Source organism: Lactuca serriola, chromosome 4 (genome assembly GCF_051521515.1).
Source record: "Lactuca serriola cultivar US96UC23 chromosome 4, Lser_US96UC23_V15, whole genome shotgun sequence".
Lineage (NCBI taxonomy): Eukaryota > Viridiplantae > Streptophyta > Magnoliopsida > Asterales > Asteraceae > Lactuca > Lactuca serriola.
In genome coordinates this window covers 178,150,961-178,223,049 of record NC_136411.1, presented here as the reverse complement: position 1 = coordinate 178,223,049, position 72,089 = coordinate 178,150,961, and the positions used below count along the sequence as shown (strand labels likewise).

General features: G+C 35.2%; 1 protein-coding gene across 1 annotated transcript; it reads left to right on the top strand.

Moving 5' to 3' along the window:
* Positions 1–56,762: 56,762 nt before the first annotated feature.
* Positions 56,763–57,642, top strand: LOC145102970 (uncharacterized). Its single transcript, XM_079040500.1, has one exon. It carries the CDS (start codon positions 56,836–56,838, stop codon positions 57,445–57,447), a length of 612 nt encoding a protein of 203 aa, XP_078896626.1. The 5' UTR covers positions 56,763–56,835; the 3' UTR covers positions 57,448–57,642.
* Positions 57,643–72,089: the final 14,447 nt, after the last annotated feature.

Below are 72,089 nucleotides of genomic sequence, written 5' to 3'. Positions count from 1 at the left end.
ACTTGACCAGTGCACAAGAATGTGTACTCGATCCCTTAGTCCTTTACTTGACTCACACATCCATGTGAACAAGTAATTAGTCTTAATTTTTTTTTTAATACTTGAAAGTTCTCATTCATCATGCTATACAACTTGCATGATTCCAAGTTCCGGTCCAATTGAAACTTGGGTGATGAGAATCTTTCCTTATTTGGTAAATCTAGACATTACCATAAATGAAAGAATCAATTTCATATTTCCACTCTTGCTCTTAATGGAATCATATAAGCAACAATTTTTTCCTCAAATGCCATTGTAAGGATATTTTAAAATAAATAAAATCAAAAATTTTCTTTTATTTTAAAATTTTGCGGAAAAACTTATCCTTACAATCCATATGAAAACTTGTTGTTATCTATTCCTAAGCAATATCTCATAACTCCTAAGAAGTAGCTCAAGAATCTGATCTTCAACTATGCGATAGAAATCCATCTACGCGATCAGATTCAGCATATTCTTTCCTTAAGTTTCTTTACTTTTTCTTTGATTCTTAAAACATCAACATGTGACCCAGTCACATCATGTATCAAGAATCTCAGAATAGAAACTTAGCAGAGTTAGATAGTGGACTTTACCTGAAGTAGAGTCAAACTTATTGACTTGAACATCCGTAGGTAAATTTTGGCAGCTTCGCAACCAATTCCCCTTTCTTTGGCAATACAAACATATGGACCCTTTGATAATGGTACACGGGACTATCACAGACTTAGCTTTTCCTCTTTACCATTTGGTCAACCGTTTGACTATGGCCAATCCCTTTCCATTGGGAAGAGAATGCTTTTCGGGATTTCCTGTGTCACTATTGTCAATGTCCATCAAGTTTTAAGGAAGTTGATCTTAACAAATAGATAAGATCATTAAGGGTCTTGTCATAGTCTGTTTCATAGGTGTCCCAAAGGAACTCACTATGTGACTTAGAAAGTGATTGAACCACCAACTCTCTTAGGACTTTGACACCCAACTCTCCCGACTTGTCAATATGTGACTACATCTCCAAGATGTGATCACACCTAGACCTTGCCTTGCCAATAGGACTTGAGTGACCTTGAACTTGTGGGTTAGGGAGAATAATTGAAGGAGGTGAAAGAAGTATGATTTCCAAGGGACATCATCTTCATTTAGGAAAGCTTGTTTCAAGAGATTTGGGAAGATCATAAATGTCTAAACCAGACATCTTTTGGGAGATATTCAAGATAGTTGATTTTAAAGTCCTTAATATGACACCCAATATGAAATATTAAGGCTAGGACCCAACAAACTATTTTATAACTTAGAAGAGGGATGCTGTAATCCAAGCTATAAAATATTTGAAGGTAGGTGAATGACGATTCACCAATTTCCACCAAGATAGACGAAATGTATTATTAGGTTTTAATTGGATTTGAAACTCGTAGATCTTTGAGATTCATTGAACTGTTCAAAGGCATGTTTCAATCTCGAGTGTGCCCTTCAGGTTTTGTGACTGGGATGCCGAGGATCACAAAACAAGGTGTGAAGTAACCATGCAAATTACTTGGTACCCTTAAGTGTTTACCCCTTAATCGATGTGCCGGTTAACCACACACGCTCCATCGATACTATGATAAACATTAAGTTACCCTTTGGCTACCTTGTTAAATACGCGTTAGTGTGCCGGGTAACCACACACGCTCCACTAATCGACTTAAACAAAGTGCAAAGTGTAATTTCATGGATTAGCACCTTATTCACATTTTTCCTAAGTAACTAAGATTGGGTATTATTAAGAGTTTAGTTACTTAGTATTTATCATTAATACTTTTAATGAAGGGAGAATTATAGTCCTGTCAAACCCGTTCGGCTAACGACCCTCCACCGGTCAAGCAAGCGGTGGGTGAGAGTGGACACCCATTAAGTTGCCATTTTATAGGCAACAACCTTATACCCACCTTATAGACCGGCTTCGTGAATGAGGCGTACTAGCGGTAAGACTGACTTTACTCTTATACATATATATATATATATATATATATATATATATATATATATATATATATATATATATATATATTATTAACTTATAATATTATAAAGTATAAGGGTTGAATTTTAACTCTTTAAAGTTCTAAGGGCTAACATGGAATTAAAGTATTCATAAGTGAAAACTTTACAAATTCCAAAACTTGAGGGCAAGTTTTGAAACTATTCAAAACTAATTAATTCCATAACTTATGTGTTTAAAGTAGTTTTAATCCAAAAACTCTTCAAGTTCCATAACTTGAGGACAAGTTATGGAAGACTTTAAACTAATAAAAGAATTGACTTTTCTTTATTTTATAACTTATGAAATTAATTAAGGTTACACTTTATTTATTTATTTATTAATGAAGTGACTCTTGAACCTCAACTTAAGGACAAGACTCTTCATCTTTTGTAACCATTGCCAACATTTATGAGTTTTATGAAACTTAAATGTGACTTTTCATATAACTTGAGGACAAGTTACAAAAACACATTTTAGAATCAACTCTTAGATTAATTTGGATTGAAAACAACAATTTCACATAACTTCTATTAATCTAAGCAACTCATATACACAAGATAATTCAAATCAAACTTTTCCATGTAATTAGAGTAACACTTTAAACTAATACAAAACATGAATCTATTGACAATTAACTTTAAAAATGGATTAGCATGAACATTACCACATCAAAAACAAGTTTATAAGTCCAAAACATCTTTGGGTAATGTTCCTAGTCCAATTCCAGCCAAAAAAGTCGAGTTTATGCTGTCTGGGTTTCCAACTCGTCGAGTGCATGAACCAACTCGGCGAGTTGGATCGAATTCATCACTTTTTAGGCATGGACTCGCCGAGTCTCCTGATGGACTCGCCGAGTCTGATGATCAAACAGCAAGAAATTCGATTTTTTAAGCAGTTTTGCAAGTATAACAAGAAAACAAGCCTAGGCTCTGATACCACTGTTGGGTTTTGAGCATTCTAACACTCCTAAGTCTACATGCAACTCTAAATACCTTGGATCTATGTTTTCTCTATTATATATGCAAATAAGAACATCCAAGGTATTATCCTAATCTAGCATACATAAACAATGAGTGTAACAAGATAGAATACATACCTCTTTGATGTAGAAAGTCTTCATGAAGCTTGAGTGCCTAGCCCCAATAGTGTGGAAGCCTCAAATGGAATCACAATTCACCAAAACACTTAGAATAACTTGAGAGAATTCTACACTTCTTGAAATTGGCTAGCCCTTTTTCTTCACACACTAGTGGCCGATTTGGTCATGAATAAGATGCTTATATAGTTAGGGTTACACCATGTAAACCCTAATTGACATGGCCTTTCATTCCATGATCCATGGGTACAAATACACCATGGAGCATCCATGGACCATCCTATGGGTTTTAGCCCAACTTGATTATCCATGGAGCATTAGCCCACTATACAAGTATGGATGATTTACACAATCAACCCATATATTTAATTAGTCTTCTTTTGATCACTTAATTAATCCTAGATTAATTCTTGATCAATACTAATTAAATAATCTTATTATTCTTATTATTAATATACTAGAACTTATAATATATTAATAACCATAAGTGTCTTATTTCTCTCATTATAGTCTATCCAAGTGCATGATGCCATGCAACCCAAATGGACCATGTCGGGTCGGGTCAAGTCTTACCAATTATAGTTATGGACTTAGACATTAATCCAACACTTAGCACCAATAGTGTGAATGCCTCAAATGGAATCACAACACACTTAGGACAAAGGATAACTTTTGAGAGAGTATGGTGCACACAAGAAATCGGCTCTATGGCTTTCCAAGAACCTCTAGTGTAAATTCACCAACCAAGGGGCTTCTTATGTAGTGTGGCACAACTAGGGTTGCACCATGCAAACCCTAATGTGCATGACTTTCCACATTCGTTAGGCTCCATGGTTTTTAACCTCCATGGAGTATCCATGGGTCACCACATGGGTTTATTCGAACATAAAGAACTATGGATCATAAGCCCACTTCGTAAGAATGAATGATTTAGCAAATCAATCCCCATTTATTTAATTAGTCTCTTTTGATCACAAAATTAATTCCAACTAATTCTTGATCAATACTAATTAAATAATATGATTTCATATTAATATATTAGAACTTATAATATATTAACAAATCATAAATAACCTTGTCTCAAAAGTTCATCCTATCAAATTGTCCTGGTGCTATGCAACCTAAATGGACCATGCTACTCTCGGTTCAAGTACATACCAAATATAGTTATTGACATAGACACTAATCCAACAGTCTCCCACTTGGATAAGTCTAATAACTATTATTTCAAGTACGATGCCAGAACCCGACTAGCAATCATAGCTCTTAAATTTTTTGTTGAACTCTAACCTAGTCAACGACGTGTCCATTAGATAAGGGTGATTGATTAGTGTCTACGTCCATAACTATATTTGGTATGTACTTGACCTAATTGGCATGGTCCCTTTGGGTTGCATGGCATCATGCATTTGGATAGACTAAAATGAGAGAAATAACACTTAACGTTTATTAATATATTATAAGTTCTAATATATTAATAATATTATTTAGTTAGTATTGATCAAGAATTAATTTGGAATTAATTATGTGATCAAAAGGAGACTAATTAAATATATGAGTTGATTGTGTATAGTGGGCTAACGCTCCATGGATTATCAAGTTGGGCTAAAACCCATAGGATGCTCCATGGATGATCCATGGTGTTTCTGTACCCATGGATCATGAAAATTAAAGGCCATGATAGTTAGGGTTTACATGGTGTAACCTTAATTGTGACACACTATATAAGCATCTTATTCTTAGCAAAAATCGGCCACTATGAAGGAATGGTGAGGGCTAACCGATTTCATGAAGTGTTTTATTTCTCTCAAGTTATTCTAAGTGTATTTGGTGTTCTGTGAACCACTTGATGTGTCATACTTGGGGCACTAGGCTCTTGAGCTCGATGGAATCAACTTACATTAAAAAGGTATGTATTCTATCTAGTTTTTGTTATCCTAGTACATATGATTGTACGCTAGTTAGGGTAATACCTTGGAATATTCATATTTGCATGTATAATAGAGAAAACATAGATCCAAAGTATTTAGGGTTGCATGGACACTTAGGAGTCTTAGAATGCTCAAAACCCATCAGTGGTATCAAAGCCTAGGCTTGTTTTCTTATTATACTTGCAAAATTGGCTGAAAAATCGAAGTTTGTTGTTGTCTGCTCAGCCGACTCGCCGAGTCCATGAAGGGACTCGACGAGTCTAATGCTAAACTCATCCAACTCGTCGAGTTGGTTCATGCACTCGACGAGTTGGGACCCCGGACAACATATCTTTGGCTGTTTTGGCTGTATTTGGAGTAGGAACATTACCCTACGCTGGTTTTCAACTTATAAACCTATTTTTGATGTGGTAATGTTCATGCTAATCCAATTTCAATGATAATTTTCAACATATTCATGTTTTGTATTAGTTTAAGGTTTAGGCTAATTACATGAAAATGTTTGACTTGAATTATCTTGATCTTATGAGTTGCTTAGATTAATAGAAAGGTTATGTGAAATTGTTGTTTTCAATCCAAATTAATCTAAGAGTTGGTTCTAAAATGTGTTTTTGAATTAAAACTACTTTAAACACATAAGTTATGGAATTGAATAGTTTTGAATAGTTTCAAAACATGCCCTCAAGTTTTGGAATTTGTAAAGTTTTCCCTTATGGATACTTTAATTCCATGTTAAGCCCTTAGAATTTTAAAAATTAAAATTCAACCCTTATACTTTACAGTATTATAAGTGATATATATATATATATATATATATATATATATATATATATATATATATATGTGTGTGTGTGTGTGTGTGTGTATAAGAGCAAGTCAGTCTTACCGTTAGTAGGCCTCATTCACGAAGCCGATCTATAAGGGGTATAAGGTTACTACCTATAAAATGGTAGTTTAATGGGTATCCACTCTCACCCACCGCTTCCTTGACTGGTGGAGGGTCGTTAGCCGAACGGGTAAGACAAAGACTAGAATTCTCCCTTCATTGAAAGTATTAAAGATAAATACTATGTAACTAAACTTTTATAAATTCCCAATCTTAGTTACTTAGGAAAATGTGAATTTGGTCCTAACAGATGAAATTACACTTTGCACTTTGCTTAAGTCAGTTAGTGGAGCGCGTGTAGTTAACCGGCACACTAGCTGGATTTAACAAGGTAAGCAAAAGGTAACTTAATGTTTATCATATATCGTTGGAGCGCGTGTGGGTAACTGGCACATCGATTAGGTGATAAATATTAAGGATACCAAGTCAATTTGAATGGTTATTCACACCATGTTATTGTTGGAATAGTGTCTAAGGGTGCAACTATATTAGGCAAGTATTTGACCCGGTTGTGCATGGTCCTTTTGGGTTGCCTTCACCATAGCAACTTGATAGGATGATTTATTAAAAGAGAGTAAATATTATTAATATATTATGAGAATGATGTAATGAATAATATATTTGTTATTTGATTAATATAAGTCATAGAAATAATTAGAATTAATTTGGTGACTTAAAGAGGTTAATTAAATAAAGGGGTATAAACTGTCAATTGTTTGATAGTTAAGCTTTAGACTGTAAATCCTTATGGATATTCTAGGAACGAATTCTAGAAGCTAACGGATAGCTTAATTCGTCCACGGCTTATCTATGGAAAGGATTTGGATAGCCTTAAGAGAAGATTTTCCAATTAGGGTTTAGGTTGTAACCCTTAAGGAGTCTACAAGTATAAATAGACCCCATGGCTGATGGAATTCGACACCTCTCCTAAAGTAAGAGAACCCTGGCCGATTTCCTCCCCTATCCTCTCTCCTAAATCATCTTCCTTGCTATTGGTGTTTGTAAGCCATTAGAGGAGTGATATTTGTGACTCTAGAAGCTCCAAGACCTCAAGATCAACAAGGAACTCAAAGGTATGATTCTAGATCTGTTTCAATGTTGTTATTTAGCCTAATTAGTCATTAGAAGTCTTGGATTCAAAGCATGTTTATTAGAAAGCCTAGATCCAAGCAATAGGGTTTTGCATGCGCACATAGGAAAGTTCTTATGGCTAAAACCATCAGTGGTATCAGAGCCTAGCTTGGTTTTTCTTTAAATTGTTGCTTGATTAACTGATACAAACCTGCAAAATTCGATTTTTAGGTTTCTGAGTCATGGACTCGGCAAGTTCCAAGGTGGACTCGGCGAGTAGGCCTGACACGGCGAGTCCCCTTGTGCACTCGGCGAGTCCAGGCGTCAGGAATGGCCAGATTCGGGATTTTTTCATAATTATCTTATGGAAACTTACCTTAATCATAATAGATCAATCTAAATCCGATTTTTTGATATATATGAGTATTATCTTGATCTAGTTAAAGGTATTTATCAACTAATAAAATATTTAATTTCCTTATATGATAATTAATTAATTATTTTAATTGTTTTGGTAATTATCTTTCAAAGAAATCTTGAATAAAATCAAATATAGATAATTAGGATATTAATTGTTAATTGGAATTATTTGTTATTTGATCCTCCATGTTTTAAATGTTTAAAACTTGCCCTCAAGTTTTGAAATTTATATTTGTGATTAAATGTTTTAATTTAGACAACTTAAATTTCAAACCCTAGATTTTAAAAGTTTTAAAACACAACCCTATACTAATATGATATTACTAGAATAATATATATATGTATAACTAAATGCTAGTCTTATCGTTAGTAGGCCTCATTCACGAAGTCGATCTATAAGGTGGGTATAAGGTTGCGGCCTATAAAATGGCGCTTAATGGGTGTACACTCACACCCACCGCTTGCTTGATTGGTGGAGGGTCGTTAGCCGAACGGGTAGGATAGGGCAACCTCATCCTCTCATTAGAAGTATAATAAGAAATATAAAGTAACTACACATATTTTAAAAATTTCCCAATCCTAGTTACTTTAGGAAAAGTGAATTCATGCAATCCCATGAAATTACACTTTGCACCTTGCTAAGAAGTTAGTGGAGCGCGTGTGGTTTACCGGCACACTAATTGGTTCTTAGCGAAGGTGGAAAAGGGTGATTCATTGTTTATCATAGTTCGATGGAGCGTGTGTGGTTTACCGGCACATCGAATAGGTGATCGTTACAATGAAGGCACCATGTGAATTTGCATGGTAATTCACACCCGCTTTGTGATCCTCGGTGTCCCAGTCACAAACAAGAGGGGCATATCGAGATTTAAACATGCCATTGAATAGTTTCAATGAATCTCATCCGAACCTAGGAATTCTCAAAAACACTTAGGACTAATAGTTTAAGCTTTGTGATGGAGAATTAGTGAATCGTCATTCACTCACCTTCAATTTATTTGCATGTTAGATTACGGCATCCCTTTTCTAGTATGTAAATGTTATTGTTGGAGCGTGTGTGGTTTACCGGCACATCGAATAGGTGATCGTTACAATGAAGGCACCATGTGAATTTGCATGGTAATTCACACCCGCTTTGTGATCCTCGGTGTCCCAGTCACAAACAAGAGGGGCATATCGAGATTTAAACATGCCATTGAATAGTTTCAATGAATCTCATCCGAACCTAGGAATTCTCAAAAACACTTAGGACTAATAGTTTAAGCTTTGTGATGGAGAATTAGTGAATCGTCATTCACTCACCTTCAATTTATTTGCATGTTAGATTACGGCATCCCTTTTCTAGTATGTAAATGTTATTGTTGGATCCTAGCCCTAATTTTTCTTATTGGGTGATAATTAGGGATTCTTATTCTAATCTATCTTTGTCCTTTCTAATTGTAGATGTCGAACGCAAACAACGCTGCTGCTAGTTCTTTCACGTTGATGAGCCTTTGCCAAAAGGTCACCTTCGATGGAACGAACTTTAGTGAATGGATAAGATACATTCGCACCATTGCTCGCTATGAGGATAAGGAGTATGTCCTCGAGGAGAAGCTAGAGAAAATCAACCCTGAAGTTGCTACTCCCGCCGAAATCACCGCTTTTGAGACTCATGAGCGAGATGCAACGAAGGTACATTGCATCATGATCGCTACCATGAACTCCGAATTCCAAAAGTCCTACGAGGACATGTACCCGTATGAGATGCACCAAGACCTATTGGAGAGATACCATCAAAACGCGAGACAAGAGCATTATGAGATTTTCATCAACATGATTTCCGCTAAGATGGGTCATGGAGAATCTCTTACCGTGCACCTGCAAAAGCTGCAAAGGTATGTCGACCGCCTTCGCAAGTTAAATGTTGACTTCGGTGAAGACTTGGCGATCGATATGGTGCTTCACTCTTTGCCTCCGATGTACAACCAATTTAGGATGACCTACCACATGAACAAAGAATAGGTCACCCTAAGCAAACTCCAAGGTCTCTTGAGGGTCGCTGAGAGCAACTTCAAGGACAAGTCTGTTGCACCTACTCCCAATCTACCCGCTGCTCCTGTCTTGGCTATTGTTCAAGGAAAGGGAAAGAAGAGGAAGGCTTCATCAAAGAACCATCACAAGGTTAAAGCCCGAGATGGTGCCTCTTCTAGTGGGACCAAATTTGATCCCGCTAAGCTCTGCCCTAACCCAAAGGAGGCAGAGTGCCACCACTGCCACAAGATAGGAAATTGGAAGAGAAGCTGCCCAGATTACCTGCAAGCAATCAAAGAGGGAAAGATCAAGCCATCTTTCGCAGGTATATACACAATCAAATCTAACGATTCTAATCATGCTATTTCTTGGGTTCTTGATACCAGTTGTGGTTATCACATTTGTTCTAATGTGCAGGGACTAAGAAGAAGTAGGGATGTGGAGCAAGGAAGGATCAATCTAATCATGGGGAACAAAAGATCGTCGCCTGTGACCAAGATTGGAGTGTATTCTTTAGTGCTTAGGAATAGTTTGGTTTTAGATTTGAACAATTGTTGCTATTTGCCAGAAATGGCTAGAAACATCATTTCATTTCATGGTTTATATAGACAAGGATTTAGATTTTCTTTTAATAATGAAAATGGTTCTATTTTAGCTTATCTAAATGGTGTCTTTTACTTTGAAGCTTTACCATGTAATGGAATATATGAAACCGTTATGATTGTTGATAACTTAGGAAATGATGTTTTAAATATTGATTCTTCCACTAGTATGGATAAAGCATCCTTATGGCATTGTCGTCTTGGACATGTCAACAAGAAACGCATAGCCCAACTCCAAAAGGATGGAGTGTTGGAGTCATTCGACCTTAGGCAAGATGACACATGCGAGTCTTGTTTGCTTGGAAAGATGACTAAGTCACCCTTCACGAGTACATGTGAAAGGGGCGAGGGTCTGTTGGACCTAATACATACCGATGTATGTGGACCGTTTAGATCAACCACGAAGGATGGGAACCGCTTCTATGTGACTTTTACCGATGACTATAGCAGATATGGGTATATCTACTTAATCAAGCAAAAGTCAGACACCTTTGAAAAGTTCAAAGAGTTCAAGAATGAAGTGGAGAATCAATTGGGCAGGAAAATCAAGATGCTTCGATCCGATCGAGGAGGAGAATACCTAAGTCTTGAATTCCATGATTATCTCAAGGAGTGTGGAATAGTTTCACAATTGACGCCTCCTAGGACACCGCAGTTGAATGGTGTGGCAGAAAGGCGTAATCGAACCTTATTGGATATGGTTCGCTCTATGATGAGTCGTGCTTCACTACCTATCTCTTTTTGGGGGTATGCCTTACAGACTGCCGCCCATATCCTTAGCCGAGTCCCTACTAAGAAGGTTGCCAAAACACCTCCCGAGATGTGGACAGGGAAAGCTCCCTCGTTGGCACATATCAAGGTTTGGGGTTGCGAGGCTTTCGTAAGACGAGATACTCACGACAAGCTTGAACCTCGAAGTGAGCGATGTATTTTCGTCGGCTACCCGCAGACATCCTTTGGATATCTCTTCTATAGACCGAAGGACAATGTTGTCTTCGTTGGGAGGAGAGGAGTTTTCCGAGAACGAGAACTCATGAGCCAAGGAGACAGTGGGAGGCAAATCGAACTTGAAGAGATTCAAGAGTCGATAGATGAAGGAACCTCTGCTGCTGGCATTCAACCCAAGGAGGAAACTCCGGTTGAACCGATTGACGAATCCTTACCTCTTAGACGTTCCGATAGAGTTAAAGTTCATCCCCAGTTTTATGGCTTTCATATTACTACCGAAGGGGACACGTATATTAGTGATGGTACACTAGTAAATCTTGATGAACCTAATAGCTATAAGGAAGCCATGGCAGGCCCGGAGTCTGCAAAGTGGAAAGAGGCAATGGATAGCGAGATCCAATCCATGTATGATAACCAAGTTTGGAATTTGGTTGATCATGTACCCAGACGTAAGACCGTTGGGTGCAAATGGATCTTCAAGAAGAAGACCGACATGGATGGAAACGTACACACATATAAAGCACGATTGGTCGCGAAGGGCTTTACTCAAACTCCCGGAGTTGACTATGATGAGACATTCTCACCAGTTGCGAAGATTAAATCTATTAGAGTGATGCTAGCAATTGCCGCATTTCATGATTATGAAATTTGGCAAATGGATGTCAAGACCGCTTTCCTTAACGGAAAGTTGGCTGAGGATGTTTACATGACTCAGCCAGAGGGGTTTGTGGATCCGAAGCATCCGAATAGAGTGTGTAAGCTTGAGAAGTCCATTTATGGACTTAAGCAAGCGTCTCGCAGATGGAATCTTTGATTCGATGAGAAAGTCAAAGAGTTTGGATTTGTACGAAGCGAAGACGAGTCTTGTGTATATGTGAAAGCCAGTGGGAGTATAGTAAGCTTTCTCGTTCTATATGTCGATGACATATTACTCATAGGAAACGACATCCCGACTCTGCAGGAGGTTAAGTCCTGGCTCGGGAAGTGCTTCGCTAGAAAGGACCTCGGAGAGGCTTCTTACATTTTGGGAATAAGGATAGTAAGAGAAAGAAGTAAGAGACTAATTGGACTTAGTCAGAATACTTACTTAGAGAAGGTACTAAAACGTTTTAGTATGGAAAACTCAAAGAAGGGAGAACTATCGATACAAAGTAATGCCAAATTGAGTAAGACTCAAATTCCGAGTACCCAAGCTGAGATAGCAGATATGAGCCGAGTACCATACGCTTCCGCAGTTGGCTCAATCATGTACGCTATGACTTGTACTCGCCCTGATGTAGCCTTCGCTTTGAGCATGGTTAGCAGATATCAAGGGAATCCTGGCAGAGCACATTGGATTGCAGTGAAGAACATCCTTAAGTACCTTCGGAGGACGAAGGAATGGTTCTTAGTCCTCGGAGGGAGTGATGACTTGAAGGTGCGAGGGTATAGTGACGCCAGTTTTCAGACCGACAGGGACAACTACCGTTCGCAGCCGGGCTGGGTCTTTACCCTAAATGGAGGAGCAGTGATATGGAAGAGTTCCAAACAGGAAACCGTAGCTGATTCAACGTGCGAATCAGAGTACATTGCAGCAAGCGAACCGTCGAAGGAGGCAATATGGCTAAAGAACTTCATCGGTGATCTTGGAGTTGTACCTGCCATAAAAAAGCCAATGGAGATTTTCTGTGATAACGAAGGTGCGATTGCCTTGACAAAGGAACCGAGGGATCATGGTAGATCAAGACATATCTACAGAAAGTATCACTTCATTAGACATCGTGTAGAAGAAGGACAACTCGCAGTAAAGAGGATATCATCAGAAGATAACCCAGCAGATCCGCTTACGAAGGGACTGAGTAGGGTTAAGCACTTGCAGCATGCTAGGAGTATTGGGCTGAAGGATGATATTAGCATAGATTAGATAGTATTAGAAACGTGTAATAGATAAATGTAATTGACATTTGATGATTAAGTAAAGGAGTTTTATTTATAAGTAATATTACTATCTTATGTTAATTGTTTAACTATTGTTTCACTTTGCATGTTTTGACTTCCAGAATGATTAAGATTATTAAGAATAATAGAAATTGTTCAAATGCTCCACAATCGTTCATATGTTGGGAGTAGATATGAATGAAGATTGTCATGAATTGGTGTGTAGAATGTCTAAATGGTGTTAGACATAGCAAAGGATTGCTGCAACGTTCATGAGTGCTTATGAACTAGTTTTGAGCATTAGAATAAACCCGCGCTTGCTGGAATCACCTTATGGAATACGATATAAAAGGTGATCGCGAGACGATAATATCATATAGTCTTAAAACCTAGATATATGGTTTGTTATTTGTTAATTGATTGTACATTGATAATACGAAAACGCATCAGTAACTTGGTGTTATAAAACGTATTGTTGTGGATAGTTGGTTAATGAATAAGTAAATGCATATAAGTCGAAGTTTATCTGTAACTTTTCTCTAAGAAGGTAAAAGTGATATCTCGGCCGCTCGATGATTTGATTTGACTTATGTGCCGGGACCGGTCAGAACTAAATTGATGTGTTCGATTAAGTTCTATGTCAAATAAATTAGAGATCGAGAAACCTAAATGCTTGACTAACCATTCCATAGGATTGTCAGCATGATATCTAACAGAGGACTGTACGTTCCCTTATCTAAAGGACAAGATTGATTAGATCAGAGTTGATAGCGACTTTGAGAGCTACGATTGCAAACCGAATTGTACTTCTGAATATAGTTACTAGACTTATCCAAGTGCGAGACTGTTGGAATAATGTCTAAGGCTGCAACTATATTAGGCAAGTATTTGACCCGGTTGTGCATGGTCCTTTTGGGTTGCCTTCACCATAGCAACTTGATAGGATGATTTATTAAGAGAGAGTAAATATTATTAATATATTATGAGAATGATATAATGAATAATATATTTGTTATTTGATTAATATAAGTCATAGAAATAATTAGAATTAATTTGGTGACTTAAAGAGGTTAATTAAATAAAGGGGTATAACCTGTCAATTGTTTGATAGTTAAGCTTTAGACTGTAAATCCTTATGGATATGCTAGGAACGAATTCTAGAAGCTAAAGGATAGCTTAATTCGTCCAAGGCTTATCTATAGAAAGGATTTGGATAGCCTTAAGAGAAGATTATCCAATTAAGGTTTAGGTTGTAACCCTTAAGGAGTCTACAAGTATAAATAGACCCCATGGCTGATGGAATTCGACACCTCTCCTAAAGTAAGAGAACCCTGGCCGATTTCCTCCCCTCTCCTCTCTCCTAAATCATCTTCCTTGCTATTGGTGTTTGTAAGCCATTAGAGGAGTGATATTTGTGACTCTAGAAGCTCCAAGACCTCAAGATCAACAAGGAACTCAAAGGTATGATTCTAGATCTGTTTCAATGTTGTTATTTAGCCTAATTAGTCATTAGAAGTCTTGGATTCAAAGCATGTTTATTAGAAACCCTAGATCCAAGCAATAGGGTTTTGCATGCGCACATAGGAAAGTTCTTATGGCTAAAACCCATCAGTTATGTGATCCTCGGCATCCCAATCACAAAACTTGAGAGGGCACACTTGAGATTGAAACATGCCATTAAATAGTTCAATGAATCGCAAAAGATCTAGGAGTTTCAAATCCAAGTAAAACCTAATTAAATTATTTCGTTTTCATGGTGGAAATTGGTGAATCGTCATTCGCCTACCTTCAAATATTTTATAGCTTGGATTACAGCATCCCTCTTCCATGTTATAAAAGTATTGTATTGGGTCCTAGCCTTAATATTTCATATTGGGTGTTATATTAAGGACTTTAGATCAACTATCTTGAGTATCTCTGAAAAGATGTCTAGTTCAGACATCTATGTTCATCCCAAATCTCTTGGAACTTCACTTCCTCCACCTCCTCCAATTATTCTCCCTAACCCATAAGTTCAAGGTCAATGAAGACCTATTGGCAAGCAAGGTCTATGTGTGGTTGCATCTTGTATATGAAGCCACATATTGACAAGCCGGGAGAGTTGGGTGTCAAAGTCTTAAGAAAGTTGGATGTTTAATCACTTTCTAAGTCACATAGTGTGTTCCTTTGGGACTACTATGAAACAGGCTATGACATGACCCCTAATGATCTTATCTATTTGCTTGGTGCTGCTGAATCAGCAATGATTTGAGGACTAATAAAGCAAATTTGATTAGGATATCAACATCCCAATGGACATTGACAATGGTAACATTGAATATCTAGAAAATTCTTTCTCTTCCCAATGGAAAGGGATCGGCCACAGTCAACTCGGTTGACCAAATGGTAAAGAGAAAGGCTAAGTCTGCGATAGTCCCATGTACCATTCCCAAAGAGTCCATATGTTCCATTGCCAAAGGAAGGGGCATTGGTTATGAAGATGCCTATTTTCCTGATGGATCACAAGGTTGGTAAAGTCAAAGAGTTTGACTCTACTTTGGGTAAAGTCAGCTATCTAACTCTGTTAAGTTTCTATTCTGAGATTCTTGTTACATGATGGGACTAGGTCGCATGTTGATGTTTTAAGAATCAATGAAAAGAGAGGAAGCTTAAAGGAAGTATATGTTGATTCTGATCGCGAAGATGGATTTCGATCACATGGTTCGATGATCACATGGTTCGAAGATGGATAAGTTTTTCCATAAAGTTTTAAAATAAAAGAAAAGGTTTTAATTTTATTTTTCTTTTAACAAATGGAATATGTGAAAAATGGTTGTTTATATGATTCCATTTATAACAATATTGGAAAATGGATTTGATTCTTTCATTTGTGGTAATGTCTAAATTTACCAAATATGGAAAGATCATCATTACCTAAGTTTCAATTGGACCGAAACTTGGAATCATGCAAGTTGTATCGTATGATGAAGGAGAATTTTCATCTTTGGAAAATTAAGACTAATTCCTTGGTAACATGTATAAGTGAGTCAAGTGAAAGGACTAAGGGATCAAGTACACATTCTTGTGCACTGGTTAGGTCCACCACAAAAAGATCGATAAGACTATTCTTCATGATTTACTAAAGTTTAGTAAATATGGTTATACTGACAAGTTTAAGTGTAATACTGAAACATTGGAAAAGTTTCGATGTATGGCAGAACGAAGGAGAAGAAGCAAATTAGGCAAAAAAATAAAAGTTTCTCAAATCTGAAAAGATGGGAGAGTAATTTAGTATCATGTTTTGTGATCATCATAATGATTAAAGAACCATATCACAATTGGTCTTCTAAGGAAATCTTAGTGCATTCTTATGTATAAGAAGAGGAGTCCTGAATTTTTGAAATGGTTAAATCAAGAAGATGAGTCATACTTCGTTCCAAAACAAGTCTTAGAGTCATACTCCAAGATTGTAACTTGAGTGACACATCTTAAAGAAGATTTATAACACTTGTCAAATGTAAGAGTAAAATGTTTTTTACTCTTATACATTTGAAATTGGTAAGTTGTGATGTTTTGGATAAAATAAAGACCAACTAATGCCAATTGTGTGAAGTGTTTGTCTTGATAAAGAATCTGCACTATCTCTTGAATATTTGGCAAGATAGTCTTATATGTCAAGAGGACAGTGGGAGTCTTAAAGATCCTGAAATAATTTCAAGATCTAATCAAGAATAAAAACGTATAGTTTGACAGTAACACACGATTAGAAGTTTATAACCTATCGAGTTGACGTATTTCTATTTCTGTGCCCATTCTAGTTAAAGTTGGCTTTGCATATGAGTTCTGAGAGTTCTCAATTGGTTGCATAACAACTTGAAAGCAATGGCAGGTCCCTGTGCTGCCAAGTGGCAAGAAGTTAAGACTGCACAAGTTCAGTCCATATGAGTTTGGATTTGTCACTAACCTTGTCTTGTGATTATGGTTTTGACAAATTCATATGGATAAGAACACATACACCATAAAATCTAAGTGTCATAAGGTTTCTCTCTGATTCATGAAAATGATGGTGAGGAAACACTTTCACTAAGTAGATTTTAAGTAGATAACAGTTGTGATATTTGCATTCTCAAAGTCGTTAGTGGAGCGTGTATGGTTAACCGGCACACTAACATGGATTTGTGAGAAATGGAAAAGGTCTAAACAATTGGGACTATGATTAAGGCATCCCTTTTCATAGTTCTAAAAATTGTTTAGACACACATGTGAGCTATCTAAGGAAAGGTTTGTGATTTTGATAAAGTCTTATCAAAACATCTCGTATCAGAAATCTGAACTTTGGTAAGAAAGTCAATAAAGTATTGATTTCTAGAAGTTCAACTGATTTCTGAGTACATGTCAAAGCTAGTGGGAGCATAAGTGTTATGCTAATAATCATCTTGTTAGTGGGAGCATGATAATTATTATTAGTATTGCAAGATAGCAATGTTAATTATAGAAAACAAATGTTTGAATTCGTGAAGTTGCAAGGGTTGAAAAGTTGTTTTGCTATAATTAAGGGAGACGAAATTATACTTAATTTCAATTCTAAAAGCTTAGATTGAGGTTTTAATCATCTTTAGTCAAGGATATATAAGAATTTTTTGTTGGAATGGCTCAACATAAGGAAATTCTATATATGGGTCCATTATTTGCGCTCTAAAATTCGATTATGATTACGACATCCTTTTTTATAATCTGAACTATGAGAACTTGACAAATAGAAATATTGTAGCAAAAGGACTGGTCTAGTATCATTTCTTTATATGAGACATCATGAGTCGTGTCCCATATGTTTCGAATATAGGATCGATTGCATGTGCTATAATATTCATCCTTTCTAAAATTTTCCAAATTCCTGGGGCATTAAGAAGGGAAAAGGTCTAGAATTGGATCTGACTAAAATGATTAAGCAATTGTCAAGGACAATCTAACGTTTACCAAAGATTGGTTGACCAGGGACAGTTGGAAGTATAATGTTAATTTTGGAAGGACCATATTGACATATTCTGAAAGGAGGCAACTCTTGTTCAAAAGTGGTAGTCAAAATGGGAATATGGAAATGTTTCCATAGGTGGAAGTTATTCAATTTGTGTAAGATTATAAAAAATTATTGCAAGAATGATGTTTCCATGGAGTTGATATCCATTGGAATACTCTCTGTAATGACTGTTCACAAGTCATTGTGATTTTGTGCATAATCATTACCAGAGGATTAGTGCATATAAGTTTAGAATCTAACAGATTTAGGTAAATGGCAGGAATTTGGAATTCTTGCATTTGCGGTATGGATTTGAGACTGTGAAATGAGAATCATTGGCATTATGTTCAATCGATCGATTTCACAAAGTAAAGATCATAAACAAACTTACTATGCATACTTAGTGTATGGCATAACTAATGTCTAGATAAACATAGTGTGCATACTTGGTGTATGGCATGACTAGTGTTTAGAAAACATACTGTACATGCTTGGAGCATGGGACAACTATTATTTGAATTCAAGTATAATGTTGATAGTTTGAAACAGTATGTAATGAATAATGTGTAATCAATATCGTGATAAATAAAAGTTGTTTTATTTATATTCATAAGTTCTGAGATCATATTGGATTTGATTATTCTTGTGTTTCACTTTGCATGTTTTGACTTCCAGAATAACTAGGTCATTCTTCCTGAATGACTAAGTTATTCATACTATCCACAGTCGCTCATTTGTTGGAATTAGATATGAATCAAGACTGTCATGAAGCTTGATTGTAGATCTCCAAGGTATAGGACATAGCAAGTGGTGCTACAATATTCATGAGTACTCATAAGTTCTGAGTATTGGATTCAACCCACGATCATTGGAATCACTTCATGGATTTTATCACGAGTGATCATGATACGATGATATCATATATTCATCAAACCTAGAGATATGAGTTGTTGACTATGAGTTGGTTATACATTGGTTGCACGAAAATGCATTGGTAACTCGATGTTATAAAACGTGCCTTTGTGTATGATTCAACAAGTAGTAGAACAAGCGTATGAGTCGAAGTTTATCCATTCCTTTTACCCTTAAAGGAATAAAAGCGATATATGTAGGCCCCTCGGTGATTTAGTGATGACACCTCGAAGTGCTTGGCCAAGCCAGGACTGATTTGATCTGTTCAATCAGTTAGTCGTCATAAATCGGAAATCGGGAAACAACAAATTGACAAAGAGAATGATTTTAATCCATGTCTCAGTCTATATGATATCTAGAATTGAGGATATATGATCCCTTATCTGATGGACGCGTCATTGATTTGTTCAGAGTTCGACGACAGCAGCTTTTAAGAGCTATGATTGCTTGTCGGGTTTTAAAGTCATACGCAATAATAGTTATAGACTTATCCAAGTGGGAGACTGTTGGATTAGTGTCTAAGTACATAACTATATTTGGTATGTACTTTACCCGATTGGCATGGTCCATTTGGGTTGCATGACATCATGCATTTGGATAGACTAAAATGAGAGAAATAACACTTAAGGTTTATTAATATATTATAAGTTCTAATATATTAATAATATTATTTAATTAGTATTGATAAAGAATTAATTTGGAATTAATTAAGTGATCAAAAGGAGACTAATTAAATATATGATTTGATTGTGTATAGTGGGCTAATGCTCCACGGATTATCAAGTTGGGCTAAAACCCAGATGATGCTCCGTGGATGCTCCATGGTGTTTTTGTACCCATGGATCATGGAAATGAAAGGCCCTGAGAATTAGGATTTACATGGTGTAACCCTAATTGTGACACAATATATAAGCATCTTATTCTTCCCAAAAATCGTCCACTATGAAGGAATGGTGATGCCTAGTCGATTTCATGAAGTGTCACATTTGTCTCAAGATATTCTAAGTGTATTTTCTGTTCTGTGAACCATTTGAGGTGTCACACTTGGGGCACTAAGCTCTTGAGCTCCATGGAATCAACCTACATCAAAAAGGTATGTATTCTATCTAGTTTTTGTTATCGTAGTACATATGATTGTATGCTAGTTAGGGTAATACCTTGGAATATTCATATTTGCATGTATAATAGAGAAAACATAGATCCAAGGTATTTAGGGTTGCATGTATACTTAGGAGTGTTAAAATGCTCAAAACCCATCAAAGGGATCATATATTCCTCCATTCTAGATATCATATGGACTGATACATGGATTATAATCATTCTTTCTATCCATTTGTTGTTTCCTGATTTTCGATTTATGATGGCCGAATAATTGAACAAATTACATCAGTGCAGGCTTAGCTAAGCACTTAGGGGTGTCATCACTAAATCATCGATGGGCCCACAGATATCGCTTTTTTCTCTCTAAGGGTAAAAGGAATGGATAAAATTTGACTCAAATGTTCGCTTGTACTTACTCATCAAATCACACACAACAATACATTTTATAACACCATGTTACTGGTGCGTTTACATATGTCAACGTGCAACCGACTTGTAAACTACAACTCACAGTTGGGTTCAAGAATATAAGATATTATCATCTCACAATCACTCGTGATAAAATCCATGAAGTGATTCAGATGAGTGTGGTTTAAATCCAATACTCGACTCTTATTCCAGGAGCACTCATGAACACTGCAGCTATGTCTAAACCACCCAGACAAACTACAAAACCATTCATGACAGTCTTGCCTCAATACCTACTTCCAAATTATGATCGACTGTGGATGGTTTGAATAACCTAGTTATTCGGGAAGTCAAAACACGCAAAGTGAAACACAAGAATTCTTGCCATTTATTGTAATCTATTAGATTTTAAACTTATATGCAATGATCCTCTTGTAATAACTTTGCACAAAAGTCACAGAGACTTAATAACAGACATTACAATGATTTTCCAATGGAGAGAAATTCCACGGAAATGAAGTCTCAAATTCAAAGTACATACCTTTGGACATCCTTCATGCATTAAGTTTTCTAATCTTACACAAATTTAGGAATGACTTCCACCTATGGAAACATATCTATATTCCCATTTTGACTATCACTTCTAAACAAGAGTTACCTCTTTTCAGAATATGTCAATATGGTCCATCCATTTTTACACTTCCAACCACAAGCGACCAATCCTTGGCGAACCTGAGATTGTCCTTAACAACTAGTTTAACCACTTTACTCATATCTAGTTCTATGCCTTTTTCCCTCTTAATGCCTTAGGCATTTGGAAAATTCTAGAACGGATAAATATTATAGCACATGTAATCGATCCTATACCCGAAGCATATTGGACACGATTCATAAAGACATGATACCTAACTAGTCTTTTGTTACAATATTTCTATTTGCCATGTTCTCCAAATTCGAATTATGAAAAAGGATGTCGTAATCATAATCGAATTTTGAGAACGCAATTAACACAATCACTACTAAATTAGATTAAAATCTCACATTCTAAGCGTTTAGATTTGAAATGATGTATAATTTCCTCTCCCTTAATTATAGAAAAACAACTTTTCAAACTTTGCAACTTGCGAATTTAAACTTTTGCTTTCTATAATTAACATTGCTAACTTGCAACATTCATCATAATTGATTATTCTCCCACTAGCATAATAATCATTACTTTACTAACACGACACTTATGCTCCCACTAGCTTTGACATGTACTCAGAAATCAGCTAGACTTCTAGAAATAAATACGTCATCGTCTTTCTTAACAAAGTTCAAATTTCTGACATGAGATGCTCCGATAAGACTTTATCTAGGCTTCTCAAACTTATACACCTTTCCTTGGATAGCTCACATGTGTGTCTAAATAATTTAAGAACTTCCCAACAATAAGTCTCAAATGTTTAGACCTTTTGCCATTTCTCACAATTCAAATTATGAAAAGTGATGCCATAATCATAATTGAATCTGGAAATGCAAATATCACAACAGTTGTCTCCATAAAATCTACTTATTTAAAGTGTTTCCTCAATATTATTTTCATGAATTGGAGAGAAACCCTATGACACTTAGATTTTATGGTGTATGTGTTCCTATCCATGTGAACTTGTCAAACCATAATCATAAGACAAGGTCAGTGACAAATCCAAAATCATATGGACTGAACTTGTTCAATCTTAATTTCTTTCCACTTGGCAGCACAAGTGCCTACCATTACTTCCAAGTTGTTAAGCAGCACTCCTTGACCGATCAATGAAACTTTCATTGATCCAGGTGCTTTGCTTTATGCAAACTATTCAGAACTCATATAACTCACATGCATAAACAACTTTAACTGGAATGGGCACAAAAATAAGAATATGTCAACACGATAGGTTACAAACTTTAAGTCGTGTGCTAGTGATAAATAGTAGGTTTTCTTCTTGATTAGTTCTTGAAACTTGTCAAGATCTTTAAGAGTCCCATTGACCACTTGACATATAAGATTCTCTTGTTAAGAATCATTACTTGACAAACAAATATTCAAGAGTTAGTGCGGATTCTTATCAAGATAAACACTTCACACAATTGGTCTTAGTTTATCTTTGTCCCAATCAAGATATCACAAATTATGCCACTCAAATTACAATCTTAGAGTATGACTCTAAGACTTGTTTTGGAATGAATTATGGCTCATCTTCTTAATTTAACCATTTCAACAATTTATGATTCCTCTTATTAGCCATATGAATGCACTAAGATGTCCATAAAGGTTCAATTGTGATACGGTTATCCATAATCAATAAGATGATCATAAAACTAATGTATTTTCCCATCTTTTTAGATTGGAGAAACTTTTATCTTTCTGCCTAATTTGATTCTTCTCATTGTTTTTCCATACATTGAACCTTTTCCAATGTTTCAGAATTATACATAAAACAACCATGTTTACTAAACTTTAGTAAAAGATGACGAATAGTCTTATCGATCTTGTGGTGGACCTGACCAGCGCACAACCAAGTGTACCCAATCTCCTAGTCCTTCAATTGACTCACATATTCATGTTAACAAGGAATTAGTCTTAATTTTCCAAAGACAAAGGTTCTCATTCATCACACAATACGAGTTGCATGATTCCAAGTTTCTATCCAACTGAAACTTGGGTGATGAGAATCTTTCCTTATTTGGCAAATTTCGACACTACCACAAACAAAAGAATCAAATTCATATTGCTAACATACAAACATGCAAACATCAATTTTTCACAAATGCCACTGTAAGCAGATACAATATAAAAATAAAAACCAATATTTAATTTATTTATAAAATTCAGAAAAAAAATTCCCTTACAATGTAATTACAAATGAAAACTATGTTATTATATATTTTCTAGCAATCTATCATAACTCCTAAACAGCAGCTCAAAAATCCGATCTTCGAACCATGCGATTGAAATCCATCTTCGCGATCAGATTCAACAAACTCTTACTTTTAAGTTTCCTTCTTTTTGCATGATCCTTCAAAACAACAAAATGCAACCTTGTCACATCATGTATTAAGAATCAACAATTAGGAACTTAACTGAGTTTGATAGTGGACTTACCTGAAGCAAAGTCCAATTTTTTGATTTTACCTTCTCTTAGATCTTTCAGGTAGTTAGGGCAGTTTCGCAACCAATTCCCCTTCTCTTAGCAATAGAAACATATAGAGTCTTTAGGAATGGTACACAGGACTATCTCAGACTTAGCCTTTCTTTTTACCATTTGGTCAACCAGGTTAACCGTGGCCGATCCATTTCCATTGGGAAGAGAAATCTTTTCTGTACTTTGAATGTTTCCATTGTCAATGTCCCTGGAAGTTTGACAAATGGATCTTCCAATCAAATTTGCTTTTCTAGTGTGCCAAATCATTGTTGATTCAGTGGCAACAAGCAGATAGGTAAGATCAATAAGAGTCATGTCGTGGTTTATCACATAGTAGTCCTTAATGAACTCACTATATGATTAAGGAAGTGATTGAAGAACCTAGTCAACAGCCAACTTCCTCAGGAAAACAACGCCTAATGCTCTCAGCCTTTCAATATGTGACTTCATCTCCAAGACGTGAGTATACACAATCCTTCCATCTTGATGTTTCATTGCAAGCAGGAATTGAGTGACCTTGAACTTTTCAAGTCTTAGAGCTTGTGGGTCAGAAAGAATAATTGGAGGAGGTGGAGGACGTGAAGTATGACTTCCACTTCCACGATCCAATCGTGGAATATCATCTTTAGAAGGAAAGCTTGTTCCAAAAGATTTGGGAAGACCATAGTTGTCCGAACTAGACATCTACATGGGAGAAATTCAAGTTAGTTGATTTAAGTCCTTAATATAATACCCAAATTAAATATTAAGCCTAGAACCCCACACAATATTTCACAATCTAGAAGAAGGATGTCGTAATCCAGTTGCAAAATATTTTAAGGTAGGTAAATGACGATTTACCAATTTCCACCACGAAAAATGAAAAAGAATTTTAGGTTTTAAATGAATTGACATTCCTAGATCCTTTGAGATTCATTGAAACTTTTGAATGGTATGTTTAAATCCGGATTGTGCCCTACAAATTTGTGACTGGGATGCCGAGGATCACAAACAAGGTGTCAATAACCATGTAAATTAGCTTGGTCACCCAATGTTACAACCACCTAATCAATGTGTCGGTTAACCACACACACTCAATTAATCTATGATTAACATCAAGCTACCATTTTCCATGCACTGTCAGTCCAGGTTAGTGTGTCGGTTAACCACACACAGTCCACTAACGACTTAACAAGGTGCAAAGTGCAATTTCATGGAATAGCACCATATTCACATTTTTCCTAAAGTAACTAAGATTGCGAATTTAATAAAAGTTTAGTTACTTTATAATTATCATTATACTTATAATGAGAATTTATGTCCTATCCTACCCGTTCAGCTAACAACCCTCCACCAGTCAAGGAAGCGATGGGTGAGAGTGGACACTCATTAAACTGCAATTTTATAGGCAGTAACCTTATACCCCCTTATACACTGGCTTCGTGAATGAGTCCTACTAATGGTAAGATTGACTTTGTTCTTATACATATATAAATATTAAACCTATGATATTATAATAGTATAAGGGAAGAATTTTAACTTTTAAAACTCTAGGGTTTGATTTGGAATTAAAGTATTCAAACATGAGACCTGACAAATTCCTAAACTTGAGGGAAAGTTTTGAACTATTCAAAACTTTTTGAATCCATAACTTATGAGTTTAATATAGGTTTTAATGAAAAGACTCTTGAAAATCCATAACTTGAGGAAAAGTTATGGAGTTCATAAAACATTTATGGAAAGAGACACTTCAAGTTCATAACCTATAAGTTTAATGATCTCTTTTAAAAGAAAAAAATTTCATTTTCCATAACTTGAGGACAATTTATGGATTTCATCAAAAACAATTAGTTTAAATTTTCCAACAAGAAAACAAAACGATTTTCCTATGATCTAATTAAACTCATAAGGACAAGACAATTCATATCAAACAAATTTCACGTAATTAGCCTAACCAATAAAAACTAATTCAAAACATGAAACTTTGAAATTTGTCTTATAAATTGGATAAGCATGCTCATTACCACATCAAAAATTGATTTATAAGTTCAAAAACTGCTTAGGGTAATTATCCTAGTCCAATTCTAGCCAAAAACCTCGAAAATCTGCATTCTGGAGCACCAACTCGTTGAGTGCATGAACTGACTCGGCAAGTGGGCCAAATTTGTGAATGTACTCGGCGAGTTCCTAGTTGACTCGGCGAGTCCTCTGTCTACAAACCAGAAAATCAATTTTTTTGAGCTTTGAAAACATGTAGCATCAAGTATAATGGAAAACAACCCTAGGCTCTGATACCACTGATGGGTTTTGAGCATTCTAACACTCCTATGGTGTTCATGCAACCCTAAAAGCTTTAGATCTGTGTTTTCTTTGATTATACGTGCAATATTGTTTCCAAGGCTTTAGCCTACAACTAGCATAAACATCATAGAAATGAGTTATACAATTACCTCTTTTTTGTAGCTTGTAGTTTTTGTTGGATTAGTGTCTAAGTCCATAACTATTTTGGTATGTACTTGACCCGATGGTGCATGGTCCTTTTGGGTTGCCTTTACCAAAGCAACTTGATTGGAGAAATAAATAAAGAGAGAGGGGTTATATGATTTATTAATATGTTATAAGAATAATATATTAAAGGAGAAATCATATTTGTTTAATTAATATTGGTCAATAATTAATTAAGAATAAATTTTGTGATCAAGTGTAATTAATTAAACTAGAGGGGCTGAATTGTAATTATGTGATAGTTACAAAATAAGGTAAGGATTATCTTATATATATGGTGAATGAATTTGAGGTGTAAATCCCTTAGAATTTGACTAGGATAAGGGTTTCTAGGACTTATCTTATGGTTGCTTGGTGGACAAGCAACTAGATAAGGATAAGGACTAAAACCTTAATCTTTACACCTATATAAACCCCCTAGGGCTTAGGAATTCGTCCAACCCTTCCCAAGAGGTCCTAAGGACGAATTCTAACCTCCCTCCTCTCTCTTTATACCTTCTCCACTTGCTTATGGTGTTTGTAAGCCATTAGAGGAGTGACACTTGTGACTCTCAGCTTTCCAAGGTCAATTCAAGGAGGAATTGGATTGTTATTGCTATACAACAATCAAGGTATGTTCTTAAACCTAATTACATGCGTATTTTGATTTCCATATGCTAGAATTAGGGTTTATAGTCTTGGATTCAAAGCATGTACAATAGAGAAACCTAGATCCAAGCATTAGGGTTTGTATGAGCACATAGGATGTCTTATGACCAAAACCCATCAGTGGTATCAGAGCCATGATTGGTTTCTATTGTATTGATGCTTGATGTAACTGAAAATCGTTTTTTGGCCTCACTATTCGACTTGACTCGGCGAGTCACTCTTGGAATCGGCGAGTCAGCCCTACTCGGCGAGTTCCAGAGGGTGACTCGGCGAGTCGGTGCGTCAGACAGTGCTTATCTCAGGATTTCTTGCTGTTTTTGCATTGGGATAATTACCTAATTTAGTTAGATTAATATTAATCCGATTATATGATATATTTGACTATATTTTTAATCTAATTGAAGATATTTATCAATTAATAAGATAATTGTTTCCTTATCAGATAATTGATTAATTATTTTAAGTAAATTGATAAATAGTTTTGCAAGAAATCATCAAATATGGATAATTATGTGATTAAAATGTTAATTATTTGTTATTTGATCCTTGTTGTTGTGAAATGTTTCATATTTGGCCCTTTAGGTTTTATAGTTTAAATTTGAACCCCAAAAGTTTTGTTGTTTTGAAATTTAAATAGTTGAAACCCTAATGTTTTGAAAAAAGGTCTCAAAACTTGCCCTCAAGTTTTAGAATTTAAATTTTGATTAAATAGTTTAATTTTGATGCATATTTAAATTCTAAACCCTAATGTGATGAAATGTTTCAAAACTTGCCCTCAAGTTTTGGAATTTAAAAGTTGATTAAAAGTTTAATTAGGAATGTTAAATTCTAAAACTCTAGTATAGTTTTGAAAAGGTTCAAATCACACCCTTATGGTTTTATTAATTAATTAAGGTGTATAATTAAAAGAGGTTTAATAAATCCATAGAAGTTTTGGTTTAAAATTTAATTGAATTAAAAGTATAATTGTTAAATTTAACCACCTACTATTTTGAAAGTATAAAATACACCCTATACTATATATAACATTAAAAGTCTAACATTATATATTTGTATGAATAAAAGTCAGTCTTACCGTTAGTAGGCCTCATTCACGAAGCTAGTCTATAAGGGGTGTTTAAGGAAATTGCCTATAAACTGGCGATTGAATGGGTATCCACTCTTACCCACCGCACTCTTGACTAGTGGAGGGTCGTTAGCCGAACGGGTAGGATAGGACGAAACCTTCCATTATAAGTATAATGAATTATCAAAGTAACTAAATGTTTTCATAAAATTCCCAATCTTAGTTACTTAGGCAAAAGTGAATTGATGCAATTCCATGAAATTACACTTTGTGCCCTTGCGAAGACGTTAATGGAGCGTGTGTGGTTTACCGGCACACTAATTGGTTCTATGCAACGGTAGCAAAGGGTGACTCAATGTTTGTCATAGTTCGGTGGAGCGTGTGTGGTTTACCGGCACATCGAATAGGTGATTGTAACATGTGAGGGCACCATGTAAGTTTGCATGGTTATTCACACCCGCTTTGTGATCCTCGGCATCCCAGTCACAAACAAGAGGGGCATATCGAGATATAAACATGCCACTGAAAGTTCAATGTATCTCAAAGGATCTAGGAGTTTTCATAAGATTTAAAACTTAAATTTCTTTTTCGTTTTTCACGGTGGAAATTAGTGAATCGTCATTCACTTACCTTCAAATATTCTGCAATTAGGGTTACGGCATCCCTCTCCCGAGTTGTAGAATATTGTGTTGGGTCCTAGCCTTAGTATCTCATTTGGGTGATTTGCTAAGGACTCAATCAATCAACTAACTTGAATTCGTTTTCTCCCGTATTGTAGATGTCAAAGTTCGACAACTATGGTGTTCCCAAATCCCGTGGAACAAGCATTCCACATGAAGATGATATTCCACGATTCGATCGAGGAACAAGAGATCATGCTTCACTTCCTACTCCTCCTCTAATTATTCTCCCTAACCCACAAATTCAAAGGCTTGAAAAGTTCAGGATCACTCAAACCCGTTTGGCAAGTAAACATAAAGAAGGAAATTCAGTGTGTGCACACGTCCTAGGGATGAAGTCACACATTGATAGGTTAAGAATGTTGGGATCCGTTGTCTGTAAGGAAATGGCTGTTGATTGGGTTCTTCAGTCACTTCCCAACTTATATAGTGAGTTCGTAAAAGAGTACTATATGATGAACTACGACGTGACCCTTATAGATCTCACATATATGCTTATTGCTGCTGAATCTGCAATGATTTGGCTCTATAGAAAAGCAAAGTTGATTGGTGAATCTGCCTTCGAGACCTCTATGGATATAGACAATGGCAACGAAAGACATGCTATGATCGAAAAGTTTGATCATAAGAGAAAGGCGATGTCTGAAGTAGTTCCATGTCCTGTTCCAAAAGAGTCGATTTGCTTTTATTGCCAATAGAAGGGGCATTGGAGACGAAGCTGCCCTATTTACCTAAGAGATCTAAGAGATGGGAGAGTCGAAACGTATGGCTGTAATATAGGTAAAATCCATTTACTAACTCTTTTAAGCTTCTATTCTAGATTCTTAATACATAATGTAATAAGATTACAATTGATGTTTTGTAGGATCGAAGAAAAGAAAGGAAGCTTAAAGGAAGAAGTGAGCAGAATCTAACCGTGAAGGAATGGATTTCGATCGCGTTTCTCGAAGATTAGATTCTTGAGCTACTACTTAGAGTTAAATTGCTAAGAAAGATGTATTAGCATAAGTTTTTCAATAAGTTGCATTGAAAGGACAAATTTTTCCGCAATAAAAGAAGTTTTTATTTTAAATTTTATTTATTTATCCTTACAATGGCGTGTATGAAAAATTGATGTTAAAATGTTTCTATTATTAGCAATAATGGATTTGGTTCTTATTATGTTATTTATGGAAAGTCGAGAATTTACCAAATAGGGAGAGTTTCTCATCGCCCAAGTTTCAATTGGACAGAAATTTGGAATCATGCAACGTGGATGCATGATGAATGAGAAATTTCGTATTTGGAAATTAGACTAATTCATTGACAAAGTGTCAAGTGAAGGACTAGGGGATCGAGTACACAAAGTTGTGTGTTGATCAAAGTCCACCATAAGAGTAACGAGATATTCGTCATGATTTACTAAAGGTTTAGTAAATATGATTATGCTTATAAGATTAAGTGTAATTCTGAATTGATTGAAAATGTTTAAATCAATAGCAGAACGAATAAGAAGAATTAAGTAGGCAGAAAGATAAAAGTTTCGCCGTTCTAAGAAGAAGGGAGAGTACCTTTTATGCTTTATGATAGGTCTTAATGATTAAGAACCATATCTCAATTGATCCTCTAAGTGAGTCTTAGTACAATTGTATGTCTAAGAAGAGAAATCAAGAATTGAAGAAATGGTTAAATCAAAAAGTCAATCATACTTCGTTCCAAAACAAGTCTTAGAGTTAAGATTATGACATTGAGTGAAAAGTATTAAGAAGGTTTATAACATTCATCAATTATGGAAATTTGTGATGTCTTGGATAAGACAAAGAAAAACTAAGACCAAAATTATGAAGTGTTTTGATAAAAGCTACACTAACTCTTGAATATTTGTTTGTCAAGAAATGGTTTTTGACAAGAGAATCTTATATGTCAAGGAGTCAGTGGGAGTCTTAATCGTCTTGAAAGGTTTCAAGAACAAATCAAATAAACCTTATCAATCATCACTAGCACACGAGTTGAGGTTTACAACCTATCGTGTTGACATTATTTTGATTATGTGCCAATCCAATCGAGTTAATTATGCATGTGAGTTCTATGAGTTCTCATTTTGAACACATAAAAGGCAAAGCACCTTAATCAATGAAAGGTACATTGACAGGAAAGGGTGAGCTGCTTAACTACTTGGAAGACATGGTGGGTAGCTGTGCAACCATAAAGGCAAGAAATCGAGATCAAGAAAGTTCGATCCATAAAAGTTTGAATTTGTCGTAAACTTTGGTTTTGACAAATTCACATGGATAGGAACAAATACACTGCTTAAATATAAGTGTCATAAGATTTCCTCCATCATGAAAATGATTGTGAGGAAATGCTTTCACTAAGACAGATTTTAAGAAGATAGTGATTGTAAAATTGCATTCTCGAATTCAATTATGGTTACGACATCCCTTTCCATAATTTGAATTGTGAGGTTTGGCAATTAGTCTTAACTGCTTAGACACACATATGAGCTATCGAAGGCAAATGTGTATAAGTTCAAGAAACCTTGATAAAAGATTATCAAAGCACTAAGTATTAGAAACATGAACTTAAGAAATTCAATAAGTATTGTTTTTCTGAAAGTTAAGATGTTTATGAATACATGTCGAAGCTAGTGGGAGCATAAGTGTTATGTTTTATAATAATCATCATGATAGTGGGAGCATAAATGTTATGATTGTATGATGATTAAGGCAAGTATTGCAAGGTTAGCAATATTAATTATAGAAAACAAGAGTCATATTTTGCAAAGTTGTAAGAGTTGAAAGGTTGTTTTGCTATAATTAAGGGAGAGAATATTATGCTTCATTTAAAATCTAAAGGTTTAGGTTGAGAAATGTTAATAAAATTTAGTCAAAGGTATAAAGTGTGTTCTTAAAATTTCGATTATGATTACGGCATCCCGCTTCACAATTCGAATTTGGAGAACATAGCAAATAAAACACTATGCGTCGTGTCCCATACGCTTCGGGTATAGGATCGATTGCAAATACTTTAATGTTTGACCATTTTAAAAAAATTCCCAAATATCGAGCACATTTAGAGGGAAAAAGGACTAGAATCGGTTTAGACTAAAATAATTAAACAACTATCAAAGGACAATCCAAGTTCGACGAGGATTGGTCGCTTGTGAGTAGTTGGAAGTATAGTATTGGAAAATATGGAAATGTTTCCATATTGGATGGATCGTATCGACATCATTACGAATAGATAAGATTCTATTAAGAATGAGTTGTGATATGGAACATATGGAAGTGTGTCCATATTGGGAATTGAATATTGAGAAATCTATGACTAGATTAGAACCTTCTATGCAAAAGGATGTTCAAAGAATGTACTTTGAGTGAGAGACATCACGTCTATGGAATTGTCTTGTAACAATCTCCGATAGAGGACTTTGTAATATCATTGGCAATAGTCTTTGTGACTTTGGTGCAGTGACATTACGAAAGGATAGTTGCATAGAATGTTAGAATCTAGCATATTCTATAAGTAGCAAGAATTTGATATTCTTTGACTTATGAAAAACGGATTTGGAGTTGTGAAATGAGAAGGATTGGAAATGTATTCAATGAGATCTATTTCACAAAGAAAGAACCATAGGTAAACATTGTGTTCATGCTAGGAGCATGGGACAAGTGTTGGAATTCAAGTAAGAAGTTGATTACCCGAAACGACAAATAATGAGTAATCAATATGGTGATAAATAAAAGGCGTTTTATTTATACTCAAAGGTTTGAGGCCATATGGGATTAGTATTATTCTTGTGTTTCACTTTGCATGTTTTGGCTTCCAGAATAATTGAGTTTATTAAGAATAATCGAATTATTCAAACAGGCCACAGTCGTTCATATGTTGGAAGTAGATATGAATGAAGACTGTCGTGAATTGGTGTATGGATTGTCTAAAAGAGTATTAGACATAAGCAAATGTTTGCTGCAACGTTCATGAGTGCTTATGAATGTGATTTGAGCATTGGATTAGACCCACGCTCACTTGGATCACTCCATGGATTGTATCACGAGTGATTGGTGAGACGATAACATCTTATATTCTTGAAACCGAGATGTGTGAGTTGTATCTTGCAAATCGGTTGCACATTGATAATATGTAAACGCACCAGTAACTTGGTGTTATAAAACATATTGTTGTGTGTAATTCGGTGGGTGAGTGCAAGCGAGCATTGTATCAAAGTTTATCTTTTCCTTTTATCCAAGGTAGGCTACAAGCGATATCTTTGGGCCCCTCGATGGTTTAGTGATGACAAACATAAATGCTCGGCCGGGCTAGGGCTAATTTGATTTGTTCAATTAGTCTATCGTCATAAATCGGTAATCGAGATATAGTACAAAGGGAATGATTTGAAATCATATCTCATATGATATCTAGAATGGAGGAATATATGATCCCTTATCTAAGGACACGCGTATTTGATATGATCAGAGTTGACAGCGGCTTTGGAAAGCTACGATTGCAGATCGGGATCCGAAGTTATATGCAGAATAGTTATTAGACTTATCCAAGTGGGTGACTGTTGGATTAGTGTCTAAGTCCATAACTATTTTGGTATCTACTTGACCCGATGGTGCATGGTCCTTTTGGGTTGCCTTCACCAAAGCAACTTGATTGGAGAAATAAATAAAGAGAGAGAGGTTATTATGATTTATTAATATGTTATAAGAATAATATATTAAAGGAGAAATCATATTTGTTTAATTAATATTGGTCAATAATTAATTAAGAATTAATTTTGTGATCAAGTGTAATTAATTAAACTAGAGGGGCTGAATTGTAATTATGTGATAGTTACAAAATAAGGTAAGGATTATCTTATATATATGGTGAACGAATTTTAGGTGTAAATCCCTTAGAATTCGACTAGGATAAGGGTTTGTAGGACTTATCTTATGGTTGCTTGGTGGACAAGCAACTAGATAAGGATAAGGACTAAAACCTTAATCTTTACACCTATATAAACCCCCTAGGGCTTAGGAATTCGTCCAACCCTTCCCAAGAGGTCCTAAGGACGAATTCTAACCTCCCTCCTCTCTCTTTATACCTTTTCCACTTGCTTATGGTGTTTGTAAGCCATTAGAGGAGTGACACTTGTGACTCTCAGCTTTCCAAGGTCAATTCAAGGAGGAATTGGATTGTTATTGCTATATAACAATCAAGGTATGTTCTTAAACCTAATTACATGTGTATTTTGATTTCCATATGCTAGAATTAGAGTTTATAGTCTTGGATTCAAAGCATGTACAATAGAGAAACCTAGATCCAGGCATTAGGGTTTGTATGAGCACATAGGATGTCTTATGACCAAAACCCATCAGTTTTGGCCTTTAAGAGTTAGCACCAATAGTGTGAATGCCTCAAATGGAATCACAACACAACTAGTACAAAGGATAAGTTTTGAGAGAGTATGGTGCACACAAGATATCGGCTATATGGCTCTCCAAGAACCTCTAGTGTAAATTCACCAACCAAGGGGCTTCTTATATAGTGTGGCACAACTAGGGTTGCTCCATGGAAACCCTAATGTGCATGACTTTTCACATTCCTTAGGCTCCACGGGCTTTAAACACCATGGAGTATCCATGGGTCACCACATGGGTTTAGCCCAACATAAAGAACTATGGATCATAAGCCCACTTTATAAGAATGAATGATTTACCAAATCAATCCCCATTTATTTAAGTAGTGCCTTTTGATCACAAAATTAATTCCAAACTAATTCTTGATCAATATGAATTAAATAATATGATTTCATATTAATATGTTAAAACTTATAATACATGAACAAATCATAAATAACCTCTTCTCCAAAGTTCATCCTGTCAAATTTTCCTGATGATATGCAACCCAAATGGACCATGCTACTCTCGGGTCAAGTACATACCAAATATATTTATGGACTTAGACACTAATCCAAAAAAATACAAGAGGCATCATCCTCATAGTCGGGATACATCAACGATAACAAAAGTTCTTGTTAGCGATTCACTTGCCCTGGTTCCTGAAACAATCAACTAACATATGGCCAAACTATATATGAAAAAAAATTAGACCCTCGATCTCATATTAAGACAACAATACAACAAAAATCCTCTTGTGTATTCCCACACTTCTACACTTTCCGCCAAAAACCGTATTATCTAGCCCCATGTTGGGTCTACAGCCCTGTAACATCCTAAAATTTAAGATAAGGTGCTTAAATAAGTTAAGATATTTAAATAAAGGACGATTTACATAATTAAATCATATAAATAATAATCATATCATTAGTCGACATGAAGCTTGCAAAGTTAAAGGTTGAGATGTTAACATTTCAAAGTTAAAGGACCTACAATGTCAATTTGAAAAAGTATGTTTGACCAACTGTTGACTCACCAATGTTAAATGGATGTGGAATGTTAAGAATAGGATGGTTAAGGACACATTATGATAACCTTTTAAGAAAATGTGAAAACGAATGAAGAAATGGTAAATCTGGCAAAAGATATAAACTAGAGGAACTAAGTGTGTAAAATCCAAAAATAAGAATTAAATCTCTTCATTTTTAGCAAAATGGGATCGATGAGAAGAAGTAAAAGGCGGTGAACTAGAGATTCTACAATCCTTGGCACCTAGGGTTTGATCCAAGTGGAGTTTTCAAGCATCCAAGCAAGAAAGGAAGCAATTAAAGGCTAAGAAGGTATAAATTCTTCTCCACTACCCCTATTTTTTAAGATTATCATTTGCGATTGAACCCCAATGTCAATTTTTGCCTCAATAGAGGATTAGGGTATGGTTTTCTAACCTCCCATGAGTGGTTTCCATGCTTCTAATCTTAATTCAATCATTGTACTGCTGCATTTAATTAATTGGGTAAACACTGCATGCACCCTAGAAACCCAAATTGGGGATATTGCAATTGATAATGAAATAAGATTGGATTATATTACCTATATGATATTTGTTAGCAATAAAACCAATTGGAATGCTAAAATTCATCCGTGACAGTAGAATCAAGCATAAACATGGGTTTTAGATGGTTATGTGAGAAATTCTGGTGAAAACAATAAAATTCTTGGGATGTGAGCATTTGAGGAGTATGTAATACTCATAATCATGAGTTGATACTAACAATACGATTTGAATGCAAGAACATGAAGGATTGGGTGATCTATAGTTGATATTATGGAATAATTAGCCATAAGGGCATTTTGGGAAATCTACTGATAATTACATAATGAATCTCATATAAGAAGTGAATGATATTAACGAACATAAATTGACACTCAAGAGATGATAGTGAAACATAAACAAGAAGTAATATTAGAAAACATCCATCTCTATTGATTTTTATGACCCAAGGGCAATTTTGGAACATGGAATGGAATTGAGGATTCCATAGTTAGATTTGGCAATTTCAATGAGATTAATGGGGGTTTTATATTCTTGGAAACTTACATATGAGTATTTAATAAGTTGGGAATACACCCAATGAGTTTTGGAATGCTCAATTGAGCAATTGGCTACATAAAACTTCTTATGGAATTTGAGAATCAATATGTTCTTAAATGGTTTCAGTGAGCACTTAATGAATTGAGTGGGGTGTTTTAAGATGATAAATAAACTCCTAATCATGTGTGAGAACCTAAATAAATGGCACAAGGTGAATAGGAAAAGGATCTTCAAGAATTATGCAAAGTAGGGTGTTACTTTGAGAAAAATCGAGTTTTTTGTGATTGCAGACATGAAAACACAGCCCATGGAAATTCATCATAACTTTTGCATACAGACTCAAATTTATGCATGATTTTCTCCTACATTCGTATTTTTTCATGAGGAATATTTTAAAGAAATAAAATGTAATAATAGAACCTTTGAGGGGTAGTTTGGTAATTTTAATGACTTATATCCATATATGGTGTAGATAGTATTTGAAGACGATTAGTGTAGGGAAAGAAACTAGAAGAGGACTAGATAACCTTCATGTGACTAAGGTGAGTACGTGTTGGAATTTTTCTACTTTAGGGTACATGATAAAATTATTTTATGATAATAAAATGCAATTCTTTGATATATTAAGTGTTTTTATATTGAAAGTGTTAAATGTTTTGGGAAGAAATTTTTGAAAGAACCTAAGTATAAAAATATTTTGGAAAGAAGTTTTCAAAAAAATGCAATTCTTTGATATAGACTTGGAGTGGTTCCTTTATTGGATGTACAACCTAAGTGTAAAAATGGAAACGGTTTAATACCAGAATTAGCGCATAATTATAAAATAAAATGTAGTATGGAAAGATGTATATTGAAATGAAATGATAAGATATGAATTGAAATGAAATTATATTTATGATGTGAATGAAACAACTTTTTCTTGAATATGATTGAAACTGATTTATGGTCTAAAACTATGGTTTGTAAATATGAAATGTCTTTTTATGAAAATGTGATAAATGTTTTTGGTCTCAAACCTGCTAGATCAAGAGACATTATTGTCTTACGTATGTATTTTTAATGTCATGTATGACAGATTACACTTAAGGAGAAAGGATGATAGATGGAAGTTAGAAGTCAAGTGATAGAGAATGGAGTGGAACTTGTTAAGTTCCTTGTTATTTGTATTGATGTAATTCTTATTTGCTTTCTATGGTTGTATTGTTTCTTAATTGTAACACCCAATGTTTTAAATCTATAAATGTTTTTGTGGGACCGGTTTTTGTTAAATGTGGTTTAACATCCAAGTGTTTTTAAAACCATGGCATTTTAAAGTTTGAATATTTTGGGGTGTTACAGTTTGGTATCAAAGCCATAGTTTAAGCGAATTAGGATTAGATCATTCCACTCCTAGGATTAGACATTGGTTATGAACGTTATGAATAATACATAGGATTGTTATGCCTTAATGTAGGTAGTATTCAATGTAATAAATGTTGATTAGAATTTAGTTAAATGCTTATGCCGGTTTGGATAAGTCTAGATGAAATCATATAATGCTACATTGAGCGATTTTATAGTGAGTAATGGAAGTAAGACTAGTGTATGGATAATCTAAAACAAGGGATCATAACGTTTTAGTAGTGAAGTCAAGGTTGATTATGAATGATGTGGGAATAATAGTATAGGGCTCGTACTATTTATACACACATGACACATACACGAACTTGGTGGAAACATGAAGAGTTTTTGTGAAATATGGTAAGGATTCGAGTGAATTGAGGAATTATTGAATTCATATATTGTGTCAGATAAGAGTCATGAAGGAGTTTAAAACATGATTAATGGATAACGGGTGACAACTTTGACTTTTGTCAATGTCAAACAACTAGTATGAAAATGAAAAATTCTTGGTGTACATTTGATAGATGCTCAAAAGTGAGTTTGTACTCTTTTATTGTTATTGGTAGTGAGTTAGAAACACCAAGCAATGAAACAAATTGAGGTATTAAATTTGTTAACAAATAATTAGCTAAAAAGGGAGATATTTAAGTTTTGGTAAAAGTCAAAAATGAGACAAGAATTCGAATTCCAAATTTATGGTTAAGTAACTAGTAGAAGTTGGTTATTTGGGACAAACTTGTAATATTACATAGGGGTGAGAACTTTAAATTACAAGTGAGTTGATTAAGAAAATAATGGAATGTAATCATGAATTCAATCCATTTAGGAAAGAAATAGCCTGATATGATTGCTGATACTGGATGTTTAGCCAATGGTTAAGTTGGCCAAAGGGTAATATGATGATGAAAGCGAGATGGTGTTGGGACGGAGCATGATAATGTTGACTCTGTGAGATCTATTGGGATTCTAAGGAGTTGGCAACCAGATGACAACAGTATCAGCCGTCTAGTGTGATGGCAGATGTTGAAGAAATATTTCATTGCAAAATCTAGACACTAGTAAATGTGATCAATGGTGCATTAAACTAATGCACTAGATTGGTAAGTGAAGTCACCACAAGGAAACAACAAGGATAGAGTGAAATACCTAAAGGTATTTCTCAAGCCTAAAAGAAAGACAACCGATATGAAGACCGTCTCGAAGAATGCACATAATGGAAAATAAAATTGAATGGTGGGTCCATAAGAGTACCTTACCCTAGGGTACTAGACTACCATGATGAACAATTTAATAGAAGGAACTTTGTACTATCTACTTATATGTTTTGTGAATTGTGATGAAGAGTTAAGATTACATAGGGAACATGATGAGGCTGACAGAAGATTTAAGACTTAGAAGTGTGATGACTTGGTGATGAAGGAGGATAATCTAGAAGGTGTTATGTGATCGATAAAGTAGGAATAAGATTACACACGATGGAATATCAATGGATACAAATTGAACACCAAAGGAGTTAATAGTGCTAACAAGGTGTGGACAAGAATGAACAATTGAATTTAGCTGAAAATCATTGTCAAGAAGATGATAATAAGTAAAGGAAATTTTCAAAATTCCCATGAAGGAGTCAATAAGATGAGCTACTATTATGTATGAATCATAGGGTGATTTGGACCTAAAAATAAATGCCCTCGTTTCTTTTAAGAGGTACATGGTAAAAAGGATATGAACGTGTGATGATGTGATATTAGAAGATCACACAGTACTCTAGGGTTTAGGTAAGCACAACACATGGTGCTTGGAAGTATGGGTGAAATGAACGAATGAAGGATACAATATTTATAGTTTCTGAATTGTGCAACTTGATGGCACGGACCAAGAATACATAAGTAGAACTGTGTATTAGGATTGTGTGTTATTGCTAAACTAGATTCGACTACTAGACAAGGAGCAACAAAACTTATGATAATGAGATCTTTGGTGATGAGTCCATATAAAGGATAGAAATTTGACTCATAGTATATAGGTCACTTGACTGTGACTAGAGGATGCAGAAATCAATTGATATAAAAGTTGGTTGTGAAATCATAGGAAAGGGACAAGAAATAGAAAATAGTAAAGTATGATACTTAAAAATCTATACTAACAAAGTGTAGAACGAAATATTCAATTAATCGAGCAGCAACATTGAAGGACACATGAACGATGAAATTATGATTGAAGCTATATGTAGTTAGTAGTGAAAAACAAAGGTGGAATTCAAGACCCATAAGGAGTAAATGTGAGACAATACGTTTCCATGAAGAAATTAACGAAATATCTTGCTACATGATGACGATCATCTTGTGTTTTAACCTTAAAAGAAATTCTCTCATATCTTGTAAGGGGTAGATAGCTGGTAAGAACCATGTTACAAGTGATGAGATAATTTAGAACCAACAAGATATTGAGAGTTGAGTTGAAGCAGCGCCAAGTGATTTAGAACTTCATGTCATGGTATGATTAGACTTGTGGAATGATGAAATGTGCTAACTCATGAGGAGACCTTTGCTTGAAATGTAACTTAAAGTGAATGAAGAAGGATAGGGACAATGTCTGGGAAGTATATATATAGACTTGGATAGTATAGTACATATTGGTATAAAGGTAGTACACAATGGATGATATGTATATTGGATTATCTTGATGAATTGTATAAATTAACATGTAGATTTGGTTAAGTGTAAAGTGTCTGTCACACCCCAAAACCGGAATGGCGGAAACTTTCAGGGGTGGAGGACGTCATGTTTAGTATCACAAGACATGCATCATAGTAAGCAAGTAATAAACAACCATTTCATTAGAAAGAAAGTGTTTACAAAGTATGTGTTCACAAAACATACAATACATAAGCATATAAAGAACAAGATGGGAAGTTATACTGCTCCATCTTCTGAATTCCCAGCGCGAGTACCTGTCTAGTAGTAACCTGAGAATACAAGTTATTTTGAAAGAGTTGATCAGCAAATAAGCTGGTAAGTTCATAAGATTTTAGTGATGTATGTAAGTTATAGAAAGTTTAGTAAGTTGTAGCAAATTGTAAGTTTTGTTTTAGAAAAGTTCGCCCATTCCTCCAGAAAATCCTATATTTCCTACTTTGATGAAAGTTAAGTAAAAATGAATTTACAATCCTTTCTATGAGTACTAAATGGAATCAAGTTATATAAAACTTAGAGTAAACAAACAATCGATTGTGTGTATCTGCGCTACGCCCACATCCAAATAAGGAATAGGAAATGAGGCGGATGACACACATCCCATTGGTGGTTAGGTCCTTGTTGTATATAACCCTGGTGTATTCCCTTGGTACTCACGGAGTAAATTGTAATAGTTCCATTATAATTTATGAAAAGATTCTTTAAGAAAACCTTTATTTCTTATAATAGAATAGTAACCACAGTGGTTCCTTCTACAATCACTTAGTTTATACTAATTATATATAATCTAATATCGAACAGATAGTTAATTGTATGAATCTGCGTTAAAACCACAACCAAACAAGGAACATGAAATGAAGCGGAAAGCACACATCTAACCACCTATTGGATACTAATTGTATATAGCCATGATGTATAAACTAAGGTATTGTAGAGTTAACAACCTAAGGTTGTTTAAGTTATGATGGTTTAATAAAATGGACTAAACCCTTTACTGGTAAGTTTCTAGTTTTTTATACCAAATGTTCTCTTTGAAAAGTATGTTTTATACTAGAAAAACTGTGCTTTGAATTAGCATCCTATGACTTGACCCATAACTGGTACTCCTTATGATGACTTAATGTATACAGAACATATATATTACAAAAATCAGGTGGATAATAGGCTGGGTGAATTCACTCTAAGCCCACAACCAAACAAGGAACAGGAAATGAAGCGGGAAGCACACATCCTATTACCTATTGGGTCTTATTAATATATATCTCTTGATGTACACACTAAGGAATCATACGGTTAGCATTATAGATTCCACTCTACTGTTTGTACTAGAACCAACTAATTCGTATGTTTGTTTTTCTGTAAAAGTATTAGTTTTCCCAAGTATGACTATCATTATCAAAATATAGTTTAGATTATCGTTTATATGAGAAGATCACAAAATAGATGTATTAGGGAAAATAATGTAGTATTTTAGTATTGTATATAGTAACTATTGTTGTACTAATTGCCTTAATTTGATTATTAAGGTATAATGTGATGGCTAGTTCCCATACTATACGCTCTTCCTGTAAAAAGATTCTGGGGACCAAACGCGACTTGGCAAACCCGTGGTTTCATTATGTACATCCACATTAAAGTTATATGATCATGTATACCCAATTTAACTATGACCTTCTGTTTAGAACAATGAGTTAGTGATTCATTCGTATAATTAGATCATGTATTGTTCCATGCTATAGCATCTTAGTATGTTCGTTCTGTAATAGTGTCTTAGTATGTATTGTATGTATTAGTGTAATGTGTGTTCTCTATGTCTAGTATGTAGTATGTTCTCTTGTATAGTATAGTGTATTGTATGCATTGTTTCTCGTCATAGTATGCTCTAGTATCTAGTATGAACTGACCCTCTAAACTATATCCATTATAATTTACTAGTAGTATACTTGAACTGTTATTGAAAAGTCTCATTTTACTACGAAGTTATGTTTATACTTTACAAATGGAGTTTTGTTAAACTATAAAGTAACATATCTTTAAAAGAGTTTTTAAAATGTTTTGATCACTTATAAAAGACATAAGCAATCTTTTGAAAGATGTTTATAACAAATATTTACAGAATTAATATTGTGTTCAACTTGTATTCCTCGCCCCCCCCCCCCCTCTTAAAACATTTAAAACAGTTAAAAGATTCATTACGGGGTATGAACTCACCTGATGTGGGTGATTCAAACGAATACTTGCGCGTAAGGATGAGAAGCTCCACGAATGATGTCCTGAGACTTAACAAGTCCTAATTGACATATAATTACATATATTGACATAAATATAGTGTTTTGAAGCAACCAAACGCAAAGAAACACCTCACGGGACTAGGAAACACTTTCTCCAAGTGTTTGCATCACATGTTATTCATCAAAGGAAGGTGGAATGGAACTATCATGAGTTTACGGCCATGGGTTTATGTCCAAGGGAGTTTGAAGGCTAGGGAAACTTGAGGAACCATTGCTTTATACAAGGATGATAAAGAACATCATAATGAAAGGATTTTGATGAGTTTACGGCCAAGCAAAGAGCTTACGACCGTAAACTCATGGACATGATCAAATGAGTGTGGTTTAAGGTCCTATACTCATCAAGGAATGGTTCTAGGTCATAATCTTTGCATCTAGAAGGGTTAATGGCCTAAAATGGCATCCTTATAGGGGTTTACGGCCATGGGAGATGGCTTGGCCGTAAACTCCTTTAGTTCTTGTATTCATGAAGATTTCAAGGCTCTAATTAGATGTTGTAACTAGATAACAAGTTAAGGGTAGAGTACTTACGAGACAGAGGCTTGAAATGGTTGATTTTGTCCAAGAACACTAGTGTGTGTTATTGGTGTTCTTGGAGATCTAAGAAAACAGGATTTGCATGGATGAATCATGAGGATGAAGCTAGTTAAGAAGGATTAACAACAAACTAGAGAAAGAATTACTTACTTTTGGAAGATCGGGGATGAAGAACCCGATGATACTTGTGAGAAAACTCGAGTTCTTCGGTTTAAAATGTGAGAAATGGCTAGAAATGGTCAAGACTCATATATATAGATGGGAGTTTACGGCCCACTTGAGTTTACGGCCGTAAACTCATTGACCTGGGGGGCGTGAACTCCCCAGATGAGGTTAAGGCTCAATTTGTTCTACAGTGTCTCTAGCAGGTACTTCCTAACGCTTATTCCTTAAGTGTACTACGCTCAATCTCCTTAGAATGACCTTCAACAATGCTAGAACTCATTACCAATGAGTCTAACCTCCCCGGAGTGGTTTTCATGGTTCTAATCTCAATCTAATCATTTTATTGGTGGATTTGATTAATTGGGTAAAATCTCCATGAACTCTAGAAATCCAAATTGGAGATATTGCAATTGATGATGAAATGAGATTGTAGTCTATGACCTAGATGATATTTGATAGAAATAAAACGAATGACAATAGAATCAATGACCTAGATGATATTTGATAGAAATAAAACCAATGACCTAGAAGATATTTGGAGTGTACAAATTCATCCATGACGATATAATCAAGCATAAACATGGATTTTAGATGGTTATGTGAGATATTGTGATGAAAACAATGAAATTCTTGGAATGTGAGCATTTCATGAGTATATGATACTCAAAATCCTTAGTTGATACTAAAAATACGATTTGAATGCAAGAACATGAAGGATTGAGTGATCTATAGTTGAACTTATGGAAAAATTGGCCATAAGGGCATTTTGGAAAATCTATTGATAATTACATAATGAATCTCATATAAGAAGTGAATGATATTCATGAACATAAATTGACACTTAGGAGATGATAGTAAAACACAAACATGAAGGAATGTTAGAAAAGATCCATCTTTAGTGATTGTTATGACCTAAGGGCAATTTTGGAACGTGGAATTAAATTGAGGATTCCATAGTTAGATTGGGCCTTTTCAATGAGATTAATGGGGGTTTTATATGCTTCACAACTTACATGTGAGTATTTAATAAGTTGGGAATAAACCCTATGATTTTTGGAATGCTCAATTGAACAATTGGCTACTTAACCCTTCTTATGGAATTTGAGAACCAATATGTTCTTAAATGGTTTCAGTGAGCACTTAATGGATTAATTGGGGTGTTTTAGTATGATAAAGCACCTCCTAATCATGTATGAGAACCTAAATAAATGGCACAAGGTGAATGGGAAAATGGTCTTCAAGAATTATGCAACGCAAGGTGTTATTTTGAGAAAAATCGAGTTTTTTGTGTGTGTGGACATGGAACACAGCCCGTGAAAATTCATTTTTTAATTTCAAAAGCCCGTGTAAGTCCCTGTTAGAGGTTTTCTATTTTTCTTCATAACTTTTGCACAGTGATGAGATTATTGCACTGTTAGATCGATAGATTCTACACAGATAAACATGAATGAAGTAATAAAAGAACACAAGAATGGATCAAAAGATGTCGAATGATTAATATCTCACACCTCAGAAGAGCTCGATGGAGAACTTCGACTGTAGAGGTGTGCTTAGGGTTACAATGCAAAAGCTATTAATTAGAACGTTAACCTTAAAGCTATGCATGCATGCATAATATATAAACTAACCCTAATGCCTAAACCACGGTTGGACAGGCCCAAACCGGGAAATCAAAATATTAACATTAAGCCCATATGACGCAACACTCTAAACCCAACAATCTCCCCCTTTGCGTAAATAGAGGCGAGAGATCAGTTCAGTTGAGGAAGAGCAGACTTCTTCACTGTATTGAACACCTTCGGTATAATGGCCAAAAGAGTGTGATGAAAAGATATATACCACCGAAGCATGTCAGAGAAGTTCTTCTTATCTGAATCACTGTTCTGTTTACACCTATGAGTTATATCAAGTACGTGCTGCAACCAGGAAGTGGAGAACAAGTGTTTGTCAACTAGAGCGAAAAGGAATTTTACACCTTCGCCTCTAGTGAACATAACAGTGTGATGAACCGAATCTATCTTACCCAATTTCATCTTATTTTGACCACTTGTCTTCCCAATGGGCTTCACAGTCAGTTTCTTTCCTCAAAATGTTTGCAACTTCCTGATCCATCTTAACAGCTTCATGGATGTAGGAAGCCAACATTCTCTTAATGTGATCGAGGATCAGCCCATACTGCACTTGATTCGTAAGAAAAATGTTGAACAGAAGAATCCAATCATGTGGGTTCAGGTTTGGAAGATCAGCTAACGAATTCATATGAACCAAGTTATCAGAACCTAGGGTCACCCTGAACTTCACGTTGATATATTTCCCAGCAGCAGTCAATTTCAATACCTTGACAAAGGTTATTTTCTGAGCACTCCATGTCAAGTATTGAGGTTGAGCAAATTGAAGATAATAATCTATAAGATCTTGATCAACCTGTGGGTGACGAGAAGGGACTTCAACCGTTGGATCAAAACAATGGAACACGAATGCCCTACAAGTGATGGGCTTGTCAAATTGAGAATCCATCGTGTTTTAACAATCAAACGAGGCAACAGGTTCCAGCCAGTGAGTGCTGGGAGACTCAATCGCTTCTATGAGTAATCTTTCCCGGGTCCAAGTGGGAAAGAGAGCCTGCTTGCAAATCAGAGCATCTTGTGCTTCTTTCTACTTTTGCTCTTTCTCTTCTTCCCCTCTGGCTATCCTCAAATTTTCATCAATCTCTTTATCCTTTTTCTTCCTCTTTAAAGCCTCCGTAATCGTTTCTTATTTATCATCTTCACTATCTTCCACAACATCCTTCAGTTTTTCCTGTCCACCAGAACCTGAAGCTACAATAACCTTCGATTCTATGGGTTGAGATTTGATGACAACTTTGGGTGGTATTGGAGATATTGGAGGATCTTGAACGCCTTCTCACCCTTGTTGCGAAGGGACAATCGGTTTCGTAACACCCTTCATCTGGTTCAAGATTTCAATTATTGGAAGGAGTTTGGCAGTTAAATGATTCCTAATGGTAAGACTGAGGACCATATCATGAGCATTTACAAGAGTACCCAGAATAGAGAGAACATCACCAACATAACTTCTAAGTACAACTCGCTCAGTTTTAAGTGAATCAATTTCCTTCTTTGCTTGATCAAGTTGAGTAGCCTGGACTTCAATCTTTGTAGTCTTGCGAGCAAGTTCATCCATGATCTTGTTTTCCATGACCTGGTCATCCTGAAGCTTATCAAGGCGAGAGTTGACCGAAGTAAGAAGAGAGGAGTGATCAGCTTTGAGTTCAGAACGCACATAGTCAAACTTTTCTTTCTCTTCTTAAATGGACTTGGAGAGAGAATCAACATAAGCATTAACCTTTGCAGCATTGGAGTCTGCATGGCCTTTGAGTGATTCCAAGAAGATCTTTGAATCATGAACAAGATCTGTCACTTCGGTTGTTGCTTTCTGGCAAGTAGATGTAGGGGCATCCACAACCTTTGTAGCTTTATCTATTGAGGTTGTATATTGCTGAAGAGCAGTGTCAAGAAAAGCTTTTAAAACAAAATCGGAATATTTTGTAGGGGAAGCAAGCAATTTGTCAAGCTTATCATCAAGACTTTTTAAATGGTGCTTTGTCACCGGAGCATCATCATCTTCACTTGGAAGCCGATAAGGACTATAATAAGTGGAGTCAAAATCAAAGTTTTCCCCTCCCAGAGTAGGCTCAGAGTCTGTTGATGGAGATGGTGAGAGAGGTTTAGTGGTAACAGGGATTTTAATGCCAACGGTATGTGCCCCCGTATCAGATACATTGACACTCACTGAAGGTCCAATTGTTGTGGTTGTTGTGGCTTGAGAAAACATTAGATGTGCTAGTGGAGTAGAAATAGTAGGTTGAGAAGTGACAGGAGGTGGAATGGGCTACCGAGATTGGTATTGTGGGTTGTTTTGGAGAAGGAGAAGGAGTATGAACATCAATCTGTACCTCAAGAGTTGGAGATTGGGGAGGAGTGTTTCCCCTTGGTGATCCTTCGTGTTGAACCTCCTCTTCTTCATCGACTGATTGCTCCTCTTCATTGGAAGTAGTAGGCGACGGTGCCTTCAGCCGCTTGGCCATCTTCTTGACCGTTTTCTTTTTAGGAGCCGAAGGTGTAGCTTTATCAGCCTTACGCTTTTTAGGAGATGAGGGACCTTTGGTCTCGGATTTCTTAGACTCCAGTTTCTTTCCCCTCTTCGCAGGTTTGTCAGCAACCTCCAAAGCACTCTACATCTTAGGAGTGTGTTGGCGTGGACCCGAAGGTGTCAATTTCCTGTAATCAGCCATGACTTTACTTTCACTATGGACACATCGACTCATCGATTCATGAATAGAATCGATAAATGTGAACTTTGTAGGGTCAGAAAAAATAATATTGGTCGTGTGAAATGTAGCAACAGAAGACAGCATAGCATCCGCCATGACAGGAATCTGAAAAGTCTCAATGGCTCTACGAGTGACTAATATCCAGAAACGACCACATGAAATCTCAGATGTTTGGATGAGGAGTTGAGGCTCTGCACCAGTTGTGCCCAGATTAGTGAACCATAATCCAAACTGATTCCATTGTAAAGACCCTAAAGGATGGTCCTGAAACCTTTACTCGCCTCATCCGACCCTACAACCCTTTCTGCTAACCTCTTCTAGATAAGTGTGAATAGACCATTCCACTGAGGTTGTAAACATGACTTCTAGAATTTTGTCACCGTAGTCAGAACGTCTGTGTATCCCATGTCATAGAACATCGAAAACAACTGAGTTGTTGTGATGAAATTCGGAGAGATGACATAAGCATCTGCAGCAAGCCCTAGTAGTGAACAGAAGCGTGCTTTGGAAACAGATGTTTTGTGATTAAAAATATCGAAGAATATCCGTTCCTTGCGTTTTTCATAGGAAGCAGTGGAATAGACCTGTGATAGAAGGGACATCGGAACTGATTCGACTTGCGTTAGAGCAATCACCAATGGATAATACTTGAGACACTCTACCACGTGAAGCATGTACGAATCATAAAGAAAAGGATTCAGTTGAATGACCAAATTCTGATTGGGTTTTATAATAGGCAAAGATGATGAAGTTGTTTGATGTTGAAGAGAGGACATTTCCGCCATGGTTGTAGTGAAGAATAAGGTGAACAGTTTGTAAATTGCTTGTTGTATTCGAGAGAGAGGTTGAAGAAGGTAAGGAGGTACAATAGGTGTGAGAACCCCCTTTTATACCGTTGCCAGGAGAGAGAAAGTATCCGCTGTAATGATGATACGATCTCTGAAACGGCGCCAGAAAAAGCACGATTTGACAGCTTGGTTTCCCTAGATATACGTCAGCAGGCGTGGGTTTAGGAACCGTTTCAAATTCACATGCCCAATACAAATTCTTATCCTATGAGTCATGTGGAACTCTTATCCAATTAGCGTCTCTTCAATTTTGAAAAGCTTCAAAGTCCAGTACTAGCAGCTACAAACGAGACTCATCTGTTCTCTTCATGTAAAGCAACCTTCGCTCCTCCATAAGAAAGTGAATCACCATTTCCGTTAGAATCGAAAGTACAAATCTTAAAACTGCCATTAGTACCACTAACAAGAATTTTGGAAAATCATAATGATCTTCGTGCAAGAGTGTGCCAACGAAAAAGAAAGAAATCAAGATGTGTGTGGGATATAAGTGATGTCTTTGAAGACATGAAACGAAGGATCTCAGGCACGAATCTGTTCCTTCAAAGTCAAGAGAGACTGAGAAGTGTCTATGTGGTTTCCCGTGAAATATGATCAAATGTTTGTTAAGAAACTTTGAAAGGCATCTTTTCAAGTATCGACTTTAGTGGGTGGTTTATCTTCTATCGAACTTCGATGCTTAAAATAAGACCGAAAGTAGGATGAAGTACTTATGAGACCAATGTGGTATGTTGAACAAGCAGGTTGGAGAATATATTTTGTGACTAGATAATAACAAGAAATATTAAAAACAAAAATGAAACTGGATCTTATGGGAAGAAACGTCTTGGTGATAGACAATTTCATAAAGATCACACAAAAATTAAAAGGAGAGTTCTTGAGGTACAAGTTATAGCTTGAACATTGTAGCGTTCACCGTCAATTCATTCAAGGTGTTGGATTTTGGGTCTCACTCAGCACGTGGTGAACATATCTAAGATCATCAACACGGATGTTGTGTAACCATAAACCTCAATGGTAATTGTTAAGAGTCTCAAGGGTTACAATTGTGGAGCAAAACGTGATGGAGAAAACTGAGGTGGTTAAAGAGTAATGTAGCTCGTGAGTTGAGTGAATTTAGCAGCCTAATTGGGAAGAAATGGTAGGTATCGATCGAATCATTAAGGCTTCACTCAGAGTCTAGGAGGCTTCGGTCTACATACACCAGCATGCTTCTAGGGACCCTTAACTAGTGCAAAGATAAGACTGTTATATCTACCCTAGCTCCAATTGGATTTGAGATAGCATTTGTGATCGTCAAACCTAAAAAAAAAAAAGAAAAGAAACAAAAACAAAACGAAACACAAAAGAAAATATTTTTGAAGTTTTGAATTTTTCTGGAAAAGAATAAGAAAAGAAAATAAAATATTTTTGGAGTTTTTGGAATTTCTAAAAAAAAATTAATAAAAATAGAAAATAAATTATTTTTGGAGTTTTTGGAATGAAAATAAAAGAGAAATAAAAGGTAAGCAAAAAGATAGACAAGATATACAAAACATATAACCAAAACCAAACTTCATAAAGATGAAGCAAAATGGGCTGAGCGTTCGGTTCATTTCGGTCCCCAAAAACTCCGGAACCGAAATAGACCGAGCGTTCACTCTATTTCGCTTCTCCATTTTTAGTGAAACGGAAGGGGTTTCAGTACCGACTCAGCTTCCATCATTCCGAAGCCTTGTACAATTTTACTAAAGCTTGCTTCTGGTAGGGCCTTAGTGAAGATGTCGGCCAGTTGATCTGAGGACCGAATGAAGTGAACTTCAACGTTACCATCTTCCACATGGTCCTTTATGAAGTGGTATCTTAGTGCAACATGTTTAGTCTTCGAGTGTTGCACTGGATTGTAACATATTTGAATCGCACTTTCTGAGTCACGGTATAGAGGAATCTTCTTCATGTTTAAGCCATAGTCTCTAAGTTGGCTTTGTATCCATATGACTTATGATGTACATGATGCTACAGCGATGTACTCAGCTTCGGTTGTGGAAAGAGACACACAAGTTTGTTTCTTTGATTGCTAGCTGACTAGTTTACCATCGAGAAAATGGCACCCACCAGTTGTGCTTTTCCGGTCTGATCCACACCCACCAAGATCAGCGTCCGAGAAGGCTTGAACAAGGAAGCCAGATTTTGCAGGATACCGAAGACTGAGAGACGAGGTTCGCTTCAAATACCGGAAGATGTTTTTCACTGCAACCATATGAGGTTCTCTTGGATTTGCTTGAAACCTTTCACAATAGCAGACTGAAACATTATGTACGGTCTACTAGCCGTTAGATACATAAGGGACCCTATCATTTGATGATAGAGAGTCACATCAACAACCGGTTTCTCAAGAGATTGAGTCAGTTGCGTGCCGATTGCCATTGGAACCTTCACTTTGGAATCTCCCGTCATGCCAAACTTCTCCAAGAGAGTCTTCTTGTTAGCTTCCTGATTAATGAAGATGCCTTCTGGTCCCTGTCTAATGTCCAATCCAATGAAAAAGTTAATCGGACTCATTGCACTCATCTCAAATTTAGTCTCCATCAACTTCCTGAATTCAACCGTTAAGCTAGGATTCATGGAGCCGAAGATGATGTCATTGATATAAATCTGAACTATCATTAAGTGTTCGTCGTCTCTCTTGCGAAAGAAGGTTGGGTGAACTGAACCTTGTTTGAATTTTGACATTTTGAGAAAACGTGTTAAAGTTTCATAACAGGCTCTCAGGGCTTGCTTTAAACCATAGACTGCTTTAACGAGTATGTATCAATGATCAAGATACTTCTCGTTCACAAATCCGGGTAGTTGTTGAACATATACTGTTTCTTCTAGTTTTCCATTCAAGAAAGCACATTTTACATCTATTTGGAAAACTTCGAAGTTTTTATGTGCAGCTTATGCCTGAAAGATTCTCACTAATTCCAACCTTACTACAGGAGAGAAGGTCTCTTCATAATCCATTCCTTCTTCCTGGCAATATCCTTTCACCACGAGCCTCGCTTTGTTGTGAATTACGTTGCCTTCTTTATCTAACTTATTTCTAAAAACCCATTTTAAAACGACTACAGATGCATCCTTTGGTGTGGGAATCAGCTTCCAAACACGATTTCGTTCACACTCATGGAGTTCATCTTGCATAGCTTGCACCTAATCAGAGTGATCAAGAGCATCATTTACCATTTTCGGTTCAATTTTGGGGACAAACGAACTAAACATGCATAATTCTTCTTGAGAGAATAAATAAGCTTGCTTCGCTTTTAGTTGAGAGCGTGTGAGAACTCCCTCAGATGATTCACCAATGATTTGAGTTTTAGGATGATCCTTTGTCCATTTTGTTAGAGGAGGGTAATTTAGATCATAGGCAGGATCCAGCTCAGCATTTACTTCTACTTCATGTTTTGATTGATCTCCTTCGTCATTTGTATTCTCATTCTCCCCCTCAAATGGCGAAGCGTATTCCATGTGAGAATCTGGATTCTCCCCCTCAAATGGACCTTCATAGGTTGGGTTTTGTGATGGATTCACCCCCTGGTAAGGCAATTCGGTTGTTTTTGGTGTAGACAAACCCTACCCGTGGAGTATAGAGCTTTCTCTTGGAGGGTTATTAGAAGTTAGATGATCACCTGATGCAGGAGGTTCACTTTGAGTCTGTTTCTCGTTTGGATCTTGAGGTTCCCTTTCCATGTCTTTAGCAGCTTCGTCGATGATATTCTTCAAGGTATCGATTTTGTTATCTATTGCTTTCGCTTTTGAGTGGGTCGCCTTCTCTGGTTCATCAAAGAGCAGCATGTACTCTTTAAACAAATTGGAAATGGGAATAGAGACTTGACCTGATTCCGGAAAGATTTCCTCCGTTGGACCTTTGCTTTCTTGAATCGGCTTCATGTAATTATCATCAAAAGTTACGTAGTAGGTTTCTTGAATTTTCCTTGAGCGTTTATTCAAAACCGTATATGCCTTTGAAGTAAGCGAATAGCCAAGAAAGGTCCCTTCATCTGCCTTTACATCAAACATGTTTCGGTTCTCTTTGAAGTTGAAAATAAAGCATCTTGAACCGAACACATGGAAAAACTTGACATTGGGCTTGCGATTATTCAAAATCTCATATGGAGTGATGGAAAATCGCTTGTTGAGGAAGGATCGGTTCTTTGTGTAACAAGCAGCAACTATAGCATCAGCCCATAAGTATAGTGGAAGAGAAGCAAAAATCAGCATGCTTTGGGCGGCCTCACACAATGAACGGTTTCTCCTTTCAACGATCCCATTCTTTTGTGGAGTGTATGGAGCAGAGAAGTTGTGAGTTACTCCCTTTTCAGCCAAAAACTCTTCAAAGTCTTTATTTTTGAACTCTAGACCATTATCGCTTCTTATGTTTCTTACCACATTTTGCAGCTGCAATTCCACTTGCTTAATAAAAACCTTTAGCTTGGGAGTGGCATTTTTTTAAGAAAGAAAACTCAGGTGAAGCGTGAAAAATCATCTACAATTACAAGTATAAACTTACTACCACCGATGCTTTCGATAGCCGAAGGGCCACATAGGTCGATGTGCAGTAGTTCAAGAGGTTCGATGATCTTTGTATTGATACGAGAAGGGTGACTCTTTCAGCTTTGCTTGCCCATCTCGCATGTTGTGCACAAATGTTCCTTGTCAAATTTGAGAACAGGAAGTCCACGCACGTTATCCCCAAGCACCAGTTTATTAATGTCTTTGAAGTTTAGGTGTGAGAGTCTTCGGGTCCACAACCAACTTTCATCTGAGTTCTCCTTTGTCAGCAGGCATACAGCTGGCTTTCCTCTTATTGGGTTGAGATTCAGAGGATACATCTTGCCTTTGCGCATGGATTTCAACAGAACTTTCTTAGTTTTCTTCTCAATGATCTCTGTACCCTCGTCATCGAATGAAACCTTTAATCTAGTTCCCACAACTAGTTGAGAGACGTTGATTAGATTATGCGACAATCCTCCCACGTAAGCTACCTTATGAATCGAAAACTCTCTGTTTGAAATCATCCCATATCCTTTGATCGTGACATATGAGTTGTTTTCATATTTTACACATCCACCATCCATAAGGGACTGAAACTCCCTCAACTCTTCCCTCCTTCCTGTCATGTGACGAGAGCAGCTACTGTCAATATACCATTCGTCGTCAAACTGCTCGTCACTGATAACCTACAAAATTAAGCAGATTTTGGAACTCAGAGTCTCTTGGGCCCTGATGAGTCTTTTAGAGAATAGGGAATTACAACAGAAAGATCAATCAAATATGTTCTTTTTATTAATATGGTTTCATCTTTTTGTTTGATGGTGTAAACTTTGATTTTATTTTTATATTTTTTCAATTGGGGTGTGTCATTGTCAGTTGGTTTTTCAGTTGAGTTTTTCATTGAAGCCCTAAGGTTTGCTAATTTTTTCTTAACTTGAGCTTCATTATTAAAGACGAGCTTTTCCCTTTCCTTTGATATCCTTCACCGGGTTTGGTTTTGATTGTGAGTGAGGAGAATGGGATTTAGGACCGAAACTTGACTGTCGGTTCTTGGCGTAGTAAGAGTTGGGACCGAAACTTCCTTTTCGGTTTGTATGACTACATGTGTAGCAATGATTGCATGAAGGAGATTTGTTCCTTGGTTTGTCATTTGCTTTGGGATTAGACGCCTTTTTAGAGTGAACATAATTAGGGTTTTTGGACTGCTAAAACTGTTTTCTCTCATTGAGGTTCTTCATGTATCTTTTGTTCCTCTGGCATTTCTGTTCAGCAAGTTGCTCTTGAGATTTATGAATATTCGCTCTTGGTTTGGGTTTCTCCTCATGTTCTCCGGTTGTTGTTGAAGATATGATGGATGCTTTCATTGGTTCATTTGCTATTTCTTTCATGCCGCTTGAACTTAGCTTATCAAAACTTGAAGGTTTGTTGATGGGTTCAGCCACATATCTACCCCTGGCTCTCCATGATGTTGGCTCTGACAAGCCAACCTTTTCGTCTGCATTGTCTATGGGTGCAGACCAGAAGTAGTTGTCACAACCTTCAGCGTTATCTTTATCAACCAAGGAGGTCAACTCTGGCATTTGTTTCTTAGTTATTCCTTCAACAACATATACATGGTTCGACACTGTTTGCACTTTTTGATAAACTACCGCCTTTTCTTTGAGGACCTTGTACTTATCCTTGGAAATCCAAGCGAACTCAATGGAATTTTCAAATACAAGCGATTTTTCCGTTTCGGGTTTGCTCTTGAGAAATTATGAACAGTCAATCTTGTCCTCTACTGAAATTCCGCTCATTTCACTTTCCTCATCAAATTCAGAAGTGGTTTCTAAATTCATTTTATTTTCTGAATTTAATTTGGCATTGAATGATTCAACCTTCTATATGGTCTCGGTTTTGATTTTTAATTTATTATTTTCGTCCAACAAATTCTTTAACATACATCACTTTTCCTATTTTACCCTTTGACTCCAAAACACAACCAAGGGCTTAGATCACATAACCAATATTATCAACATCTAATAGTATCTAAACCTTATTCCATTGAAGCCCAAGTCCTCTTTACTTGATCCATTTAATGCTTGCAATCTCGAAATAAGAAACTTCTCGAAACAGGATGTTACAATATTTTTTTCGTTCTTTTAATGTCTTACTACATACTTGAAGGTACTAGTGTTTTTTTTTTATTTTTTTTTTTATTTTTTTTATTCTTTTTTCTTTTGATTTTTTACACTAAATATCGGTTTAAATTTTTAATGCTTAACAGTTATAACACTTTAAATAAGAAGAATATTAAGGACCATAATATTTTTCCTTCATATTTTTTTTTGAATCATATTATTTTTGGATCTTAAAATATTGAATCAAATTATTTTTAATCGTAATAGTTTGAATCAAAACATTTTTTAATCATATCATTTAGGATCAATAATATATCCAAATAAATATAATTTTTATTAAAAAAAAATTATGGATCATTATATAATTTGAATCATTTATTTTTGGATCATAAAAGATATAATTATGAATTATAAAATATTTGAGTCTAAATTTTTAGATCATAATAAATTAAGAATCATAAAGATGTTGAATCAAAGGTTTTATTTTGAATCATAAATATTTTGAATCATCACATTTTGGATCATATTATATTTAATATTTTTTTTAAATTAATATTTCCTAAAACTAAAAATAAATACTAAAAAACTTAGTTTTGAAAAATTACTTGTACAAAGTCACTAGTATATTGAATAGAAGTATCTCTTGAATTTTAATAGTTTTTAGAGAATTTTTTTTGGGTTTTTTTATAAAAAAACAAAATAAAGAATATATATATTTTTTTAAATTTTCATAAATATGCTCATTTGTAGAGAATTAAATTTCAAAAACTGTGGTTTTTTCAAAAAAAAAATTCAATAAGAAAAAATACATGGAAAAAAGCGAAGTTTGTGGAAAAAAACCTAACATAAGAGGGCTTGATATATAGAAAAAAAAAAAAAAAAAAAAAAAAAAAATCTCACATGTAATTACAAAATCATCATATTATCTCGCGAAATATTGGCGATTAATAAAATGAAATATCCATCTTTTATTTTTTCAATCTTACGGCAAAGATTTGTCCTAGCAGTTTTTACATATTTTTGAGTCATCACTCCATCCAACTTTTATATATATATATATATATATATATATATATATATATATATATATATATATATATAAACTGTGAACGACTATACGTTAATGTAATTCCACAAGAATTTTTAGACAATAATTTAATGGCTATATCGTAAATACCATGGACTAAGAAAGCTAAACAAGTGTATATCTTAACACTAACTTTCAATCACCAACCTGTCATTCCTTAAAGCTCGTGGGTGTAGACAACATATTATGACATGTTATCATATCCTAAATTTGCAATCTCATATGTCATGTCATCTTTAACACCATTTGATTTATATAGGAAATGGTGTACAAATGTTATAACATGTTATAATTTGTTAAGAGATACAAAAAGAGTTAGAGAGATAGTGATATACTGGCTTTTGATTGGTTGATTCTCACGTTACTTTCCGTGGTCATGATAACATTTCTTAATATAACACCAAATAAGATAAGACTACTCGGAGTGGGCAACGCCCCACTCCCGTTATTACCCTCATAACGCGTGACAACGCCAGTGAACACCGCCCCACCTTCCAGTTATTGCATGTTAAGGGCATTCCCGTTACTTCCCGTTACCACCATCACATTTGGTAACAACGTTTTTTTTGTTTTTTTGCCTTGTAACTCGTGTGGGCGTTGCCCACACCCACCCCTCTACGAGGGGGCGGTGTTCCGGTGTTATGGCGCCGTTATGGGAGCTGTCAAATCAGCATAACGCCTTATGGCTTTACCCATACCGAGTAGACTAATAACCAATCTTGTCCAGTTGATACAAAAATAATTCTACCTACAAATAACAGGACAATTCAGATCGTACTAAATTTATAATAAAATTTGATTATCTATAATTTAAAATAGCAATCATTTGATTTATATTTTGAGTGGAATAAAAAGTAAATAAGAAAAGAAGCAGGAGCATGTCACTTTAACTTAACACTACAACCTAAAGCTTCCGTCTTTAAATACCGCTCCTCTCCTCCTCCCACACCGCAATATCAAAAACCACCATCTCTCTAATCTCTCTCTCTCCCTCTCAATATCTTTCACACATTTAAAATCAACAGAAATGGAACAAAATTTACCAGTTGTGGCAAGAAAGTTATGGAGCTTGGTACGTGTGCTCTTCATGCTCAGGAAGAACATATCGAAGAGAAAACTTTTGCTCGATCTCAACATGATGATGAAGCGTGGCAAAGTCGCCGGCAAGGCCTTACAGAACCTCATGCTCCACCACCACCGTAACTGGTCCTCCTCCGCCTTCAACCGCCGCTCACAGTCAAATGACTCATCCAACTTCACCTTCCCTCCCTCACAAACCGACGACTACGAATTCAGCTGCACCAACAGCCCAGCCTACCCAGTACTCTCTCTCTTTTCCACCAACAAGAAACCGAAACACCATTACAAGAAGTCGTCAGAAAAGAAGTCCACCGCAGAGAACAACAACCACGAAGATATAATCATCGATGCAGCTGTTATCAAAGTCCTGCATGAGATGTTGACCAGCGCCAACGCATCTCCGGCGCTTCCTGGATTTGGGAAAAGTCCGATGGTTAGGCAGTTGAGGGTAACGGACTCACCGTTTCCGTTAAGTAACGGGGATGAGGATAGCTACGTGGATGAGGCTGCTGAGAAATTCATAATGAAGTTTTATAACAATTTGAGGCGGCAAACTTAAAAACCAGGGTGTAAAATGTAAATGTTGAACTTATCAGGGGGTTACTGTGCACTATATCTTGTGCTGTTGTGTGTTTGTTGTTGCAGCCAGTGTATCTGTTTGAAGCTTCTCTGATAATTGAGGCCAAAGATATGTGTATGTATTTTACTTATTAGTATTTTACAGAAATAAGTTAATATATACCTATTTGAAACCTTTGTTTTCTTGGTGTTAAATTCTAATTTCTACTTTTTTATTTTTATATTTAAATAATTGGCATATGAGTTTTTAACTTCGATTCACTTTGAAGCAAAATTCTTGATTCAATTCATGCACGTGCAACTGCAAATTAGGAATAAGTCAATTTGGGAATATGTTTTTACCAAAATATTTGCACCTTTTCTAATAATTAGAATATGCAATGAGGAATTAAATCGGCATCTTAGGAGGATATAAGGTTTTTTTTTTTTTTTTTTTTTTTTTTTTTTTTTTTTTTGTCTTTGAATTTTTAAGATGTCGCATGCGGAGAGGTAAATGAAGGCGGTCATAAGTAAAGGTGTTCAAAAATATCCGCATCTGAAATATCCGATCCGAAATTATCCGAAATTTCGGATATCCGGATTTTCGGATATCCGATTTTTCGGATTCGGATACGGATATTGAATTTATAAAGTTTCGGATATTTCGGATATCCGATATCCGAAAAAAATAATTTTTCTTTATTTTTTAATATTTTAAAATGAGAAATTAGAAATTAGAAACATTGACATGTTTAATGGACTAATGTTCTCCACCATTTTCAATTTTTTGGTGACCATTCTTTCCAAACTTTTATTGCAAACATTTACATATTTCCAAACTTTTATTGCAAACATTTACATTTACAATCGTTATATATTTGTTTGTTATAATTCTGGTTCGTTGGCTTATAATAAAAAACTATTAAGTAAATGCTACATATATTTGTTTGTTGCTATCGATATACGTCTATGTCATAAAATTTAACATAATTGCTATTATTAATTTTAAGAGTTGCGGTGATTTTACAGATCGGATGTTCAGATGTGGATATTTATTTAAAATTAATGAAATTCGGATATCTGGTTTAATATCCGAATTCGTATCCGAAATTTCGGATATCCGAATTTCGAATACGGATTCGGATATCAAAAATCAACTATCCGTATTTTCGGATATCCGAATTTTTGGATATTCGGTTTTGAACACCCGTAGTCATAAGGTAAAGAAACTTCTAATACTCCCTCCGTCCCAATATTATTGTCTACACACAAAAAACACACAGATTAAGAAAAACATTAATTACCACTAACTTTATTTAATAAAATGACATATTTGTCCTTACCTTTGCATTTAATGTTCCATTAAATGCTTAGTTGGTTAAATAATAATGAGGAGTATTTTGGTAAAAATATTATTTAATTTTAGAAGTGGACTATTATTTTGGGACAAATCAAAAAGGAAAGATGGACTATAATTTTGGGACGGAAGGAGTATCATAATTTTTAAGATGTCACTATATATGGAGAGGTAAATGAAGGCCTTCATAAGAAATAGTAAGAGAAAATAGGAAAAAGTTTACTTTTGGAACGTGTTTTTTTATTCAAATACAAACTCGTAAAAATAAGCTATATCTCCAGAAAAGTCCCAATATTTTGGACAAATTTTTAATAAAGTCCTAAATTTTATTTTTTAAGTAAAAACTTATGACTTTTCACCTTTTGAATAGAAGCCAAGAAACCGGTTAATTTATTTACTTTAGCATTTTTTTGACATGTTCAGCAGCTCATCGGACCAAATTGTTAATTTTTCGAAAATAATGGGACTTTTTTACAGATTTCGTAAGTATTTTTATATAATGTATAAACATATTTTTTACATATCTACATCTATTTTTAGGTATTTGTGTATTTTTTTATTTTTTTATATGTATATATTTATGTATTTTTAATGCATAAATGTATTTTTTTTTTACTTATTTATATGTAATTTTAACCATTTGACATATTTTTGATATATTTTTATGTGTTATTTTTTATGTAATATGTATTTGTATCTATTTCTATGTATTTTTACGCATTTATGTATTTTTTAAAGCTTTTTATATAGATGTTTATATATTTTAAATGTATAAATGTATTTATATCTATTTTAAAGTATTTTACATATTTTTTTATGTATTATGTTTTTATGTATTTTTTAAGTGTTTTATATAGATGTTTTGTATATTTATGTCTTTTAAATGTATAGACATATTGTTTTACGTATTTATATGTATTTTTTAAAGTATTTTACATATTTTTGTGTGTTTTTTATGTGTTATGTATTTATATGTATTTTTGGGTATTTATATATTTTTTTTAGTTTTCTTATATAGATGTTTATGTATTTTTATGTATATTACATGTTTAATTGTATTATTTTTATGTGTTTATATCTTTTTGTAATTTTCTTATATAGATGTTTATGTATTTTTATATATATTAAATGTTTAATTATAAAAATAATATAATTAAACATTTAATATATATAAAAGTACATAAACATCTATATAAGAAAACTACAAAAAAAAATATAAATACGCAAAAATATATAAATACATAATAGACAAAAAAAACACATAAAAAACACAAAAATAATATGTAAAATACTTTAAAAAAAATACATATAAATACATAAAAAAAATATGTTTATATATTTAAAATAAATAAATATACAAAAACATCTATTTAATAAACTTTAAAAAAAATACATAAATACGTAATACATAAAAAATATGTAAAATACTTAAAAATAGATATAAATACGAAAAATATATGCTTATACACTTAAAATACATAAACATCTATATAAAAAGCTTTAGAAAAATACATAAATACGTAAAAATATATAAAAATACATATAAATACATATAAATAAATAAAACATAAAAAATACAAAATATATATATATATATATATATATATATATATATATATATATATATATATATATGTGTGTGTGTGTGTGTGTGTGTGTGTGTGTGTGTGTAAAAAATATGTTTATACATTACATAAAATTTTTGATGAAATCTGCAAAAAAATCTCATTTTTTTTGAAAAATTAATAATTTGGTCCCAAGATCTGCTGAACAAGTCAAAATGGATAAAATGAATAAATTAGCAGGTTTATTGGGTTTCTCTATTCAAAATGTAAAAAAGTCCTGACATTTTTATTTAAAAAAATAAAATTTATGACTTTATTAAAAAATTTCCCAAAATATTGTAAATTTTCTGGAGATATCCCTAAAAATAACATAAAATAAACTGCAAAGCAGTTAAGAAACAAAAATAAAAATGTTATCAAAACGTTTTGATCTAATTTTTAATTGAAAAAATAAAAGATTTCCAAGCAAGTCATTTGTAGGGCGAAGGGAGTCATTTCCTCTCGATTCAAGCGCCATATCATATTTCTTTCTCTTCTTTCTTCCATCTTTCTCAAATCTCAAACCACAACACATGAAAATCATATATTTTCCAACCCATTCGACTCACTTAATTTTTATTTTAAACATACAACCTAATAAAAATTATGCAAAACTAAGTTACATAATATTAAAAATATACAAAATAATTTAAAAACTAATTACATAACATACAAATTTAATTTGGTATAGGTTTTGATGCATAATCTACAAGTAATTATTGCATGAGTTGAAAATTATATATATGAGATAGTGGAGTCCTATATATAACCCGCTCAACTCAAAATTGTCAAATCGCTCAAGAATGTGTCATTACTTGGAGATATCGCCAGTACCTCCCATGAAATATACCTTCCTCCTTTAATGAAATAAATAAAACTTAACATAAAATAATTTATGTATTGTTTGATTAGTTAAGTTATATACGAGTAATTTTACGAGACTATTTATCCATCGATCATACCAACTCAAATTTCTATTAACAATTATTATATAGAGCATTCACAATTGAAAATTAAGAAAAAAAACATGATAAATAGTCCTTATGTTTTTAAAAAGTCTGAAAATAAGTTTAAAAAATCTCACAATGATTTTTGAGTTTTTAAAACTATTAACAAAATAATTATTTAATATACAAAGGCTCTTCGTTCTCTTTCTCACACACACATTCTCTCACACACAACTTGATACTTAAATGGAAAGGAACACACATAAAATTTAAAACAAAAAAACAAAATTCCTTAACCAAATCGACACTTGCTTCTTCTGAATCAATCTCAAATGATATTCTCTGAAGCTCTGGAAGTGCTGAACAACCTGAAAAGATGGTTCATAACCAACCCATAAGACAGTTTAAATATATAACTATTCCTCATTATCCCTTAAAAATCAATAGATCCTAGCTACATGTTCTTGAATCTACAACTAACCTTACGAGTCTTCTTGAGTAGGTTTGTGTGAGCGAAGATCAAAACCATGGCCGCATTTCATATCTTCTTTGGTGGGTTTTATTTTCCAATTTTATTGAGTAGAACCATTGGTTTTCTTTGGTGGTGGGAGGAGTGAAGAAGAAGATGATGATAATTTTTATGTGTTACAACAAAGAATTCTAATGTGCTGCAACAAACACACACACTGGAATTACATTGAGCACTAGATTATGATATGTTGCAACAAAGAAAAAAAAGGTAATTTTTTGTAGATCGACGCCTCATCGATCATTCCCTATATCATTCTTTCTGTGGTTCATAGCTGATTTACCCCTTTCCACCATAGTAGTTTTCCATCTATTTGATTTCATTGTCGATTTTCATTTTGGGTTCTATCGGAAGGTGTAACGCCCATAGATCGGGACTAGTCAATTTAGAGATAATAGAGGACGAAAACGACTTTTCAACAAAAGACTATTTTGAATAAATAATGATAACCAAGTTGTAGAATATGTCTCAATGGTTCCGTACATATAAAGAACACCGAAATCCGAGTTATAACGAACAAGTTATGACCCGTCGAAGTTTCATGAAAGAACCGGCACAACACCAGGAAGCGTAAATAATGAATTTACGGTAGAGCAATTTGTAGCCTTAGCGATCTAAACGAAAGTCGTAAAATACGTTAAACCAAGTACGTCCATAAAAAAACGCCCAAATCTGACTTCGTATGAAGAAGTTATGATTTTCCTAACTTTTGGCTTAGCAGTGTACAACCCGGAGTTCGAATATTAGATCGAGCGGTATTTAGCCAACACAACTTAAATGAGAATCGAAGATCTCGTTAATAGTAGCATAACCGTAAAAAAAAAGACGAAAACGGACGTCGGATGAAGAAGTTATGGAATTTTAACGGACCAATCCTGTCTCGGCATGTTAAAAATATAAAATTTAAAATAAAGTCAAAATTAGCCGACAGAGTCTAAATGAAAGTTGTAGAGTACGTTCCCGCCTACACGTGGATATAAAGAACGTCGCAAACGGAGCTCGTATGCGAAAGTTGTGATTCTTAGAAGTCGGAAAGGGAATTTGCGAAATCTGATGTGAGATCGATGATGTGGCTGAATTCTAGCCGTTTGATGATGATCAGGACTCACTTCGGATGACGACACGTCGCCCTTCGCCTACGCCCAACGTTTGCAGCTCGGTACACCCAGCGTTCCGACCCTTTGCGCAGTTCTGAGACAAGCCACGCTCCACCACCGAAACCTCGACACCTGTTGTACGATGAGAACTACGCCCCGCGTCTGAGGACCTATACGCCCAGCGTACGTCCGAGGACCAGCCTATAAAAGGACGCCGACGGCTGCCTCCATTTTCACACCAAAATCAATTCTCTCTGTAGTTTCTTTCTCTCTCTAGCTTCCCTAACCCCCTCCTAAGCCTATGTAAACCCCTAGCACCCAAAGGAAGCCCCAACGCTCTCGGAGTCCCGAGAAAAGGGTCTTCCGGTTCGGGAACACTGCTCCAACGAAGCCCGGTTTTCGAGAAAACCCGCTGTAAGTGAGCTATACCTACCCTATCTTTAGTATAGCTTATGTTTCAATATAGTAATGTTATTAGGACCTTATAAGGAGTATTTGGGCTATTGTTATGGGTTATATAAGTATTGTTTAACGCTTATATAATAGTAATAATAGTTAGACTATTAATTAGTCTTGTCAAACGTTAGACTAAACTCTAGTGGTAATGATACTAGGTTTTGTTAAGGGATAATTGTTTTAAGAGTAACGAAGTGTTGTCCGAGTGTCGACTCACCACCTTACCCGGTGAGTGCATAGTTACTTTCATCTTACATATAGATATGAAGTATTTTATATAAATTACGTGCTATGTGTGCATACTATCTTAATACTTGTTGTCTATGCTAGATGAATGATTTTATACATGTTTTAAAATGATTTAAACTGTATACGTATTTTATAGCTACAAATGTGTTGGGTATGACATGGGTAGATGAATAATGAGAGATAGAAGATGACGTGAGTAAACATTGACAACAATAGACTTAGTGCCTAATAAATAACATCGGTTGTTATGGACTTTGTGCCTATTGGACAAACACTAATAGCTATGGACTTAGTACCTATTAGGTAAACACGGGTGGCTATGAACTTAGTACCTGTTAGGTGTTGGTAGCTATGGACTTAGTACCTAGTAGCTATTGACTTAGTGTCTGTTAGATAAACATTGGTAACTATGGACTTAGTACCTACACTGGTATCTATGGATTTATTACCTGATAAACGAACTTTAGCAACTACGGATTTAGTGCATTGGTAGCTATGGAATTAGTGTCTGTCTTATAAACCCTGGAAGCAAGGAACTTCAAAATGAACGAATGCAGGATATATGACTCTTAGGGTAGACCCTTAAGAGTAAGGAAAATGACGGGGATGGTTAATTGGGTTGATTATTTGATGTTTAAACATAATAAGTATATTATTGTGGGTTGAAAACCCTATGTACTCACTAGGTTTCCCAACCTGACCCACTCAGTTTATTTATGTCACAGGTGTTGATATGAAATCACATTACACTGAGAGATTAAGGATATATAAATCACTAGTGATAATGAATGCAAGTTCAGTTTATGCTTATGTTTCTGCATTGATGATGACATCCCAAATGTTCTAAAATGAATAAAAATACTTTTTATTCGGAAATTCCTTGATAACGTATTTATCATGTTTTACTGGGAACAAATTCTGCAACATTTTTTTTAAAAGAGGTACTCTGATTTTTATAAAGCATAAAAAAATCGGTCTTTTTCGGCCTTCAAAATGGGGATGTCACAGAAGGAAAGAAAGAAAATCGATAATTAGGGGTTTTTCTTCAGAAATCAATGTCGTGATTAGGGTTTATACTCAGAAATCTTTCAAAGCAAAGTCACCTTCTCACCAACATTGGTATGACATTGAGGCTTCTTCTTCGTCTCCATTGTCACCATAGAGACCCACCTCTCTTATTATGTAGATATACCTAGCTATCAAAAAAAGATTAGAAAATGTTCAAGGGAGGTCTTTAGACCTCATGGAGACATTAAAAAAGGTCAAATGTTCAAGGGTTGCCATCGCCCATGACTCTGCCAAGAAAACGGTGGTTGATAATGGCAGTGTAAGCTTCAACTCATCTCTCTTGGAACCTTTCATTAGCCACGTATTTGGGTCATAAGTAATTAAGATTTTTGTGAATCTCCCATTAAGTTTAGATGACATTCCTTTTCAAATGACTCTTTGGTAACTTCAAAAGTTCTTTTAGATTAAATTTATTAAAAAAAGAAAAAGAAGGTGTTTAAGAAGTCATAGATCTGTGACTTTTATTAACTTTTGTCTTTTTCCCTTTGTACCCTAAAAAGTTCATACAAACATATTTTAAAAGTTTCTTTTGGAAAAAGACAAATCAAAAAGTCCTTTTCCAACAAGGAATTTGTAGTTTAAAAAGCAATCCCAAACACCCCCTTAGATTCCATTATGAATTTTCTTCAACCCATGAAGATTTCACTAATGGTAGATGTATTAAATGAGGGGACAACAGAAACCAAAATAAATTGTGTAAAATTGTTTTTTTGTCAAGGTTTAGAAATTATCCCAAGTTTAGGTCTTTTGGTCAGAGTATTGAGGTTAATAGTTATAGTCCTGGAAGAGGAAGTGTAACATCATAAAAATCAGGACGAAAAATTTCATTTTTGATTTTAATAATTATAAAACCATTTGTCTAAAAACATCCACAATATCAACTCATATCAAAACCAATGTATCAATAATCAAAAACACTATCAGAGTATTACTCCCAAAGATCTCATGTGCGGAAATCCTTGTGTGATGCACTGAAATCATGTCGGCTACTTTCCTTCCGACAAAGTGGTACCTGAAACCAAAACAGAAATTCGTAAGCACACAACCTCGTGAGTTCCCCCATCATATCACATACCATACAATAAACATACTGCCAGGCATACCTGGATGCCCAACCTACCCTGCTGAGCAAATTATGGTGCTCAACCTACCCATATCAAGCATACCGGGGTGCCCAACCTACCCTTGTCAGAAATATCGAGGTGTCCGAGCTACCCCTGTCAGGCATATCTGGGTGCCCGACCTATCCTGCTAGGCATATCTGGGTGCTCGACCTATCCTCCGGTTTATTTCAACCGGTTATGGGGAGTATTTCACCCCTACCAGTACCACATAATAACATAGCATAAACATATTGTCAGGCATATCTGGGTGCCTGACCTATCCTTCAGTTTATTTCAACCGGTTTTGGGGCCTAATCTACCCCTCCTACCACTATCTCACAATATCATAGCATACTAGCACATAAGGCATAACAGATAGTGGCATACCATACAATTATCACAAAGATGATCATCACTACTATAATCAGCTACTAGTGGGCCAACATTGGTGCCTTCGACCTACTTCTACTGGAAGGTAACCCACCTCAAATGTTGTAAACTAGCTGAGAAGTCTCGACTCTGAAATCAACCCAACTCAGTCCTTACACATGAAATATTTCCTTAATTCCCTTTCATACTTATAATCCCTTAAAAGTCAACTTTTGCCAAATTCAAAGTCAACATCCTGGTTAAAGTCAACATTCCAAGTGAACTCAACTCGCCGAGTTGACCCTTCAACTCGTCGAGTTCCATAAATCATGAAACCTTGAAATCCGGATCCAACTCGTCAAGTTCTTTCACAAACTCGTTGAGTTCCTCCTATCAACAAAATCGAGACTTTCCAAATTAGCTCGTCGAGTTCGTCCTTGAACTCGTCGAGTCCTTCCTTTTACAGAATCGGGAAACTCCGACCCAACTCGTCGAGTTCCTCTATGAATTCGTCGATTTCTTCAATCGATTAAGCTTTCTTAATGTGTTAAGCCATTATTCTTCGAATCTTAGTCCCATATTCCAATTTCTAAAAGAGTAAAGTTTCTGACTTTACCCATTAAGACACATCCTAGAAGAAATGATCCCTAACCCTAATTCAAAATGGCTTAGTTCCAACTTCAAAAACCATCAAAACTTCAAGATAAGTCATTGGGTCATAAATGTGGACTCTAGGGGCAGTTTGGTCACGTAAAGTTCCCATATTTACTTGCACGCATGGCCTACTTGGCTCGAAAGACCAAAAAGATGGTCTACATGTTGCATGGGACTTCCAAGGGCATAAAGTTGGCACCTTTATGCCATGAAGTCCCTAAAGACTCTACATCTGAAGGGTTTGCCAACATGGGACGTCTAAATCCCAAAAACTCAAAAACATGAAGAAAACAACCTAAAGCTAGATCTAAGCATGCTATATTCAAGATAAGAACTTTATACCTCAGATAAACCAGAAATGAAGCCCAACTTCTGGATCTACTCTCCCCATACACGTCGTTGCACCTTCTTCAAGTATCTTCTTCTTCTTCAAATTCACAAAGAATTTTAAAAAATTGATCAAAACTCTCAAAAAGGAATTAATGTTTCGTGGCTAGGGTTTGGGATGATGGAGGCTGTAAATGAGGCCAAATTATGGAGGTTAAGGTGTTTAAATAGGGAGAAAAACCCTTAAAATTAGGGTTTCATTCTGTCAGCCTACTCGTCGAGTTGAGGCTTCTCAACTCGTCGAGTAGAATTCTTAACCCGCGTCTCAATCCGTCTCCACTCGACGAGTTTGGGGCCTCCAACTCGTCGAGTTTCTATAAAAACAAATAAATTGTGATTTTAAATACATACAAGAAACCAGGCGTTACAACTCTCTCCCATTTATCTTAGACTTCATCCTGGAAGTCTGTTGCGTCTGGGAATAACTCTCGGTACTGCTCTCTCGTCTCCTCCTCCGGCTCCCATGTCCATTCCAAGCGCTTGGGATGTTGCCACTGCACATTTACTAACTCAACCTTCTTATTCCTAAGATCCTTCGTCTTCCTATCAAGGATGGCTACTAGTCTCTCGATGTAGTTCAGGCTGTCATCCACCTGAATATCGTCTAACGGCACAACTGTGAAGTCATCCACTAAGCACTTCCATAGCTGGGATACATCAAATGTGTTGTTGATCTAACTAAGCTCAGCCGAAAGATCCAACCTATATGCCACCATGCCCACCCAGGCTATAACCCTGAAAGGTCTGATAAACCTAGGGCCCAGCTTGCCCAATTTTCTGAAGCAGATGACACATTTCCTAGGTGATACCATTAGAAAGACCATATCCCCGACCTAAAAATCCAGGTCTGATCGGCATCTATCAGCGTAACTCTTTTGTCGAATCTGTGTCATCTGGAGTCTACTCCGGACATGGTTGATCTACTATGTCGTCTTGAGTACCATTTCGGTAGTCTCCATGTGTAACACTAGTCAAAATAGGTCAATAACAATCACATGTGATTATACCAATCATGTAATGTGATTTTGTTAAAAGTAGCAATGTAGTAAACTTACTATGTATTTCATGATAATTCTAATATAAATATGAACTTTCATACATACTTTATAGTATAAATCAAAGTATATGTCCATACGATTCCAAAAATGTAGAGAACGTCGAAATCTGGCTTCGTGTGAAGAAGTTATGATAAACCGAACACTATAAAATATTTATAACAAGAGTAATCTAAAATAGGCTTAGAGTTAGCTATTGTAATCTATTAGTACTCGGAATTACCTACGGGTGAATATAAAGAACGTCAAAAACAGAGTTCGTATGCAAAAGTTATGGCCTTGTGAAGATGTCGCTGTCAGAAACGCTAATTTGACTCAACTCACGAGGTGAGCATAAAAACTCACGACATGAGGAGTAAAAACGCCACATTTCGAAGCTAGAAGTCTAAGGAATGATAACCCAAAAGCTCATGATGTGAGCAAGGTTTTCTCACGACGTGAGCACGTTGCAGGACACAAATCGGGGCTAGAAAACACGCGTTAAAGCTACAAGATAACTCTTACCTTAACTCACGACGTGAACCTATCATTTATCACGTCGTGAGGGCCAAAAATCAGCCTATAAATAGCCATTTCGACCCCAAGGCTTAGTACACCTGAATTTCTTCTCTCTCTCTCTCTCTCGTTTGTTGAAGCCATTTCGCTTCCCGAGCCCAGGGATCGCGAACCGCTGACTGTTTTTAGTTACATTCTATCGAATCACGATATTAACGTGAGTTTCACAGCCCCACTTTCTAATATTTTCGGGGGAAAACGCATGCTAAATATTATATATACGTTATTATTATGTCTATATGATATTATATTAGTATCAACGTAGATAGTTATAATAAGCGGGATATAGTTATTTCGTATATGAAATTATACAACTATCATAAAGTTGTTAGTATGTTATTGTTATAGTAGTATACTAATGTAGATCTTGAGTTATACTTAGGATTCTATATATATTATGTGTGCGATATAGTTCCAGAGTTATACTCGGAAGTCCTATATGTTAATTGATAAATATGTTGTTATTATTGGTTTTATGTTAAGATAAAACAATGTTTGTTATATTTTGTTGTTATTGGTTTTATGTCAAGATAAAACTAGGAACGTTATATGTTGTTATTATTGGTTTTAGGTCAATGTAAAACCTGATTTTACTTCAAGATATAGTTGTTATCCTGCCTAAATGTTATGAAGTTAGGAGTAATGTTTAAAAGCATAGTCTAGTGACTTAGGGTTTTAGACATGAAAATGCTTTTGTTGTTAGAGCTATAGGAAGCCATCAAAGTCTACATGAGCTACCTCATTCATCAACTTAGATTGGGGATCTTATTGGAAGTCCTCTGATCTGTAACCTTTAATACCGTGTGAGCGGGGAAGTCGTGTATGAATAAGATACAAGTTGACGACCCCACTCGTGGTTGTTAATTACAACCTAAGACAAGCGAGTGATGATTCGTTCCTTTTATTTTTATTCCGGCGTCGATGAAGCGCGTGGTGTTGTTTCTCATGGTAAATCATGAGTGTATTGTTTTGTCAGAGGTTTTGTTGTCAAGCAGCGGTTACAGACTCATGGTAGCAACTTGTTAGAAACATTATACTTCGTCGCTATACAAGTATTAATGTTAAGTATAAGTTTCCCCTACTTATACCCTAGGTACTACTTGTATATTTAGTAGATAATTATACCTAGCACACATACTCGTATAGAATTGGAATAGATTTATAAGTAGTGGTTTTACTCGTATAGAACTGAAATATGATTTATACGTAGCAACTTTCGTTTGTATGGAATTACAAACACTTATATTCATAGTATATGAGACTTATAGGTATATACTTATTTGGTAAGTGAACTTTTATACCTACGATATATATAGTAAACGTTGGAGAGTCAAAATTATACTTTCAAAACTAAACTTTTGAGACTCGGAATATTTATTATTTTTATATGGAGTCAAAACCTGTGGACTCACCAACTTTATGTTGACGTATTTTAAATGCATGTGTTTTCAGGAAGTTGATAACTATGATACGAGAAATGACGTCACACTGCCCAGTGTTTCCGTCGGCGGCCGGGGTGTAACAGATTTGTATTAGAGCTATTAACTATAGTGAATTAGAAGTTTCTTAGGAAAGAACGACTATATTTTAGGGCTTACTCTGTTAGGTTTAGGTATATTGTGACAACCCGAAATTCTATTATGTACAAACAATATCACTTCAATAGAAGTTATAACAGTCACAGTAAATTTTTAGACTTTTTTGTATAAGTTTGAGTAATTCAGGGTTTACACTTCAGGAGATATCAGGAGAGTTGATGCACTAGGGTTTTGTGCAACTCTGTTGTTCCAACACTTTACTATATTAGAGATCATTTCGGGAATAAAATATTTTTTGCCAAAAATCTCAGGACTATAAATAGAATTTTGAACCAATTTCATTCATTATTTACATTTACAACTAGAGAAAAGCCATTTTCTCTCTCACGGATCTTCGGGTTTTCATCCCAAATCGTGAGTATCTCTCTCTAGTTGTGTTATATAGCTTATAATGTGTTTAATAACGTAGATTACATAGCAAAACAACTAGATTTAGGAGTTTACTCCCCAAGGTGTTCTTGGGCGATAAACTCCCGAAATGATGCCTAGCCTTTCCCCCGTGATGTGTTACTACCTTAGGCTTGTATACTAGTGTGTATATGACTTGAAATCACCCCAAGAACACGAAAGTTTAGGTGTTCACGGCCCAAGAAGATCTTGGACCATGAACTCCAAAAACAAGGACCAAAGAGTGCTTTTAACACTACTAAAGTCTTGGACAATTACCTAGGTTTACTCCTACATAAATCAAGGACTTTAAAACATCAAAAACCCCTCTCAAAGAGAGATTACGACCCTAATATGGTGCTTGGGCCATGAACATCAAACTAGGACACCAAGGTGTGCCTAAGGCCTTCATTAGCCTTAGATAAATGCCTAGAACCTATCCTACATGTGCATGAGACTTGAAAACATAAAATTATCCCTTTCCTTATGAGTTTACGGCAGCAAACTCAAAAGGAAATGGCCTTAGGGCTGTAAACTCCTCAAAGGAGTGTATCTATGCCCTAAACCCTTCCAAGAATTAATCCACCAAGTTGGATTGCTTCTAGGAATCATTTAGAACTTCAAAACACAAAATGACAGTAAGTCTAGGAGTTCACGGCCGTAAACACAAGGGTTTACGACCGTAAACTCCTTTTGTGGGGTTATATTGGGAGTAAAATCAAGTATGAGGTCCCTTGGAACCCTAAACTCACTAGCCTTGTCCCACAACAACTTAGATGCAATCCTTAGGGCTTATAACACTTATATAAAGTGTTTATTATGTTATAGGATGTGTTAACATTATCAATTTGTAATTTAAGACTAATTGAGTGCATATATGTGTGATTATATGTTCATTAGGATTGTAGTGTGTGTACAAGTCCTCACTTCACACCTAACAATCCTACACCGTTCAGTTCATCCACACCACCATCTACAGGTGAGTTCATACCCCTAAATCAATGTTTTAAATGATTTTAAATGCTTTAATGGGGGGGGGGGGGGTAAAAGTAGAAAACAACATGTTATTAAATCATTCATATGTATTTTATAACTATGTTTTCATTCAACAGTTTTCACATACTACAAAAATTGATGCATGAAATGGTTTTCTATCTTAAAAATACTTTGTTATCAAATGTATTACTTTTGAAATGTTTATTAAAATGACATCAAGTCATTGTTAATT

Bases quoted from the DNA above. Each gene is read 5' to 3' on its own strand.
- LOC145102970 (XM_079040500.1), top strand. From the start codon at position 56,836: ATGGAACAAAATTTACCAGTTGTGGCAAGAAAGTTATGGAGCTTGGTA.